The sequence below is a fragment of the Mytilus trossulus genome, chromosome 14 (genome assembly GCF_036588685.1).
Source record: "Mytilus trossulus isolate FHL-02 chromosome 14, PNRI_Mtr1.1.1.hap1, whole genome shotgun sequence".
Classification (NCBI taxonomy): Eukaryota; Metazoa; Mollusca; class Bivalvia; order Mytilida; family Mytilidae; genus Mytilus; species Mytilus trossulus.
Window position 1 is genome coordinate 20980211 of NC_086386.1, and position 72089 is coordinate 21052299.

Genomic DNA, 72089 nt, shown 5'->3' on the forward strand with positions numbered 1-72089 from the left:
TTTAAGTTCGCCAGTGACCATATCATTTGACAGAGTATTCCTGACTTTAAGGTCGCCAGTGACCATATCATGTGACAGAGTGTTCCTGACTTTAAGTTCGCCAGTGACCATACCTTTTGACAGAGTATTCCTGACGTTAAGTTCGCCAGTGACCATACCATTTGACGGAGTGTTTCTCACTTTAAGTTCGCCAGGGATCATATCATTTGTCAGAGTGTTCCTGACTAAAGTTCCTCTGTTACCATATCATTTCACGGAGTGCTCCTCACTTTAAGTTTGCCAATGACCATATAATTGTACAGAGTGTTTCTGACTTTAGGTTCGCCAGTGACCCTACCATTTGAAGGAGTGTTCCTCACTTTAAGTTAGCCGGCGACCATATCATTTGGCAGAGTGTTCCTGACTTTAAGTTCGCCAGTGACCATAACATTTGACAGAGTATTCCTGACTTTAAGTTCGCCAGTGACCATACCATTTGACAGAGTATTCCTGACGTTAAGTTCGCCAGTGACCATATCATTTGACAGAGTGTTTCTGACTTTAAGGTCGCCAGTGATCATATCATTTGACGGAGTGTTCCTCACTTTAAGTTCGCCAGGGATCTTATCATTTGTCAGAGTGTTCCTGACTAAAGTTCCTCAGTGACCATACCATTTCACGGAGTGTTCCTCACTTTAAGTTCGCCAATGACCATATAATTGGACAGAGTGTTTCTGACTTTAGGTTCACCAGTGACCATATCATTTGAAGGAGTGTTCCTCACTTTAAGTTCGCCGGCGACCATATCATTTGACAGAGTGTTCCTGACTTCAAGTTCGCCAGTGACCATATCATTTGACAGAGTGTTCCTGACTTTAAGTTCGCCAGTGACCATATCATTTGACAGAGTGTTTCTGACTTTAAGTTCGCCAGTGATCATATCATTTGACAGAGTGTTCCTGACTTAAATTCCTCAGTGACCATATCATTTGACGGAGTGTTCCTCACTTTAAGTTCGCCAGTGACCATATCATTTGACAGAGTGTTCATGACTTTCAGTTCGCCAGTGACCATATCATTTGACAGAGTGTTCATGACTTTAAGTTCGCCAGTGATCTTATCATTTTACAGAGTGTTCCAGTCTTTAGTTCCTTAGTGACCATACCATTTGATGGAGTGTATGTACGTATTCCGGTCATCTTTACTGTCCATATCAATCATATTTTAAAAGTAGAAGATGTGGTATGATAGCCAATGGGACAACTCTCAAACAGTGAATAAATGAGTCAGAAATAAACATCTATTACAATAGGTCACCGTACGGCCTTCAACAACGCCAAAAATAAAGTTTCATTTTTAAATAATTACATTATATGCATGTTTCATTATTTTACGTTATTTTGATTTGATAACAACAATTTCGCGTCATTCTTCATTTCAAAATGAATTATTACAGACTAGGGGAATAGCTCAGACTTTATCAACAAACAGTACAGTTAATATAATTACGTTTTTTAAAGGCGGAGTCAAATAAAGGTTACGGCGGAATGAAACACAACAGCAATACAGTCAAAATTACGCAATACACATCACACGTGTAGTCCAACGGATAAACTGGGTCAACATCAATAAACAGGTATTATAAAAATGGCTCTTTTGGTGAAATCGGAAGTTCCGTATGCATGGCGATACAGTTATCACCGATACAAGTTGACAAATGTAAAATCAAAACAGCATATGAGACAATATCTGAAAAAGTATAGTTTTTGGCAAGAAGAAAAACAAAAAAAAATCTTTAGACCCGGTATTTTAATAGCACAAATCGAAGAACACACATTTGGAATCTAGGAACTGTTGTCTGTAATTCGAACAATTGTTTAATAAGGAAACAATGGCAATTTTAAAAATGGTCCCAAAAAAATCCAGTTCTTTCCTGTTACCAAAGTGAATCAATTTTAAAAAGTTTCTAATGGGAATAAGGAATAAGTTTAAGACACTGTTTGTGGTTTACTAGTATATCCTGCAATAGTTTATTAAATCCCAATTATTGAGTTTAGCAATTGCAATACAAAAGGTTTAGAAATACATTAAATATAGTAAGATATGTCGGTAACATGAAAGAATCTTGAATAACAGAACAACGGTAACAGGACAGAGATGGTAACAGAAAGGATTTTTCTGCTTTATTTTAAAGTTTAAGAAACAATCATCATTTAAGATTGGTCACAATTGAAAGATAACAGCAAACAAGGTCATTTATCCTTTGAAACTGTATTTGCAAGATGAAAAATCTGCCTAGGTAATTAAAAAATCTAAAATAAATTCCGTTTTGTTACTATCTACTATACTAGAATTGCACAATGTTCTCTGATGTTATCAAATGCAAAAAAACTATTTTTTTATTCAATATACTGTATATTATTTTATAGTGTTATTAACTGGCTGTTTCTGTATTGGCACTGGTATAGATTCAAGGTTTGCTGTATAAGCCTCGAGGGCCAATACGGCTGACCGAGAATCTATACCAGTGCCAATACAGAAACAGCCAGTTCATAACACTTTTATTAAAAGATTATAAAAGAATTAAAAACCGGAAGTGAACGTCCCGTATTAGCTCATGGGCCAATACAGCTTTTTTCCCGCTCTTTTTCTGTATTGGCCCCGTGTTTTCCGTTTCAAAACTTTAAGACGTTACAAAACATTGCACATCATTTCACCTGTTTTTTTTATGACTTTAATTTAAAAAATATTATACAAGTGTTTTTATGCATAACGATACTTCCAAAGTTAAGTAATGGCGTAAGAAAATTGAAAAGCGGAAGTGAACGTCCTGTATTAGGCCTAGGGCTAATACGGCTTTTTTTCCCGCTTTTTTCTGTATTGGCCCTGTTTTTTTCGGTATTGGCCCTGTTCGAAGAACCATATTAAATCTTTGATTTATATCGACAGTGGAATTTTTTTAGTATTGCACATGCTGATTTATCCGTATTAGGGCTTATTTGCTCATATCATTTAATAATGAAGTTTATTTGATATGGTTGTGATAACTTATATTAAATGAAATGATTGGCATTAAGTAGATTAACTTTTCGATTCTTCAGTGAAATTGTCTTGAACATCTTTCCTGTTAATGATGATGATTATGCTGTTACTTTTTAGCTCACCTGGCCTGAAGTTCCTTATGAGGTGCTGACCAAGTGTTGTTACTTTGCAGCCGATCCATCATCCAAGATGGCCGCCAGCGGGGGACTTAGTTTAACATAGGACCTTATGGGAAATGCATACAATGACTTATTTTAGAGAACCACTGAATGGAATGAAACCAAACATGGCATGAATGTTCCTTATGAGGTGTTGATGACCAAGTGTTGTTACTTTGTAGCCGATCCAATATCCAAGATGGCCGCCAGAGGAGGACTTAGTTTAACATAGGACCCTATGGGAAATGCATACAAATGACTTCTTTTAGAGAACCACTGAATGGAATGACACCAAACATGGCATAAATGTTTCTTATGAGGTGCTGATCAAGTGTTGTTACTTTACAGCCGATCCATCATCCAAGATGGCCGCCAGCGGGGGACTTAGTTTAACATAGGCCCTTATGGGAAATGCATACAAATGACTTCTTTTAGAGAACCACTGAATGGAATGACACCAAACATGGCATAAATGTTCCTTATGAGGTGCTGATCAAGTGTGGTTACTTTGCAGCCGATCCATCATCCAAGATGGCCGCCAGCGGGGGACTTAGTTTAACAGGCCCTTATGGGAAATGCATACAAATGACTTCTTTTAGAGAACCACTGAATGGAATGAAACCAAACATGGCATAAATGTTCGTTATGAGGTGCTGATCCAGTCTTGTTACTTTGTAGCCGATCCATTATCCTAGATGGCCACCAGAGGAGGACTTAGTTTAACATAGGACCTTATGGGAAATACATACAAATGTCTTCTTTTAGAGAACCATTGAATTGAATGAAACCAAACATAGCATAAATGTTCCTTTCTTAATGAGGTTCTGGCCAAGTGTTGTTACTTTGTAGCAAAATTTTATATTTTTTTCATATGATTTCAAAAACCCAGGTAGAATCAGGTGAGCGATACAGGCTCTTGAGAGCCTTTAGTTATCAGGTAACATGACAGAACGTAACAGAAAGGAATTACGCGATCATAGCTTTTGTCTTTTTATCACATTAAATGTAAGTGTATTTCCTGTGACATATAACTTTTAAAAAGATGATATGAAAACACACTTAATGTTGTGGTGCACATTTTAAAATATTCTCAGAAATTGTAAGAAAAGGCTATAACAGGATAGAACACCAATAAGTATTTTTCTATGAATTCTTACTTTGGATGGGCTTGATTTTCAAACCTGGCTGCCTTTCCAATTATTTATTTGTACTAATGCATTCAGGAAATGATGCTCTTCACAATACATAATGGGAAAATAACTCTTGGTCTTGAAAACATTTCCACAGGTAAAAAAAACCCAGTGGTAACAGGAGGGAAATCACCCCTGGGGACATTTTTTTTTCTCTTAAAATTTGCAAAATTTGATTACATGCTATACTTATAATGTAAAAAGACAAATTAGGGGCAAGTTTATTATATGATATATCATATATGTGAGAATCGGACGTCTGTTTATTTAATTTGGATAGTATTTGAATGATTTAATTTTCAAAAAAACACAGGGGACAACAGGATTTCTATGTATGATCATGATGATGCAATGAGATAAATCTCACGTGCTTTCTGGTTGAAAACGGAATACATGTAGACATTCATAAATAATTCACAAAGACAGTATGACACGAGACGAGACATGGTCTGTTCTTCTTCTAAATCAATTTAAATGTTGGTATTATATTAAAAGTTCAGGTATAATTTTTTTTAAAACAATGAAAAGTGTTCAGCATCATGGCGGCATGGCAGATTCCATCAGGAACATTCGGTCAACTTTATATGTAAAAATATCCAAAATCCAATGCAAAATTAAATCCAAAATATGTATAAATCATTATCCACCGATCGTTTAGGTCACTCCACCATAATACAGACTAGGGGAATAGCTCTGGTAGCATGGATGGAGGCGATTATAAACGGACACATAAAAACACGTCAGCTTCCATTTCTACATTTAGTCAGACAAAGATGACGTCACAAACATAAGTACAAAATACTAACAAAAGGGGAACAACTCTCTCTTACAAACAGAAACATAATATGACCATGCATACTGACATATAACAGAGTTGCATGAATTGAAACACACATGATGACAGAAGTAAATTTTTACCAATAAAGTACACAGGTAAATAAAAGAAAAACTTGATAGTAATTGTGTTTTTATGATCATAGCGAAAACAAATGTAATTATAAGAACTGAATGTTTTTTTAAAGTCAGCTAATAGGGTTGTAAAAGCGTTGACTATGCGTACATTTATAGAATGAAGCGCAAAATTTACTTGGGTCAATCCTTTGTCTCAATGAAATTACAAAAAAGAAGCATTTTATTCTTTTAAAATACTTTGATAGATGATTTTGTCACAAATTCATTCATAAAAAACAAATTTCAAAATAAAAAAAACGGAGATATGATTTCCAATGAGACAACTATGAATCCACCAAAGTTTAAATGAAGTTTGTGACACAGTGACACATTTATCCCTAGGTTAATTGTAACTAAACTACTATAACAATCGTAAAATAGAGATTTGATACCCGATTACCGAAAGATTATTCATCCGCAGAGTTTTAACGCTACTTCAATTTTTAAACTAGTCATTTACGTTCGTAGGTTCACGTATTCATTGAGGTTGCAAAGATTATCATTCTACAACGCAACATCATGTCTTTTTTATATTCCCTATGACATTTGAAGATGTCAGTCTATTGGATACATAACTTATACGACCTGAATGTATCCTTTTTATACACATCGAAGTGATATCTAACTGATAAATATGTACTTTGTAATAAATAATAGCAGAAGTCCATTTTAGTGACTTTTGATAATAGCTATTACTTATCAGAATTTAAACCTAAAAAATTGAGGAAAGAATCGGGTAAAAAAATGTTACAAAATTCTAAAACAAGTATACTGTTTTACGATGGTAACAAATAAAAGTATAATCTAAAATAAAACCTTTGTGAACAGTTATTTTGTCGAGGATCTGTGATTATTGCCTCAGATCTTGGGGTATAAATTTTGACTAAATAGGACCAAATCTGACAACAAGGATGACAAAGTTTAAAAGTTTAAATATTCCCCTTGATATCCTCTTTCTTGACAGCTTTTGTTGATTGTAGTGTTGAATTTGTATTTGTTCTTGGGCACTGGTCATGTCGAACGTGAGTACAAATAAACCTCAAATAGTTTCCATACTTAATTGAAATTTTTAGTAAACTTAATAAAAGATAAATCTTGCGGCATTTGAATCGAATCTTATGCCTTTTTTATAATTTATAATTAGTTTAATCATATAATTTAATGATCAGTCGGTATCAACTTTTTTCTCACAATAACAAAGTCACAGTATTAAAAGTTAAACTTTTTTCTCACAATAACAAAATCACAATATTAAAAGTTAATGTATTATATTACGGAAATAAAGGGGAATTACACTAAGAAGGATTTAAGATTAAACCAAAGTCAATGATTACACGCTATATAAATTACATAGTAATATATAGCCTAGGCACATGCATGTTGACCATATATACTATGGTTTTTTTTTGTGTTCTTTTGTTATCTTTTAAACCGTTTCGATACTCTTCTGTGCTTTCTTAAGGATTTTTATCGTGATATTATCTTCTTTCATTTAGTTAATTATCTTTGTCGACTGCTTGATTTTAAAGAGTTGAAAACCCACCATGCCCATATGTCCGTGTTAAGTTAAAAACATTTAAAAGGGTGTTTTTTTCCCGTTTCATTTGGTGTTGTTAGTAAATCTTTAACCAAGAGTATGATCCATTTTTCGATTTGTTGACATCTGAATGACGTATACCCCCGGGCCACTTCTCTCTCTCGATACTACTTTCATTTTACATTTAGACGTAAACAAAGTACGATATAAATCTGTGTAAGACAATTCACTACACCAACGAAAATCATGACATTATTTAGGTATAAGTAATAGTTATCCCACAAGGACACGATGTGTCAGTGTAGGATCTTAGTTCGTATCTTATCGTCATGGTGTAGTGGTAGGTGTCGTGGCTTGATATGCGTAAGCTTTGAGTTCGAATCTCAGCATATCCACTGGATTTTTTCAACGTAAATTTTGATATGTAGTCTTTTCCGTATACTTTATTAAAAGTTTTATAGTGGATTTGACATTATCGCCAAAATGTTACAGTACAAAGGAAAGCATGCATAACAAAGAAACTCAAACTGAGCTGATCTGGTAGGGGTGATCCGGCTCAGATTAACCCTGCTAGAACAAAGAAGATGGGATGTAATTCTGAAATTACATCTAACACTTGTTTTTAATTGATTAAAAACAACACAAATCAACACATCGCTGAAATAAATAGATTGCTTTTTTTTTGACTAAATGAAAAAGTCTTGAAAAATAAACAAGTCTGCGACATTGATGAATTTTTAATTTGTTAAAAATAGTCCAATAACTCATTCAAGCAATCATATCACTCATACATGTACCTTCTTACTTTGAGAGTGCAACTATTATATTTGAACTGGTAATGTATTGATGATGTTACACGTAGAGGTGATTAACGTCAAAGGCACACAAATAACTAGGAAATTTATCGATTTGAACTTGGAAATCAATTATAAATCGTGTTTTGACATATACGAACCTCCAAAATAGTTTATTCTTTAAAAAAAACCCAACATCTTGTTTGGAAAGGAATTACAATTTTCATCACACATGTATTTCTACTAGCTCCTTGCGCATCCGAATAGGTATTACGGGGGCCCTAAAAGCATGACGCTTTCATATTACGTGATTTGGATCCGTATTGTAAAGACAGACCGGGCATCATTGCATACATACAGATCCTTTCCAACGCGTTTTGCTGTCGGATAGGAAATTGAATATAGACAAATGTATGTATCTGTGATTCGTAAAATAAAATTAATTCGTAGATGAGAGTATTCGCTTACCTGAATTTTACAATTGATAAACCCTTCAAATAAACTCACCACAGATTATAGGATAACAAAAAACACCAGACGCGTCGTGTTTCGTCTACAAAAAATCACTTCAAATACTAAAAAGGTAAAAAAAAAAGTAAGATGTTTTAAAGACCATCGAGGACCAAAAATGTAAACGGTATTGCCAAATACAGCTAGGGTTGAAACTCTGTGGTAATTAAAAATTATATAGATACCTTACATTTAATCGAATATAATTGTATCCATACCAATGCTAATTCATGTCAGCAACGAAGTACTGATTTCTGAGATAATTATACCCTAGAAGGGAAAGCTCCACAAACAGTGGTTTTGTGTCAGTGGTTTTGAAGAAACTCATCATAGATACCAGGGTTTACTTTTGTACGCAAGACACAACACTTTTCGTCAACAGTTCTGTTTTACTTGCTATTACTTGAATAGTAATTTTATTGGCTATATTTTAAAAAGGTAAAGCAAAAAGCATCAGAAAATCAGAATGAGGGCCGTGAGAATTGGTCTGGACGCCTTGATTTTATCATGTCCTGTATTGGGTATTCAGTAGGAATAGGCAACATATGGAGGTTTCCATATCTATGTTATAAAAATGGTGGAGGTAGGTTAATATTATAAAGCTTACGTTTATTGTTTTTGCTTGATATCAATCTTTCCAATTGTCACAGTCTTAGCTGGTTATTGCTCGTTTTCGAATTTACAAAAAAAAAGTTTAATCACAACAATACTGAACTCCGAGGAAAATTCAAAACGGAAAGTCCCTGATCAAGTTGCAATATTAAAAGCTGTAACACATCAAACGAATGGACAACTGTCATATTCCTGACTAGTTACAGACATTTTCTTATGTAGAAAATGGTAGATTGAACCTGGTTATAGATAGTATATTTTATTATTAATATCGCATGGTGAGTTGAAATATTAATTTTGATTTTGATTTTGATAAAACGATTACACAAACCAGTAGACAAAGAAATGAACCTTTAAAAATTATAAATTATAACGGATTATTTCTTGTTGTGTTTTTTTCATTTGTCAACAGAAGTCAGAATTATTTAATTTGTATCTCTGTCCACAGGCGCCTTCTTAATTCCCTACCTGTTATTTATGGTCGTAGGAGCTGTTCCTATATTTTTCTTAGAGTATGCGGTTGCCCAATTCTCTAGTAGTAGTACACTAACAGTTTGGAAAATATGCCCACTAATGAAAGGTAAGTTGATTTATATATATATATATAATTCTACGTGATTAACTGATACGTTTCATCATATATAGATATAAGAAGATATGTATGAGTGGTAATGAGACAGCTCTCCATCCAAGTTACAATTTGAAAGAGCTTACCCTTGTAGTTCAAAGAACGGTCCTCAACACGAAGTATTTGCTCACGCCTAACATCAAGCTATAACAGGCCCTGCAAATTACTTGTATAAAGTCATTTAAACGGGAAAATCAACGTTCTAATCTACTGTTGATTCACTATTATTCGTTGGAAATCAGTTTTCGTGGATTTCGTATTTACTGGTTAACCACGAAATTAAAAGTTCAACGAATAACAAATTTCTAACAGGTTTTTATGTAGAACTCGACTAAATCACAAAATCAAATATCTACGAACATGCAAGTTTCACTTAATCCACGAAAACTTGTACCAACGAAAAGGAATCCACAGTATATAAAAAATGATCAACGAAAAACGAGACACAATTACGAACCACATCAACAAACGACAAATACTGAAAAGGGTTTCTGACTTAGGACAGGTGCACACAAATGTAGCGAATTTAAACGTTGTAAAAGTTACCAACCGTCGCTCCTACCTGATTCAAAATTGTACCATCACAATATAAAAAGACACTAAAAAAATATCAACTGAAATGGCTTAACTTAATCAACAGACACAAATCATTTTTTTGATTGGTTCGTTTATATGTGTCAATTTTAAATAAGTCCCTAGAGAGAACAACCGACCATCAAGTAATCTTTATCAATTATGATAGGAGTCGAACTTTCCTCGTGCAGAGATTGAACTCATAACCTCAGTGTTGACAGGTAAGTAATACACATGTACTACTGATATTACTCGATCTTTAATGTCCTAATTGACTATTTGACACTTCACTTTCAGAAAATAAGGTTTATACTTTATAGTATTACGTAATGTTTTGTTATTTCAAATCAAATTGGTGTACACCGTTATTTAGCTTACGGAGCACTTCTGTTACTCTAGCTGTTGGTTACGGATCACTACTTGTCATAGCAATATTCTGTGTATACCGTTATTAAACTTTTTTTCTCATTTATATATGGAATGCCAGGTGTTGGTACCGTAGCACAGTGACTACTTGTTTCAGCAGTAATCTATGTATATCGTTATAAAACTTGCTATGTTTCATGTATATTGTTATTCTATGCGTTGGTTACAGAGCTCTACCTATTTCAGCAATATTCTGTGAATACTGTTATTTAACATATTTTATTTCATTTATAACTTTAATTCTAGGTGTTGGTTACGGAGCACTACTTGTTTCAGCAATATTCTGTGTATACTTCAACATATTTATGACATGGACTATATACTTCCTGTATCAGTCAATGACATCAATATTACCATGGAGTCACTGCAACAATGAATGGAATACAGAAAATTGCTTAGAAAATTTCAGACACAATGCGTCCCTTTCAAATGTATCAAAAGAAGCTAATTGGTCTATGAACACAAATTTAACCAAAATGACTCCAAGCGAGGAATATTGGAAGTAAGCATTTGTAGTTATCTACGGTACCAGGGTTATAATTTAGTACGCCAGACGCGCGTTTCGTCTACATAAGACTCATCAGTGACGCTCATATCGAAATATTTATAAAGCCAAACATGTGCAAAGTCAAAGAGCATTAAGGATTCAAAATTCCCCCAAAAAATGTGCCAAATACGGCTAAGATAATCTATGTCTCGGATTAAAAAAATCCCTAGTTTGTTTTATACATTTTCTTTAAATACTAGTCTTTGCTGCATTTGTTCTAATTTTTATCAAACAAATGTCATCATTATTACAGCGCGAAAGGTTTTTTTGGGTTTTTCTTTTGCAACAAGATATATGATGGCAAAACAACAAATATTTTTAATGTGAAATAAAATTGTAGAATAACACTATTAATAAAAGTAAAGAGTTCGGACACAAATATTTTTTCGATTGTTGACAAATTTTTAAACATAAACACAAGTTTTAAGCTGCAGTAATTCATAAAACATAGACAATACAATCATATACTCTGGAAAGGTAAATGATATAAAAAGAAATATATGCCGTTAGAGCCTCTCTTTCTGTAACTTTATATTAAAATCCAATTTATAAAAGATTCATGATTCATTTAAAATTAAGCCTTCTATAACCACAGCCTTTAAAAAGCTGACGTGTACAATTAAATGAATAGGCAATCCTTACCATCAGTATACAAAACCATTAAACATGACCAAATTAATAGAATATTTTATATGAAAACTGTTCAAAAAGAGACGTTGTCGTATATTGACCTATTTATATATAAATCCGCAATTTTTTTTCTTACTAATGCAACGAATTGTAGGACACTATACAGCCTTCAAAATGCGTAAGACACATATAACAAAGTCAACCATCAAAAATCCATATTAGAGGTAACATTGATTTATTACAACGATTCGTTTCATCTTTAATCGTTTAAATTACCATACATACTTTTTGCAGATATAACGTGCTCCAGATAACTGCAGGGATTGAAGACATGGGCGGCATCAGACTAGAACTTCTAGCATGTCTATTTGCAGCATGGGTTCTAGTATTTCTTTGTCTATTCAATGGAATAAAGTCATCTGGAAAGGTTTGGAATTTTTAATTAAAATACAGCTCTTAATACATATTGACACGTTAAGGGCTAAATCCATACAAATCAATTTCTTATTTAAAAGATGGAAGTATAAATAACAGCAACTTGTTATCTTATTTACCATTGTTTACAGCAGTGCTACATGTATCAAAGACCTTCATCAAATTACAAAGAACGTTCAGTTCAAATTATTTAATTAGTTCGGGTTTAATCACATCATATATATTATTCAAACTCTTCATTAGAACCCTTTTTTTTCAAAACAAACCCATTATAGAAACCAAGATTGATTTTTTTTATTTGCATCAGACGCGCGTTTCATCTTCAAAAGACTCATCAGTGACGCTCAAATAAAAAAAGAAGTTATAAAGACAAATAAAGTCCGAAGTTGAAAAGCATTGAGGACCAAAAATTTCGAAAAGGTTGGCCAAATACATCTTAGGTTATTTGTTCCTGTGGTAGTTTTATCGTTTGCTGTGTTATGTAATTGGCAACACTACATATGAAAACAATAAATTATAATAGTGATATGCTATTATATAATTAAGTATATAAAGCAACGATGAGTGCGTTTATTACAACAGTGACGTGTACAACCGTGTCATGAAGCTTATCTGTGCATCTGGGGGAAAATGAAAAATGACAAAACTTGTAAAATATTCAACAAAACTTCAAATAGATTTTTATCATATTTTTTTCAAATGCCATTTCTCTATATGCCTCTTTGTTAATCTTTGATGACATAATTGCTTGTGGTTTGATAACATAAACAAAATGTCTGTACCAAGTCATGAATATGATTGTTGCAATGCATTCGTTTGATTTGTATAGCTTATGGTTTTTGCATTTATTCAGGGACTTTTCGTTTATAATTTGCCTCTTAATTCAATATTTCTATTTTATTATTTTACTTTTCACTACCTTAAATATGTTTGAGTGAATCAGTGAGTTGTAATCCATTAAAAATAAAACGATAACATTAAAATAAATGACAATATATATTTCAGATTGTATATGTGACTGTTACATTCCCATATATTGTGCTGATTATATTTCTAGTCAGAGCTGTAACCTTACCTGGTGCTATAGAAGGCATTAAATTCTTGATAATTCCAAAGTGGCATAATTTGCTTTCAACAAAGGTACGTTATGTTATGACTAATTGCTTTCCAAAATGTAAACAGTTAAACCCACATCAGTGATGTGCCAGCAACAAAACGATAGTTACAACTTAAAACTTTTGAATCTGCATTTTATTAACATCCCAAACGTTTTGGGTTGTTCACATTTTAAATTATACATAGAAAAGGCAGTACAAGATTTAACAAATTACAATTAGACAAAACATGTGTAAGAGTCCGTTATTAATTTTTAAGAATACAATGTTATTTGATGTGATAGAAACCAATTCTCGTAATCATTGCTACCAAACTTTTTTCATGATTTTAATCAAAATAAAATATCTACATTGCATATACTGATATATAACTGTAAGTTCACCGTTGACGAGTTTAACTTTTCTATCTTAATGATCCTTTTTTGTTGATATATGTTGATGTTTAATGTGTGTTGCTTATCATTTGAACACCTAATATTTTGAATTCAATATCATTTGTTACAAAACATTGTACATTTGCAATTCATACGTTTGTTTGATGTGTTAGTGCTTTTGATTTTGCCATTTGATTAGGGACTTTCCGTTTTGAGGTCAGTATTTTGGGGATTTTACTTTTGCCATTTAATGTCATCAATTTGTTTATATTCCCGTTTTCATTTTTGAATAGGTGTGGGGTGAGGCCGCTGTACAGATTTTCTTTTCGTCTGGTGCTGGATGGGGTGCAATTTTAACTATGGCCAGTTTTAACAAATTTCATCATAATATGTATAGGTTTGTTTAGCATTGTTTGATGTACTAACTTTAAATTATAGTCTACTAATTCTTTATTAATTTGCATATCTATAGATACTTGACTTGAGTATTATCAAAAAAATTCTACATTTAAAAATGTCTGTACCAAGTTAGGAATATGACAGTTGTTGACCATTCGTTTTTGTCATTTGTTTCGCCATGTGATTAGAGACTTTCCAAATTGATTTTCGTCTGAGTCAGTATTTTTGTGATTTGACTTTTTTCTTGACAAACAACTGCACGTATTGTTGCTCATCACCATTCCACTTTAAGTCGTTTTGTGATTAAAAATCAGCAATAAACGATGTTAAAGACCATCCGAGATAATGAAGACCCCCTTTACCATTTGCTAGGGAAAATCAGGCATAATGAAGGTTGGTCAGAAGGAAACCCATAGCATACAAGACAATCTTAAAAAGAGAGTGGTTGGCATACAGGAACCTTTTAACAAGAACTGTTCGAGTTCGACTCATCGCTACTGGTTATCGTGCGATAAGACAATTTCGGAGACCTTTGTTTACGAACAGACACACAGTTTTCCGTATCCAATGTAGAGCAGAGCTCGCCAGAGTTGGAAATTAGCATCCTGGAGGAAGATCCATTGTTCCAATGGAATTCAGTTCATCTTCCTTGGCCCGATCGAAGCTCGGATTTTAACCCTATCGAGCATATATGGGACACTATTTTGCGGAAAGTTCGCGAAAGGACACCCAAGTTCAAACACATCATGAAATAAACAATGCCCTTCACTAGAAATGGTTGCTGCTACCTTAGCAACAAATTATTCGATTTATGGCAGGAATCAGTAGACGTTTAGATGCGGTCATCCGTTTGAATGGAGGCTGCGCACAAAGTACTAATTCGTTGGCGTATAACGACCAACCATGATGTGAACAGTCATCTGAAGATTAATTTCGAAATGTCTGACATTGTAAAGTTCGACTACAGTAAAAGTTGTAAAAAACATTTTTTGTACAAAAAAACTGCATTTTGTTATTAAAATTGTGGTTATATAAATCTTTTTTTTTCAAACATTTTTTGTTCGTTTCAATGCCAATGTTATCATAAACTATTATTCAATAATATCATACAAATATTTTATAATATTTCATCCAAAAAAAGAGGCTGATTTTTCAAGGTGTTGCAATACTTTTTTCTATGTGTATAGATTCTGTTGCATTTATCGAAGATTTATGAATTTTATAAAGTTAATATGGCGACCAACTCGTTAGTTACGACCACTCAATTGTATTGTACGTAAAATTGGGAATGGAAATGGCGAATGTGTCAATGAGACATCAACTCGACCTTAGAGCAGACAACAGCAGAAGGTCACTAACAGGTCTTTAATGCAACGATAAATTCCTGCACCCGGAGGCGTTCTTTATGTATGTTCCTTTGATGGTAATTAAAAATCGCTAATACTTCGCTCAAGCATTATAAGGATTAGACACATTTTTTTTAGAGATTATTGCTGTTGGGGGTCCAGCTAAAAAAACTTAGATAAAACTTTTATTCAGTTTGTGAGTTAATCGCCCCGGATTACACATCAATAACTTATACAAAAAATCTGTTTAATCCTTCAATTTTCACATCTACATGTCATTGTACCGGTGATTCACATGTTGTTATTAATTAGAGTTTGTTTTAAAATGTGTGTGATTCATGGAGAGAAACATTAATTATTGTATGATAATATGACATGAATTATGATTACAAAGTAATATACATCTCATGAAAAATGCCATACGGCGACAATCTGGACCGCTATAGTATTGCGGTGCGGGCAGAATTAAACTATGTTCGATTTCTCGGCTAGCAGTTTTTGCAGTTGACTTTTGTGTTAATTTCCTTACAAAAGCATTATTAGCGTAGCATTAGCTGCAATATTGTAAAGTATAGCTTACAACAAAAGGAAATGTGTGTATTTTATGTATTTATATTATCTTATTTTTATATTTACAAGAAATACATAGTTGGTAGATTGATCAATTATTTGTGATTGCTTTATGCCGAATCAGCACCAAAACATTGCATCGCGTCGTGAGCCATTGCAAATATTATTAAAAGATGTTTTTAAAAGCAGAAAAAAATCTATCTGTTTATCAAACATTAGACGTAAGGGATACTTGTTTTTTTTTAATAAAATGTAATCAATAAGATAAGGTAATAAAAAGTTAAAAATCATTTTCAACTTCTGCAGAACATTCATATTTTGGAATACATTCCAATTTCTTTTTTAAATGAAACAATTGTTTGAATTTTTTACACATTGAATAACCATACATTTCTTATAATAAAAACATAATATTCTCTTAAACTTGATTTAAATTCACAATAAACTTACTATGAATGTTGGAGGCAAATTGAATGTGTTGGACATGAATTTAACGGTTAATATCATTTAATTTCTAGGAGTAAAAAGTCAAATAACAAAAATAGCGAACACGAAGGAAAATTCAAAACGTCCTTAATCAACCTGCAAAATAAGAAATAAAACATATCAAACGAATACATAATAGCTGTCATTATCCAAAATTGGTACAGGCATTTTCTTCTGTAAAAATTATGAATCAAACCTGGTTGTAAAGTTAAATTAACTTATCACCTCTTGTATGACAGTCGCATAACATTACATTATATTGTTATCGATGTGTAAATAAAAAAAGCAAACGTAATGGACACACATGTTAAAAATAGGGGTACATCATTCTACATTGTTTTGATCACTTTAAAAACAGAAGCTTTTTTTTGTTTATCTAAAGCACATATTTGACAATTGTGTTATCATTTTGATTTGATTAAACAAAGCAGTATTCACTACTGTCATTTTTTGTTGTGTGAGTTCATCCATTATCATTATAATCTTTTAACAAAATGTTTGTAAATTAAGTTCATTATCAGATCAAATGTTGTCTGATGAATTGGAAGTGTTATTTATAGTGCATTTATATGTTTTTACATTGACGTGAATCCTTTTACATGCGTATGGTAGGACTTTCTAAAAAACAACAATTTAAACCCTAATTGGAATCCATATTTTCAACAGACAAACGAAAAAAGATATTTAGCTTTTTTTTCATTTGAATTCAAAAGAGTCTTGTATATTTTAAGGGATGCCATAATTGTACCAGCTATCAACAGTGGAACAAGTATTTTTGCTGGCTTCGTCACATTTTCTATCCTTGGATTTATGGCGCACGAAAAAGGAATGGCAGTTGAAGATGTCCTAACACAAGGTACTAATACTTTTTTTTTAAAACACTCTTTAACAAATCTTGCACCTATCTAACTTGTACTATATTTTAACCTATTCAAAAAATCAGCCACAAAAACAAAAACTAATTTTTGAACGACACTATCTGCTGAAGAATTAGTAAATGATCAGAGACATAAATGAAAATAAATGAAGTCAATCAACACATTTATTGATTAAGTTAAGCATAGATTAATATAGTTTATTCTATTTTTTATCTTTTTTAGCCGGAGTATGTTTGCAGTTGTAATACATTTTGTATCATATATACAAAAATGAAACATTGTTCTACTTACCCACCAACTATCCTCTACGCTCCTGGCGGAGCATAAAGTCGCCACAAGATTTCACCATCCAGTTCTGTCTCTAGCCTTTGTTTCTGCTTCTCTATATGTCATGTCAAGCTCCTTCAGTTCGGCATCAATTGTTCGACCCAGTTGGTTTTGCGTCTTCCTCTTTGTCTCTTCCCCTGTGGGTGGTGTCAATCTAAGAGCTGTCTGGGTGATATTGGATACATGCATCCTGAGAACATGCCCCAGCCATCTGAAGCGCCTCTGTCGAATTTCGCTCAGAATACATGTGGATTTGTTCATTTCAAGGAGATATTTATATGAAATCTAGTTTGGCCAGAAGATTTTGCACAACTTTGAAAACTTGAAAGCGATCTCATATCTGAATTTGTTACTTTCCATCATTCACCTTCATACAGAGGGACATATTTAACATTACTGTAATACAGTCCGATCTTTGTATTCCTGTTGTTTTGTTTGGACTTCCTAAAAGGTCGTAGTCTTTGAAATGCAGATTTTGCCTTACTTAGCCTACTTTAAATATTATTGTGTCTTCTGTAACATTAAGGCATATTTCCTAGATGAGTTAATGTATCTACCTGTTAGACTTCTGTGCCCTCAGCTCTAAGTCACAAGTTGGATGTTGTGTGAAGTCACATTTCTTGTGTCTTTTTTGCGTTCTAATTTCGAGTTTGGCTTGCAAAATGGCTAAGTCGATCTGTCTTTTCCTGCATATGATCTTGTTTTGATGACAGGAGTGCTATATCATCAGAAAAGTCAAGGTCCTCTAGGGTTGTAAACATTGACCATATTATGCCTATTGTTTTGTCGCTGATGGTCTTCCGCATCACCCAGTCAATGCCAATCAGGAATAAGATCGGCGAGATGATGTAGCCCTGCAGTACTCCAGATTTTTACTTCAAAATCAGTTTCCTTGTTGTTGAGTATCACAGCATATTCAAAGTTGGTATAAAAGCATTTAATCAGTGTTACAATCTTGTGTGGTGTACTCCAAATGATAAAAAAGATTGTCCAAAGAGTTTCTCTGTGTAAACTATCGAATGCTTTCTTGAAGTCAATAAAGTTGATATATAGAGGTGTCTTCCATTCTATACACTTCTCAATGATGTTTCTAAGAGCAAATATCTGATTAATGGGTTCTTTCCCTTTTCTGAGCCCAGCTTGTTCTTGTCGTAACCCTCTCCAGTTATCAAAATTTCCAAGATCGCCCTGTTTTGTTAATTAAACAATAAAACCTTTTGCCCAGTCATCATGTATTTTCTTTTCTTCCCATATGTCTTTCAAAAGATCATGCAGTATGACTATTGCTGTTTTGATGTAAGCTTTCAGTGGTTTGGCTTGAATCCCATATATGCCTGCTGCCTTTCCTGAATTCATGGAATTTATTGCCTTTGTTATTTGTTTTTATAATGGTGGGCAGTGCTAATGGTTAGATCTTCAAATTGTGGTGCTCTCTGAAATTCATGTAATGGTTCTGGTCTTTTCAAAACACCTGTTCCCTTTCAGTTGTAACGATTTGTCCACTTTTGTATTTTTCTTTTCTATTGAATTATTTTCAGTTTGGTCAATTTCCTTTAGTACTCAATTTCTGTGTCAATGACGATTCAAACTAAACATAAATTCATATATGGTTTTTTATTGTATATTTTCCTAATTTAGCTAGAGTATGTTTGGAGTTATAATACATTTGTAGCATACATGTATATACAAACATGAAATAGTGTTCTGCTTTGAGATGATAACAGCTTGATTGCTGTTATCTGTACTGATACTTTGATCGATATCCCGAAAAATAATCCACAAGTTTTTGTAATGATTAAGTTGTTGATCGTCCTTTAAGGGGAAACGGTACTATTTATTCTGACATAGGCGACAATACTAACATGTTCAGATCTAATAATATATGCTTTTGCAATAATATGTCTGACTATCTATTAAACTTCCATGAGCTACAAGTTCAGGTAAAAATTTAACATAGCATATTTGTATTATTATTTCAGGATTCAATAAACATTTGTCTTTCTAGTAACCTTATCAATGATTAAATATATTAAAAAAGAAGATGTGGTATAATTGCCAATGAGACAGCTGTCCACCGAGACCAAAATAACACAGACATTAACAACTTTAGGTCACTGTACGACCTTCAACAATGAGCAAAGCCCATACCACAGAGTCAGATATAAAAGGCCCATATATGACAATGTAAAACAATTAAAACGAGAAAAACTAACGGCCTTATTTATATAAAAAATTAACGAAATAAAAAACAAACGACAACCACTGCTTCACAGGCCCCTGACTTGGGACAAACACATACATAAATAATGTGACTAGGTTAAACATATTAGAGTATAAATGACACGCTACACTTGTTAACCAATGTTCAAACTTTTAAGTTTTATAAGTAATATACAAATCAAGGTGATAAGGGTGAATCAAATGAATTACAAAAGGATCAAGGCTGGGGCATTGTAAACGGCTGCTACAAATTGTTTATGCATTTATAACGATGTTACTTGTTCAAAGAGACCTATAGGATCGTGGACACTTAATTAACTTATGAAGTATGCTACTTTACAAAATATATCAATTTAAATATACAGAGCATGCACCGTTCAGTAAATTTATCTTAAATATATGATATAGATGATATAAGACATTATTACAAATTGTGTGAAAAAATATACTATTAAAATAACTGAAAAGGGAATAGCGCAAAATAGACACAACAAAAAGAGTTTTAAACTAAGTGAAAAAAAAAGATAAATGATTTTGATTGAAGTTGTTTTTTTATTTGCAGTTTTTTTTCTATACATAAGAATATTCTTCAAAGATTTTATAGGTTTTTTCTTATTTATGTATGTACATGAATGTCTAAATAAATCCATCAATTAATTTTCATGGTAACAAGTAATTTGTATTTCAAGGTCCTGGTTTAGTGTTTATGGCTTATTCAGAAGCTATATCACGACTTCCTGTTTCACCATTGTGGGCGATTCTATTTTTCCTGATGATGCTAACAATTGCTATCGATACACAGGTATGAAAGCTAATCTTGACGATAACACAAGCCGGGAATATGACAGTTGTTATCAATTCGTTTGATGTGTTGGAACTTTTAAAAGAACGTTTTACCAAAGACCAACTAATATAGCAGTTTGCAGCTACTAGTATGTTTCACTGTACGACTTGATACTTATGATATGCAGCAACATTTTTTTTGCAGCGATTTTATTGATTAAAACATGCATGTATATTACTTCATCTCTTTAAATCTTCTGTTTGTCTTGCTTTTCTCTATTTTAGTATAGACTGAACAACAAATATCCTATATTATAGATTATAATGTTTTCTACACTTTGATAGAAGACGCAAGCCACAATGTGTACCTTATTGACGAGTGAGCCCAGCAAACATGCTAAAAATATTCACATTGTGTCAAGTGGCTAATATTTACGATATATATACGCGGAAACACGATTACAGGATCTGTTTATCGTTCTGTAAATTGTAGTTTTTTTCTCCCTGTACAATGTTACTCTTGACGAAAGAGCGCTTGTTAACCTCTCGTCACACATTGTGACGTCGCTGATAACTCCTTCTTGGATAATGCCTGCTTTCGTCTCAAATCCGTGATAAGAGAATCACGGAGCGACTGACCAGAGTGTTAAATGCATTGGGAAGGTCGATAAGACTGCATATTTAATTGTAAAAGTCTTTTATCTTTCTCATCTTTGTTTATACCCAACGATGATTGTATTAAAATGTTATTTTATAGTTTGGGACATTTGAAACTATAACGAGTGCACTGACAGATGAATTTCCAAAACTATTGAGGAAAAGGAAAATGCTGGTCACAGCTGGAGTCTGCTTTTTAGGATTTCTGTTAGACATACCACTTATTATGCAAGTAAGTGTTTATGAGATATAAGTGTCGTTTGGATTATATTTCTAATGATAAAATATAAACACGATTAAGAATAAATAATAAAGGTAACGAATAAACGAATTGTAAACGTACTTATTTATTCTAACCCATAAACCTTGATAACGAAAAAGCAACGAAACTTTTTTAAGCAAATTTAACCCTCGTACACTTACAAAAGAGTTCGCCTTTGTGTCCATATCATAATACTCGAAAAGCAAGCATAATTAATATATACAGCTTTTATAAAGTAACTCCTTAATTGATAGTTTCAATTGAAAAATCATTCTACATTAGTGTTTAAGCCATTGTCATGTGATTCAACATTTTTAAAATAAGCATCGTTTGTCTTTGGATATAGGGAGGCATGTATATTTTACAAATTGTGGATTGGTACTGTGGACTGTTTACTCCCATGCTTGTTGCTGTTATAGAGTGCATCGTCATAGGATGGATTTATGGTATGTTTATTAAGCAAATACTTTGCATCAGTGCAGTGGTTTCCTTTCAAGTATATTAACTACAATGAAAAATATAAAATAAAAATGAATGGTGCTTTAAACCAATTCAGATAGTTGTTTATGGTTCAGCAAATGAAACACAGAGTTAATTTCCTACAAATGTCTATTACAAGAGAGTATCGTTCATTCTTTTGAACATGACAATTGATATGACGCACTATGTGTTGGTGGTATAACTCCCTATAAAAACACATTATAGTCTACAGTTTTTCTGCGTTGCAGAAGATCACAGATGCTCCGGTAAACATAAAACTCACAATAAAATATGTCTAATACACCTATTCAACAGTTTTTTGTATGACGTCAATCGTTCATGTGTCAACAATTTCGTGTGAATATCAGAGATTTCAAAATTACAATTTCATGAGATCTTCTGGATGAAAGTAATGAAAAGTTGACACTTATTGGATCCCCGGAATAAAATTATGAATTTGGTATTATTTATGTTGTGTATAACCTTCGTTTCTAAAAGCATATTATTTGTTTTCTTCTAAAAAAAAAATTGTCCTCTGCAGGTACAGACCAATTTTATAAAGACATAGAAATGATGATAGGATACAAACCATGTACAGGGTGGAAGATCTGTTGGAAATTTATAACTCCGGTTGTTATACTGGTAAGTATTCATTAAAAAGTTATTCTACTTTAAATGAAGGTTGCTTTTTAGCTCACCTGGCCCGAAGGGCCAAGTGAGCTTTTCTCATCACTTGGCGTCCGGCGTCGTCCGTCGTCCATCGTCGTCGTCCGTCGTCGTTAACTTTTACAAAAATCTTCTCCTCTGAAACTGCTGGCCCAAATTAATCCAAACTTGGCCACAGTCATCTCTGGTGTATCTTGTTTAATAAATGTGTGGCGTGACCTGCCAAACCAACAAAGATGGCCGCCATGGCTAAAAATAGAACATAGGGGTGAAATCCAGTTTTTGGCTTATAACTCAAAAACAAGCATTTAGAGCAAATCTGACATGGGTAAAATTGTTCATCAGGTCAAGATCTATCTGCCCTGAAATTTTCAGATGAATCCGAGAACCCGTTGTTTGGTTGCTGTCCCTGGATTGTTAATTTTAAGGAAATTTTGGTGTTTTTGGTTATTATCTAGAATATAATTATAGATAGAGATAAACTGTTAACAGCAATAATGTTCAGCAAAGTAAGATTTATAGATAAGTCACATGTATGATGACCAAAAAGGTCAATTGACCCCCTAAGGAGTAATTGTCCTTTATAGTCAATTTTAAACAATTTTCATAAAATTTGTTAATTTTTACTACCGGTAACATTTTCCACAGAAACTACTGGGCCAAGTTCATTATAGATAGTGATAATTGTAAGCAGCAAGAATGTTCAGTTAAGTAAGATGTAAAAACATATCAACATCACAAAAACACAATTTTGTCATGAATCCATCTGCTTCCTTTGTTTAATATTCACATATATAGAACAAGGTGAGCGACACTGGCTCTTTAGAGCCTCTAGTTTTTAAACATCAAAAGACGTGTCGGGTGAACTAAGCATACTATGTAAATCAATTGTGTTGTTTTGTTCTATGATTTCAATACAAAATAATAGAACGTATTATATTGTGGCTGCATAATCGAAAACATTTATGTCGACCGCAGTCATAATCAACTTGGGATTGGCTGTACCTTAGGTCCTTTTTATTTGATCCGCTGTTAATTAATTGAATTAGATTTTTTGGAATGTTCAATTTTTGTTTTGTTTCGAGCCTCACTGGAGATACATGAAATGTCGAAATGCGATTGTAGTACATACAATTTGGTACCGTTTATGTTAGTATATGCAAACTGATTGGTAACTAAAGTGTGTTTATTATGATAAATCATCTAATGGTTCGATCTATAAACCGACAAAAATAGTATCGTCATATCATTATTGATAACATTGATGACTTACACATAATTGTCAGAATATTTATATACACTGTATCTTTATGAAGGTAATGTTAGTTTTCAACATGACACAACTGCAACCAGTATCATATAATACCTATCAATATCCATCGTATGCCATTGTGATCGGCTGGGTCATTGGGATGGTTTCAATAGTACCTATTCCATTATATATGATAAAGGCAATAGCGTGTGCTGAGGGATCCTTACAGCAGGTAATGACTTACAAAAATATTTTTTTTTAAATCGTATTAAAAATTCCTGTCAGTATAAGAAATCTACAAGGAAGCTAATGATGGAGTTATATAATGAAAAAAACCATCGATCGTATATAGAGTTTAACGTAATTTTTAGTATCCTAATTTGAAATTTAGCAATCTATATTCGTCATTATTGTTAACAATTAGAAGCGATGAGATAATGTCTATTCATAGTATAATAGTATTCTTTAACACAAAATATATTTTGATTATGAACAAACAAGCTCAATGAGAGAGGATCAATGCGTCGGTGTGGTAAGCATAGCCTACTCTGTATTCACAACTAGCCTTGCAAACACAAAATCTGTCAACATGTCAGCACTATAGGTGCTAAATATAATCGGTACAGATTAGTCGGCTTCACTGGTTTTTAAATATGTATGACTTAGAAAAGTATCGCTTGTGATTTCAGACAAAGTCGGTCAACCATTCCGTGTATGTACTGTGGATGTCAGACCTCAAAGAGAAGTGTTGACTTTGGTCTATGACCTTCCTCACTATCGATTGTATAGCCCCAATAACTCGTGTCTACAAAAGACAATAATACAATACAAATAAAACAAGCGTGACACTCATTATCAAATATGTGTACATAAGAACTAGATGTTTCGATTGTATAATATACGAAATTTAATAATATAGTACGATGTTTGCATTTTATTTTTCTTTTGTAGCGTATAAAACATCTTCTGCGACCCATTTCCGAATGGGAACCATTCTTAAGAAGTGAGAAGAATCGAATGGAAACATGTACATTGACATATTTTAAACCAAGTAGAAAATGTGAATTGAATTCCACAAAAAACACTGATGAAATACAAAATATACTTTAATTTTATGATATTTACCAATCATATGCATATGTACTATTTGAATTCTCTTGTATGCAAGTTTAGATTATGACAATTGTTTTTCAATATCCTTTACAAGTATCTTTCTTTTTCGCTGTCTTTCTCTATAGTTTCTATATCTTGTATTCGCTGTCTTTCTTTTTAGTTTCTATATCTTTATTCGCTGTCTTTCTATTTAGTTTATCGATCTTATCAGGGAATTAATTAAGAAGGATATTTTTCTGACAGTTTCAGAAATATAGAACCAGAGTTAGTCATTTACGACTCCGGACATGTTGAAAATGAACTACACTTTCTGATTGAAAGCCAATTTTACAATGGACTACGTAATCAATTATTCTCTGGACTTGGTGAAACCGTATTGAATTTGATTAACAGTGAAAAGTTAAATTTATTTTTGTCAGAATATCCTCAAAAAGCAGCTCGATACTTAAACATTCATTTACAAAACGCAGACAACACTTATATTTAAATAATTAACATGTATATAAAATTCCTGATGACAATCTAAATTATTACGATAGTATCTTTTTGAAGTGACTTATAGGTCCATTGGGCCGGGTGTAATTTAATTGAAATATTTCAATATTGTACATAATTTGTTATACACAATGTCACTACAATAAACATATTTGTATTGTAGTCAGAATCTGTGTTTCTAAACAAAAGGATTTTTTGAATTGTTTATAAAATGTATTGATAACAAAAATACATATATATGTTGTCTTTTTTTAGAATTAATGATTGTTCTGTTTGATTTGTTTAACGGTAATGCTAATGCAATCCATTTACAAAAGACAGTTTAATTCCTTTTTTATATTCCTTGGAGAAATTGACTTATAACATTTTATGCATTGTATATATAAACAAAAACAAAAAGGCAGTCACGGAATTTTGTTTAACAGCATGAATCATTAACGGAATTGTGTAAGATAAGTAATATTGAACAAAATAAAACAATGAAATATCGTTGTCAGATGCAAATCCAGGATTTTAAAGACAAAAAAGGGGAGTGAAGGCAACATTAAAAGACGTGTTGAAAGTATGTATTAGGACCAAATACATAAATGTTCGTTGCATATGTATGGAATGCGGGAAGCACATTAATAGATAATCATAATCCTTTGTTGTTGGGAGTCTTAGTTTACTCCTTGTTTTTGCGTGTGATAGTCTTATACCTTTCTTACAGTATAGACCCTCAGCAAAAATGTCACAAACAGTTGAGGAAACGAGAAAAGCGATATACAAGTCAAACTAAAGCTGGAAAAATGGCAGGGTAACCCCATGGTCAAACAATGTTAACGAACTCTGTCCTCACTTTCCCCCATAAACAAAAGAACATCACCGTCCAGCAATGAAAATCACTAAAAGGGAACGAAATATCGTCCCTTTTATCGTAAATTCTGGTGAAGAATTTCTGTGTGTACAAATCTAGGAAAGAAGAGTTATTCCTGTTCCTGTAAGATTTATTCTATGTTAGTACCTCATTGGTAAATTTCGGCAGTATATTAAGAAAATTCTTCGTCTTTAAACGAAAACATATCATCATATTAAGATAACGGTAAATGTTGTTGAATTTATCAATTAAATGCAATTTAGACGTGTCTTTACTGACTTTATTCAAAAACTGTAATACATAACAGTAAAGAAACAAGACACTACGGAAGGGATACAGTTAATGCTCATAGCAATACCTACAAACAAACTTTCCCAAAACGTACATTAACGTCCTCATTAGAAAACGAGGCATTCAAAGCAGCCAACAGTATGGTGGTGGTATGCCGTAAATACTACACCGACGTTCTCAAAAATGAAATTTTAATGTCATCTTCATTCAATTCCGGGCGGTCCATAGCGAGTCATCTAGTTAACAAACATATCATAACCACATCACAGCTTACGGCTTCTTCAGAACATTTGAAGGTCCTTACTTTGTTATGAATAGAAAATAATGTGTTTACTAAATCATATGGAAGTATAGAGTAAAGAGTGGAAAAGTCGGAAAAACTGTCAACATAATCATAAAAACCATCAATGCCTCAAGAATTTGTTACACTCCAAAAATGATTAATTCAAAGCCTATTTAATTTAAATATGTTAGAACTTAGAAGCTTTCTGACAAAAAATAAATGACAAGATCGTTTTTGTTTTAGGGGTGGTGACCTTAGTCTTAAATTATTTATCACTCTACTACAAATAATTTACAAATGACAGTCACCGCTACTACAATAAAACGATGATTTTTATCAAATTTTTGGAAATAATGTATTCCTACAACAGTTTATTTTAACTTCGGACATGCCGAGTAATCTTTACAATGTCTGGTACATGTATATGAAATTTAACATGTTAATCTGTCATCGATTAAGATGTGAATTTTAACAATGAAAATGGCTAAATGCAGATGAAGAAACCAAGAGGACAAGTTTTATATTTGGATAAGACATAAGTCGTTAAAGAAATTAGAAAGATGATCAGCTTTCGAATGATATATATATATTTACCGTGTGTAAAGCGAGTGCATTAAACATTTACATTTTATGGTAAATGTCACTCAACTACAAGGAAATATATTAAAATTTAATTTTGACATCAAGAAGTTGACGCCTTCAGAAATTATTGATTATCTATAATCGGTACGTCAGAACAAATTCTAATATATAAATGATACACAAAACCGTTACACTATCATCTAGTAGAGAACAGAATAGGTTGACGAAAGACTTGTCATACTCCTGCAAAAATGATTTGTAAAATGCTTTTTTCGATAGCAGCATGTACAATTCTATCACTTTGTGCTGGAACGAGGACAGTTAAATCACAAAAGTTTAGAACATATTTCAACACTCAATTGATGAAAAATGGAACTCATTTTCAGAAAAGTACTCAAGAGACATTGTATTCATGTGCAACTGTATGTGCAAACGAGGAAAATTGTTGCTCTGCCAGTTTTAAAACTGAATCACAACAATGTGATTTGTTCCGATCATGTTGTACTTCGGAGGACCAACTACTAGAAATTGAAGGAGTACATGTCGTCAATAAGACTCCAATGCCAGGTTTGTTCTTGTGGCTAATAAAAGAGGAAAAGAAATTAAATACTAGTATTCATTTGTAAATACAAAGAAATTAAAAATTAGTATCAATTTGTAAATACAAAGAAATTGAATACTTGTATTATATTGTAAATACAAAGAAATTGAATACTAGTATTAATTTGTAAATACAAAAGAAATTAAAAATCAGTATTAATTTGTAAATACAAAAGAAATTAAAAATTAGTATCAATTTGTAAATACAAAGAAATTAAATACTAGTATTATTTGTAAATACAAAGAAATTGAATACAAGTACTAATTTGTAAATATCAAGAAATTGAATACAAGTATTAATGTGTAAATATAAATAAATTGAATTCTAGTATTAATTCGTAAATACAAAGAAATTGAATTCTAGTATTGATTTGTAAAAACAACGAAATTGAATAGTAGTATTAATTCGTAAATACAAAGAAATTGATTAATAGTATCAATCTGCAAATACAAAGAAATTGCACAAATCCATCAATTAAGTACGACTCTATTTAGGATAATAAAAATAAGCAAAAGAATTTTATCTGGTAATAGAAATAAACACCAAAAAAACGGTAATGTATTCACATCATCAAAAACACCATCAGGAGGCTAATCAGAAGTGGTGTTGCATATCTTTGTTCACTTATACAAAATGTACAAGACAAATGCGTAAGACTAAAATATTTGCATTTTTCATCAAATATTTTATTAAGCAAAATTCACTGGCTTTTAATATTTTTTGCAGTTGACTGCAGTTCCCTTCCTCCCGACTCTTGTAGCGGAGTGTATACCATCCAAACCGAGACCGGAATGAAAATTGACGTATTTTGTGAAATGGAGATTGATAACGGTGGCTGGACAGTAAGCCTTTTATATAAGTATATTTTATTATAGTTACGTATCAGGGAATAAATGCATAGTTATTTTTTTCACAGTGTAGCTATACATAATATTCGAATGTATATTTGAAATTAAATAACTAGAAACCCTGGGAACATACATGTATTTCTTTATGCTGATGAATTAAAATTTCAACAGATTTTCGGTATTTCAATATAGATGGGTGTTTTTATGATTCCAATTGCCTCATACCAAGACAAATAAAAACCATCTTCCCAAATTCGTTCGTTAATTATAAAGAACGTTAAGATATATCTTGATAATGTCTTTCATTACGCGTGCGCATGTCAATTATGAACGTGCATTTTGGTCTACTAGCACAAACTTTCAACATCCATGATTTCATTAAGCAGAAACCATTTGATTTTCGAGGGGGGGGGGGTGGGGGGCTATGTTTTTTTTTGCAAAAAAAGTTTGTTTCCAGTTTTTGGTGAAAAAATAATTTGTTTTGGACCATGAGTAAAAAGTTGTTTGTTTCACCCTCAGCTGCCACTATATCTAATGTTGAAATTGAAAGAAAAAAAATGTTTTCGGTTTGTCGCTAAAAAAATAGATTGGTTTTCCGCCGACGGCGAAAAAAAAAGTTTGTACAGAAAAAAAACCATAGCCATCCCGCACTCCCCCTCCTAGAAAATCAAATGGTTGCTGCCTTACTGTCCCCTTATGTATGTCACTATAAGCTTTTTTTCTGTTTTGTGATTTCACGTGAATTCTTTCACCTTTACTTTCACTTTTACATAGGTAATTCAAAGACGATTTGATGGTTCCACAGATTTCTATAGAAACTGGGATGACTATAGAATTGGATTTGGTCTCGTTGCTGGGGAACATTGGCTTGGTAGGTACACGTTACTGATTTGATTTTTTCATGTTGCGAATTTTTCATTCTTTATTATTAAAGATTGTGAGTTTAACAAGCTATTTTGTTTAACAAACATGTTTAACATGATCGATCCAAGAAATGTATGTTTTGGTAGTTTAACCTACCTTAAGTTTATATTAAAGTTGAGACTTATTCTAATTGTAAAGTTTTGCTTGCGTTATTAGAGCGAGTGAAATCTGTTACTTTGTTCTCCACATTTAATGTTAATCATTGATATCTTTAGGAAATAACTACATTCACGCCATAACGCGACAAAGATCCTACAAAGTTCGATTCGACCTAGAAGATTTTGAAGGACGAACGAAATATGCCATCTATACTGTGTTCAGTATTAATAACGAAGGAACAAATTACACACTTAGTATAGAGGGATTCAGTGGAACTGCAGGTAACAACATTTCTGTTCAGACTTTGTGAGCAAGTTGATGCAATAAAATTGTTATGTCCAATTATAGGTGTTTAAGGGGAATAATTTACGGGATATAAAAAAAAAACAACGATATTTTGTAATCATTACTGAAAGTGAAATAGTGATATATTAATTCGCATTTGACAGCCAGTTTGCTTCAATTTTGTTCAAATAAGCTAAGAAATTGGTGAATAATTCGACCTCATTGAAGTCGTATGCACGTGATCTGTATCTGGAGATTTGGTATTTATAAAGAAGGCGTGTTGGGCTGCAATTTAAAAGAAAATAATATCAACACTGAAGGTGAAACAAGGGTAAAACCATTTGTTTGACTGATTCGATCCACAAAAAATAATTATTTTGAACAGGTAAAAATGATGATTAACATACTTAATTAATCTATAATATGAAATCAATCAAACCTTGAAAACGTCAATTGTACGCGTTTGCTCTATCTATTTTTATAACTGTGAATATTTATGTTTAAAACGGGTACAATGACCGCCGGCAGTGTTCGTAGGTCATCTCGAACCATCGACGGTGTTCGAAGGTCACCGCAATGGTTGATTAGATGTCGGCTTGACTTAAAAATAACCTCGAAATGATGATACATATCAGTGATCCAATTCATGATAAATTGTTTATTTATTTAAGATTCCTTCTTTATTTTGATATACGTTGTAACATGTGTTGGCAGCTAATGCTCCGTTAACTAAACTACTAGTACATAATTATGGCTGAAGATGTTACGTTTGCAAGATCACGTGTTCCATGAACCCATCAGTACATTTCCTCGGCGTCCTCTTTTATTCGTTAATATCATCACTGATTCAATCACGAGTGTTTTGCCTGCAATTATATATACCATGTTTGCTTAAAGTAACTGCTAATTCTACAAAAAAAATATGCATTCCACCTATTTTGGTGTGACTCCTGTTGCTCAATTTTATATTTTATATTGGTGATTGTGTGGAATGTTGTTTGGCTTTGGTGAAAAAAAGCCTGTGTAAGTGGAATAAGTCCGCAGCACCCGAATGGCAATCATAATAAAAATAAAACGTACAATTGATCACAACAGACTCATGCCTATACAATACTGTGGATTCATTAATATTCGTTGGATATCAATTTTCGTGGATGTCGTGGGTACTTACGAACCACGAATTCAAGTATTCAACCAACTACAAATTTTCTAAAGGATTTCATGCAGACTTGGGAAAAAACACAAAGTCAGATATCCACGAATATGCAAGTTTTCCTCAAACCACGAAAATTAGTACCCACGAAAATAAATGAATCCACAGTATGTTAATATCTAAAGCGTTCAGAGTGGGAATAAATTTAATAACAACGTTTGACAATGTCCCTGACGTTGGAAAGCACATGTATATATATATATATCTACCCATCGTTGTTTTCTTTGTGCCATTGTATTGTCTGTTTAATAAAAAATAAGTTGTCATTGACGCTTCAAATAATAGGATATCTGAACGTTTTTTCAAATCAAGTTCGGTAAATAGTACATTTATAAGAAGCAACGCTTTCTATTAACAGAACACATGGTCATGTATTTCACATCCAATCTTTTATGGTAGTATTCTTTACAAAGCAAAAAAAATTCAGTATTGACCTCAAAAACTTTCAAAACCCTTAAACATACTTATTTAGAGGGGATATAGTTACGATACTGTTGTCTAATCATTAAAGATTGCATGTTTTGGCTTTAATATTGATTCACTTATAGGGTCTTTGCATCGGAATTAAAAAAAAACAGATATTGGCATGACACGGGTTATGTTCTTCTCATATATATTATGATAGTATGCTACTAAACCCCTAACGGGAGGGATTGTGCCTGATATTCATAGTTTCTTGTGTATAATTCGGAGTTTAGTATGACGTTCATTATCACGGAACTAGTATACATATTTTCAAGGGGCCAGCTGAAGGACGCCTCCGGGTGCGGGAGTTTTTCGCTACATTGAAGACCCATTATTGGCCTTCGGCTGCATGTTGTCTGGTGTATAGTCGGGTTGGTGTGGCTTTGACACATTCCCCATTTTCTTTCTCAATTTTACTTAATTATGGTACATGTACATTATCGTGGTAATAATTGTAAAGTGATCAATCTGCATAAGACAAAATCTACTAAACTATGATTTAACAAATGACAGCGTCATTTGCCAGTATGTATGTTGCTTTCGGCCTAAATGATGATTTTTTTTTTCAAACGAGAGAACCTCAATTATTCCAATTTTCTCAAAAAGACCATTATATTTTCAACAAGTGTTTCTATTTAGTAAAGTTAAACTCATGTGTGCAAAGAACGTTTTCTAACAAGCGTTCATTTATTTGATAATTTTTTTTAAACAGGAGATTCTATGAAACTTGATGATGGAATATCCAATAATGGTATGATGTTCAGTACACGTGACCGCGAAAATGATCTGTTGGAGGGTAAAGATTGTGCTGCTAGAAAGGGAGGGGCCTGGTGGTATAATCATTGTACAGGGGCAAATATTAACGGCATATATGGCAGGAATGCAGCTGAAAGATCCAGTGTCCATTGGAAAGAATGGCTAGGTGAAACTCCATTGAAAAAAACAATAATGATGATTAAGCCGAACTTTTAATTTAACGTATATATTATAGCCTGTTTGATTTTATGTCAATATTTACATTTGTAGGTTTATCATATGAATTTCCATATAAAATACCGTATATTGTATATTTTATCCGTATAAGTTAACCACAATGCTTACCCTTGAATGTAAAAATTACAAAAAAATATTTTTTCTGATAAATAGTGAATGGCATCAATATATGAATACCTTCAAAACAAAAAAACTTTTGTCCTCAGTCTTGTCTTTTTTTCTTATATCATGTATATGTTGTTTCATGTGCATTTGTCTGGTGTATCTTCAATGATCTATGTTTTACATTTTAAGTAATACAAGTACCTAGTAAATTTATTAAGTAATACATTCATATGTCTGTCATATATATGAGACAATATCTGAAAAAGTATAATTACCTTGTTCCGTCTTTCACCAGCAATTATCTTTTTATTCAGACATCTTTTTGGAAAATTTTAAGTTCCAGTATTAACTAGAGTATATGCATGTAATCCACCAACTGCATTAAATTAAATATTCTTTTTAATATTGCTTCTTATAAATAATTATAATTTAAATGGTCAACCCCCCTAAAAATCATATTGTCCCCTGTTATTTTCTGAAAATTAAATCATTCAACGAATATCGGAATTAAGTAAACAGCCTTCCGATTTTCACAAATATGATAGATTATATAAACACCTCTCCGTTAATGGTCTAATTTTGTTATAACTAAAGCATGTAAGAAAATTTAGCATTTTAAAGGGTATTTTACATGTTGTCACCAGGGGTAGTTTCTTTCCTGATACCGCTGTTTTTTTCATCTGTGGACAAATTTGAAAGACCAAACGTTAATTTCTTTTCATGGAATGGAAAGAGCATCATTCTTTGAATTTAAGGCTCCTCGTGTTTAGGCGAATAGCAGCCAGTTTGAAAAATCTGAACTCCCAAAAGATTTGAATTTAGAGAAAAATAATTGTGTTGTTCTCTCCTGTTACAGCCTTTTTGCGTACCCTCTGAGAATATTTCCTTGTAGGCACTATTACAGTACATGAGTTTTTATAGTATCTTAACAAATTGATATGAAGATGGAAATATCTTTTATACTATTCGAGAAAATGAACAAAAAGTACTTCGTATTTCCTTTATGTAACGTTCTGTCATGTTACTTGATAAAAAGTAACAGCATAACCATAATCAGTAACAGGAATGATGTTCCAGACTATTTCACTGAATGAATCAAAAAGTTATCGTCTATATGTCAATCATTTAATTTAATATTAGTCATCACCATATTAAATATTTTTCAAAATAATATACAGTATATTGAATGAAAAAATAGTTTTTTTTGCTTTTGATAACAGCAGAGAACATTGTGAAATTCTATTAAAGTAGATAGTAACAGAAAGGAATTTATTTTAGAAGTTTTCATTACCTAGGTAGATTTTTTATCTTGTAAATACAGTTTCAAAGGATAAATGACATTGTTTGCTGTTATCTTCCAATTGTGATCAATCTGAAATGATGTTTTTTTCTTTAACTTTGAAATAAAGCATTTTGTTGAGAAAAAATCCTTTCTGTTACCAACTCTGTCCTGTTATTGTTGTCCTGTTACTCGAGATTCTTTCATGTTACCAACATATCAGACGATATTTTAGTATATATCTAAACCTTTCGTATTGCAAATGCTAAAATCAATAATGAGCATTTGATAAACTATTGCAGACTACTGCAGGATATACTTTTAAAACACAAATAGTGTATTAAACTAATTTCTTATTCCCATAAGAAGCTTTTTAGAATTGATTCACTTTGGTAATAGGAAAGAACTGGATTTTGTTTGTACCATTTTTAAAATTGCCATTGTTTCCACATAAAACAATTGTTTTTATTACAGACAACAGTTCCTAGATTCTCGATGTGTGTTATAAGATCTATGCTGTTTAAATACCGGGTGTAAATACATTTCTTAGTTTATTTCTTATTGCCAAAAATTAGACTTTTTTAGATATTGTCTCATATATGAAGGGCTGGACCGGGGTAGGTTTCTCCATGCTCCCGCCCCTCTTCTCCCTTCTCCCGCCCTCCTTCTCCCTTCTCCCTCCCTTTTCTCTCTTCCTTACCTTTTCCGACATACGCTTCATTAAAATCCATGAAACATTCAGGAAGAGTTTCGGTCAAAAGATTAGTAATGTCATACTATTAAAGTAACGATTCTCTCAGGCGCGGATCCAGAAGAGGGGGGGTCCAGGGTTTGGAACCCCCCCTTTTTTTACGATCAATGCATTTGAAGGTACGGGGACATGTAATTTGAACCCCCCTTCCCCTTTTTAAAATGGTTGGATCCGCCCCTGTATCTCCCTTTAAAATTTAGAATTTACTCATGTAAATATTTCTTCAATGTCCATCCAGTTGTTCAGGAGTAGATGCGCTTTAAAGAGATACATTTATAGATAAACAATAGTTGCAATATGCCTGCAACGTGATCAGACTAATACAAATTCCAGTCTAGGAGGGACATTCCAATGCAACCTCCCATATTTTTGATATTTGACAAATTTTATGATGCACGCTTTTTCCCGATTAATTTTAAAGTATAAAATTTAGAGGCATAGCACTCAAATTTATATTTGAACGACAAGAAATATGATGGTTCGCAAAACGACTCGGAAGGCGTTCGGGCCGCTAAAGGGTCCTGAGAAATGTTGGGATAAATGGTGCAAAATCGGGTTAATCCTGCATTCTGACCCTCTACTGACACTGAAATTTCGCTTATGAAAACATAATTTTTAGGCACAATTTTAGTTATCTGACTTTTTTGAAAGTCAAATTCAAAATACAGAAAAAGACTTTGAAACATGAAATGTGTTAAAAAGTCAACAATCCAAATGAATACAAAAAGTGGAATATCTTGGCTTAAATTTATTCTTCCAACTTATTGTCGGATGCCATTCAATGTGTCTTGGCATACAGGGGATTTTTCATAGTGGTATGTATAACAAATTTCGTTACCGAGCGTAGCGGGGCGTTTTTTTTTACCTTTTTTCTTGCTCAAAAATCATCTGACGAGAGTTATTGACCACTTTTTAAACACTTAAGTGTCTATTTCACTTGATTCAATTAGTTTTTGTGAAATATTTTAACTAATTTAGTCATTAAAAACGATCCGATTCAAGCTCAAATGTGAAAAATCTCTCAAATATGCCCCAAAACGTCACTTTTCAGGTGGTTTTTGTCAAAAATGAAAGTGGCCGCATCCGTGTTCATCCACAATCTTTATATATGTTATGTATTATTATAAAAAAACAACTTACATTTCAATATTTCAATATTAAGGATGAACACGAATGCGGCCACTTTCGTTTTACACGTAAACCGTCTAAAATTTAACTAAAATGATAGAATTTTGAAGATTTCAGTAATTTAGCATGACTTAGTGGTGCTAAACCCGATATATGTGCATTGTATTGTCAAAAACTGCCCATATTTATGTAGCAGAAGCATTCAACTGTCAAATAAATAACTAAAAGTTTACATTTTAACAATTTTGTAAAACTGCCATATTTTGGGGCCAAAAAGGGGTCTTACCGGACCTACTCCTTTAATAGTTCTTGACGTGAGGCTTGTATATAAAAAAAAAGTAAGGGTTAAACATTTTTGATGCTGTATTCTATCTACTCCATAAATTTCTATTAAAAATTGATTGGATGGATCCAAAGCTAGAATTTCTTATTGACATTTATTGAGAGGTTTCTAGTGATGACTTCTGTACACACCTTTCGTCTAAGACATATGGTTCAATTGTCGAAGTTTATGTTATATATAAGTTATGGTCCTTATGATGATTTTATAACGGGGACCTCAATATCTGCCAAGAAAAAGAGTAAAATTAAATAGCATACAAGACTAACTAAGGCCAGAGGCTCCTGACTTGAGACATGTGCAAAAATACGGCTAGTTAAACATGTTTTTGAAATTTCATTCTTCCCCCTATACCTTAAGTCAGTGTAGAAAAAACAAACACACAACACTACACACTCAGTTGAAGAGAAGTCCGAGTCAGATGTCAGAATATGTCACAAAAGAAACTAAACAAATTGACAATGATACATAAAATAACACAGACTTCTAACAGTAACTGGCATGCGAGCTCGAGACCTGAATTAAACTAAAAAATAATATCGTCTTCATCATATGAATATCAAGTACAATCCCTGCCGTTAGGGGTTTAGTAGTATACCATCATAAAATATATGAGAAGAACCCTGTCCAAGTGAATCAATATTCAAGCCAATTAATAAGCAATTATATTAATGAACTGACAACAGTTACAATCGTTACTGACCCTTCTTTTAGCTGACAATGTTTGTTACAATGTATGAACAAAGAAAAATAAAACATTTCAGCCGATTTCGACAGGGACATCCCAAAATCACCCTCATTTCTAAAAAAAAATGATGAGTTAAAAAAAATCTTTCACATAATGTTCAGCTACACAAAAATAGCGTAATTGCATGGTAGACTAAGGTTGCATCATCAAGACATAACAAAAGTATTAAAAAAAGATTCGATAATTTATTTTCAGTCATTTCAGATCCCACTTTTTTTGTTAGCTTGCTGAATGCCGCACTCAGTTTGACCTACAATAATTATTTACTTTCAACACCTGTGAAACCTAGATTAAGAGTTCAACTCGTCTCATTAATTGCATGGCTACTAGTCTATCACACCCCTTTATTTCTACTGAAACAGTATTAATAAATTTTTAACGGTTTATATTGCCTATGACTCATAAAAGGGATTTTCTGTCTTTGATTTTTCCTGTAAAAACCTTGTTATCTTTAATCCTGTGCAAAAATTTATTGGTGCGGCAGCCGGCTGCTACGCCCCCGTAAATCCAGAAACACAGGTTAATTTGTGAAAATACGGGGACTTTTTGTCACACTATTTGTGCAATTTCGTAAGAAACCAATTCGTTTTAAATTGATTGCCAAAAAATATGCTTCTTAAAAATAGAAAAATGAAATTCTTTTTTGAAAATTATACGGGATATAATTTGTTGAAAATACATAGTACAAGCAGTCTTTGAAAATCAGGCAGAAAATGAGTTTTGGAATGGAATAAACAAAAAAGAATAATACAATTGTCCATTATCTTGGTTATTTGGGCACACAACTTTTCCTATATATATGTTCCAAGTGTAACCAGTTTTGGAATATTATTGGACTGTACAGAAAATATGGTTCCTGAAGCTTGTAAAAAAAAGATTGCCGATACTGTAATCTTATAAATACAGTTTACACAGGACAGCAACATCGGAATGAGGAAACTTTAAGGGTTAACAAAGGACTGTCATTTTGGGATGTCAACACTTAATGCGCATCCGTTGGGACGAAATAAAATTATATCTCTCAAACCCCGTAACACATTTTTTCTTTCAATTCAGTATTTCAAAAATTATTTCTTGAAATTTACAATCACACAATTCATTTAATAAAACCCAGTGGCTAACAATAAACGAAAAATCGTTTAAATATTTTAATAATTGTAGAAAATAAACCAAGAAAAGCCCTCCGAATGCCAAAACAAAAAGAAAGAGATATATTTGTTTGATATATTTCTTCAAATGCTGAAACAAACTGAAAACACGTATATTTACACCTGGGTGTACAGGAATGGTCGGTTGTGTTTTGTTGTTGGTTAGGACATGATTTACAATAGAGATTTCCCAACTATCTTCCACTATGATCTTTAATATAAATATATATATACCAAAAGTGCGCATATACAGGGCACAGATTCTTCCTTCTTCCTTCTACAGTGTACAATTTCAAGTTGGAACTTTTAGAATGCACCAAGTGTTTTACCTCTAGATAATGCATGTATGTTCTCAGATTTTTTTCTTATATCACGATATTGCGTCTCAAATGGTGACGTCAAAGTTTTACGTTTTACGGCGATTACGAATTATTTGGGATAAGTTTTGTATTTCGCTTACAATTTTTGTTTTGCACATCAATATGGATACTTCTTATAATGTTTTGTTGTACTGAATATGCATGGATTGAATGTAACGTAAGCAACAACCAACAAAATATATCGTATTTGGGTAATGCATAAGCTATATGAAATGAGAAGATATATGCGATATGATGAGTGCCAATGTGACAACTCTCTACCAGAGATCAATTGACATAAAACGTAATAAAGTGCAATGTTTTTGTCATTTAGATCAGGAAAGGAGGAGAATATATATTTAGCTTTAATATAAAAAGTTTGTCGGGAATTACAAGTAAAGGGTCTTGCTTATAAAATTCAAATACTTTTTTTAGCGGTACAATTAGATTATGATTCGATTGTCAGAAATAAAAGTTAATTATAATTCATCTCATATGTTTACAAGCTTTGTATGATGTGGAGAGGTATATAGCCACGCTTTATGCCCAATTTTATTTTCACTTTCAATTCTATACACATGAATCTTATTGCAGAGAAATAAAAACAAAACTCAGTCAGTTCACGCTTCCCAAATTTGAAAATTTGATAAAGATGATTTGTTATCCTCTTGTGATACCATACTTTGTCATATCTTCAGAACCTCATCTAAACGAACAATCCCAGCAGGCGCAGATCCAGAGGGGGCTTCCGGGGATTGGAACACCCCCTTTTTTTGGACGATCAATGCATTTAAATGGAAACATGTAATTGAACCCCCTCCTCTTTGTCCTTGGTTAGGAACCCCCCTTTTTAAAATGGCTGGATCCGCCCTGAAATGAAAGGTTAAAGTTGACTGCGTAAGAAAAGCGCTAAATTGAATAGCATATTTAGAATCAAAATCAAATGCTACCTCATACACTTTAAGTTTTAGTTTATAACGATGTTACCTGTTCAAAGAGACAGATACGATCGAATACAAGTTTAACTAACTGATGAAGTATTCTTCCTAAAATAATATAACGATTAAAATTATACAGAGCATACACCATTTAGTAAATGTATCTTAAACATGTGATATAGGTAAAATGAGGCATTTGCCCGACTAAAAAAAAACAATTATGCAATTGCGAAAAAGACACCAAAGAACTAAAATTATTTTAATGAGAAAAACAAAGATATTTGTTTTAATCTAGTATCCTAGGAGGATTGTTAGATATGCAGATTTCTGCAAAGATTTATAGTGTTCCTCGTAGCTATGCTTGTCCTTTTAGTCCGAAGAAACACAGCAATTATTTTTTATGATAACCCAGTATGTAGTATTTTAATGTCCAGGTTTGGTGTTTATGGCTGATCCAGAAGCTATATCACGGCTTCCTATTTCACCATTGTGGGCGTTTCTATTTTTCCTTATGATGCTAACAATCGCTATTAATACACAGGTATGATTGCTTATAATGACTGAATCAAGTCAGGAATATGACAGTTGTTATTTATTCGTTTCATGTGTTTGAACTTTTGATTTTGCCATTGGGTAAAAAACTTTCTGTTTTTTATTTTACTTGGAGATTGATAAAAAAAGATTGATATTTCATGTCATAGTAACATTTTGCTTCTGGAGAGAAGTTATAGTAAGATACATTAGTATAAAAACGTTTTACGTTTCAAGGAACAAACTGATATAATATCAGTATGCAATTTGTGTCATCACACGACAACAATGAACTAAATCACAAAACAAGACTCCAACGTTAACGTGACTCATTCAGTGTATGTAAACAAAATAATATGTTTTCGTTTTATAGTTTTGGACATTTGAAACTATTACAAGTGCTTTGACAGATGAATTTCCAAAACTGTTGAGGAAACGGAAAATGCTGGTAACAGCTGGAGTCTGCTGGAATCTGCTTTTTAGGATTTCTGTGATATATACTACTCATTATGCAAGTAAGTTTTTGGAAGATATTTATCTTGTTTGTAATACTTTTTATTATGATAAGATATAAACACGATCCAAAATAATTCATAAAGCTAAAGATTAGTCGAAATTTCAACGTACTTATTTATTTTTGACCAGACACCTTGATAACGAAATATTGCCGACACTTTTTTACGCAATTGTAACTCTCGTACACGACAACTATTTATTTTTATTATGAACAAACAAGCACAATGAGAGAGGAACGATTCATCGAGGTGGTAAGCATTGACTACTCTGCATTCACCACTAGCCTTGCGAATACAAACTCTGTCAACATGTAACTATAGGTGCTAAAAGTATTCGTTACAGATCAGTCGGCTTTACTGGTTATTAAATATGTATGACTTTGAAAAGTGTCGTTTGTGATTTCAGACACAGTCGGTCAACCATTCCGTTTATGTAGTGTGGATGTCAGACCTCAAAAAGAATGTATATCAAATAAGTAACTTTGTTGACTTCGGTGTATGACCTTTCTCACTATCGATTGTAAGGCCACAATGAATCGTGTCTGCAAAAGACAATAATGGATACAAAACAGAACAAGCGTGATACTTATTATCAAATATGTGTACATAAGAACGAGATTTTTCCATTGTATAATACACGAAATTTAATAATATGGTACGAGGTTTGCATTTAATCACCATGTTTTTTTATTTATCTTTTGTAGCGAAAAAAATGTCTTCTGCGACCCATTTCCGAATGGGAACCATTCTTAAGAAGTGAAAAGAATCGAATGGAAACATGTACTTTGACATATTTTAAACTAACTGAAGTAGACAAACGTGAATTGAATTCCACAAAAAACACTGATGAAATACAAAATATACTTTAATTTTATAATATTTACAACTTATATTTTGATTGAAAGTATTTGAATAAAATATTGTCGATTTGATGTATTTTTTAAAAATGTTTGATCACACATAGACGTAAATGTTTTTCGGAGTGCCAGATCAAAATAGCAATTAATCTAACGGGTGGGTTCTGAAAAGTTGGTTGACCGCATGAGATGAAAAAAATGTGTACGACCATTGAAAAAAAGAATACATTATGTTGGATACGGGCACTTGTTCTATTTACAACATGTATTTACGAACCTACCATTAAGCTGTTACAACCGTGCATACAGAGAGGAACTCTCCCTACTCGAGGTCTTGGTATGTCAGTCAATTAAGGCTAAAATTGCCATTTTAATATCAAACTGATAGAAAATTGTAATATAATTGACACCACTCATAATAAATATCAGTGAATCTATAATAAAATTGCATTATCCAACGCTTCAACAAAGTATATGTTCAGTCTTTAACAAACAAGAAAGGTTTTACAATTATTAAGGTAGTGATATCAGGTATGGCAAATCAAAAGACTTTTCAAGTCACATACTGGAATTTTCGTCTATATAAAATAATTTATTAATGACAAAAATGATATAAATCGCGTGGTTTTATAAATTTCCGCCTTTAGTTTCACTAACATAAGCAAACGTATCCCTTACCAATGATATGCATATGTACTATTTAAATTCTCTTGTATGCAAGTTTTAGATTATGACAATTGTTTTTCAATATCCTTTACCGACATCTTTCTTTATAGTTTTTATATCTTTTATTCGCGGTCTTTCTTTTTAGTTTATCGATCTTATCGGGGAATAAATTAAGAAGGATCTTTTTCTGACAGTTTCAGAAATATAAAACCAAAGTTAGTCAGAATCTGTGTTTTTTAAACAAAAGGATTTCTTATTTTTTATAAAATGTATTGATAACACAATTACCAATATGCGTTGATTTTTAGAATTAAGGATGATTCTGTTTAATTTGTTTAATGGTAATGCTAATGCAGTCCATTTACAAAAGACAGTTCAATTCCTTTTTTTTTATATTCCTTGGAGAAATTGACTTATAACATTTTATGCATTGTATCTATGAACAATAAAAAGACAGTCAAGGAATTTAGTTTAACAGCATAAGTCATTAACGGAATTGTGTAAGATAAGTAATATTGAACAAAATAATACAGGATTTTAAAGACAAAAAAGAGGGGGGTATAGGCAACATTAAAAAGAAGTGTTAATAGTATGTATTAGGACCAAATACATAAATGTTCGTTGCATATGTTATTTCACTTATACATATTTTTGACGAGAAACTGAATATGAACAGACTTTGTACAATACAGCAGAAAGACATGTCATCCAATCTTGACACATGATTTCCATCCTGGAGCGACATTTTTTGTACCAATTGTTGCAAAAACTCTTAATTAGTGCGTGCTTGGCACTAAAACCAGCAAAATTTGGATTCGAAACGGGAAAGAATCCAGCCCAACACCTCTCAAAGTCGGGCAATACTGTGGCTTTCATCAACGTCATCAGGCAACCCGCTCACCAAATGTTTGACGATTTTAAAAGAGAGATAATTAAATAATATACCATGTACGTTATAATATAAGTATTCTACGTGACGAAGGTCCAAACACGTTTACTGCTTTACTCTTAACTTCCTCATTACTCATTAGTAACCTCTTGAACAAGATCTTTCATTAAATGAACACGGTAGTTATAAAATATTTGTAAATAACAGACACAGTATACCTAGCAAAACATTGATTCACACAAGAGTTTTAAAGTGTGAAAATGAAATGTTACTAGATTCGTTTGGGCTTTTGTATAATGTTACTCTTTGAGGATAAGGTTGTCAACAAGCACTTTTCAAATATACGTTTTATGGTGTACTCCTCTACGTTAAGTTTGTATCAGCCACACATTTTTTATCATGATTTTGACATGATACATGTTTGGACCTTATTGGATTATAGCTTTTAAATTTGGATTCAACATATTTGGCAACGAGCATCATTGAAGAGACATGTATTGTCGAAATGCGCATCCGGTGCAGGAAAATTGGTACCGTTAATGTTATAACTACCACTGGGTCGATGCCTCTGCTAGTGAACTTTAAGTCCCCTAGGGTATCACCAGCCCAGTAGCCAGTAATTCGGTCCTGGCATGAAAATACGAATTTTTTATGTTATTAAAACTGTTACCAAATGTTACAAATTATTATAAATTAAGGAATGTATCTCCCTCATGCAAAGCTCAGTTTCCTTTCACGGATTTGGCTATACATTTTGGACCTTTTTCGTTTTATAGCTCTTTACCTTTTATATAAGCTTTGGATTTAAAATATTTTGGCCACAAGCATCACTGAAGAGAAATGTATTGTCGAAATGCGCATCTGGTGCAGGACAATTGGTACAGTTAATGTTATTGACAAACATAATTATACAGTTAGAAGACATAGTGGATCTTAAATTCAATATCCCCAGATCCTTTTAAAAGCATTTAAGAGGAAGTCATACACTTAAAAAAAACATTTTTAACAAAATCTGTATGTAACTGAATACTGAGAGGTAAATCTTTAACCAGCAGGTTCATTGACATATACATGATATATGTTGGTTAAGGTTTATAGAATTGAAACAATAGTAAATATTCCGAAAGCTGTGAACTGTCATTGTCTTCTGCAACAGCCAAATTTATACTACATAAATGCGTCCGTTAATCTACGAAGGGGTTAAATGTAAAATCACGTGTACATACATTTGCAGTACTTTTAAGGGGCTCTGGAAATTAGGATATTTTCGTCAGTTTTGATTGTTCTTGATAATTGCGAGTTCCGTTATGGCAATAACATGGAAAATGGTTCAAATTCAAATAGACACGTACAACTGTCGAAGGAAAAGGGGGATATGGGACTTATCAAATATAACCATTAGGAAAATCATGATATACGGGTGCCGTATATGGTGCAGGAAATGCTTACCCTTCCAGAGCACCTAATTTCACTCCCGTTTTTAGTGGAGTTCGTGTTGTTTCTTATTATTATTTATACCTGTTGATGTAAATGTCCTTTGGTTTTGTGAGTCTTTGTTTACTCCTTGGTTGTGATTGTTATTGTCTTATACCCTGGTTACATTATACATGATATAGATCCTTAGCGAAAATTAAGCAAACAGGTGAGAAAACGAGAAAAGGGATATACAAGTCAAACTAAAGCTGGAAAAATGGCAGGGTATCCCCTTGGTCAAACAATGTTAACGAACTCTGTCATAACTTTACCCCATAAACAATGAAATAATACATACCCCAAAATATGATAAGATGGTAACTAAAGAACATCACCGTCCAATAAGGAAAATTTCTAAAAGGGAACGAAATATCGTTCCTTTTATCGTAAATTCTGGTGAAGAATTTCCGCGTGCACAACTCTAGGAAAGGAGAGTTATTCTCGTTCATAAAATATTTATGTTATGTAAGTACCCTATTGGGTAATTTCGGCAGTATATTAAAAACAATCTCTATCTTTTAACAAAACCATATCATTATATTAAGATAACGGTAAATGTTGTTGAATCTATCAATTAGATGCAATTTAGACGTGTCTTTACTGACTTTGTTCACAAACTGTGGTGCATAACAGTAAAGAAACAAGACACTACGGAAGGGATACAGTTAATGCTCATAGCAATACCTACAAACAAACGTTTCCAAAACGTACATTAACGTCCTCATTAGAGAACGAGGCATTCAAAGCAGCCAACAGTATGGTGGTGGTATGCCGTAAATACTACACCGACGTTCTCAAAAATGAAATTTTAATGTCATCTTCATTCAATTCCGGGCGGTCCATAGCGAGTCATCTAGTTAACAAACATATCATAACCACATCACAGCTTACGGCTTCTTCAGAACATTTGAAGGTCCTTACTTTGTTTTGGTTAACAAATTTACACACACAAAAAAACCAGCAGTAAACTATCGTTTCATCTCGGCCTCTAGTTAGTGTTCTACAACTTATCTTTTGGTGCTTTTTACAAATTCATGAACTACTTATAGAGCATATCATAAACTACTGTAATAAAATATATGAAACCTGTGGTATTAACTATTTCTGGAGTGTAAAACATTTCGGGGTTTTGATGGTCCTTTTGATTTTTTGACAGTTTTGACTTTTCTGATATTACACTACACTTCCACAAAATCTTGTCACACGTTTTTTTCCCATTTATTTCAATGTTCGTTTGGTAAATCTGAATGCAAATACATTTGCTGCAATTCATTGAAAGCCTTTTTCATTAATGAGAAAGGTAAAAATGCAAGATATACTTACTGGAGGTGTAATGAGATGATAAAAGCTGTTAATTTTTTCCGTGTCAATATTTGTGTACCTTTCGGCAACAAAGTTTATCGACAGGTTGTAGGTATTCCAAGTGACACTTATTGCGCCCCTTTAATAGAAGACATGTTTTTGTACTGTTATGTATCAGAGTTTATGACCAAACTCAGTAAACATGGTAAAGACCTGTTTAAATTGCTTTTGACCGATAAATTCAACAAAACCTTTTAGTGTCTTGATGATAATGTTTCGATTAATGATCAAGAATTGTTTAAATATACGGCGGAAATTTACCCGAAGGATTTTTTTTAAATCTATGAAATTCAAACGGTAATAACTGTCTTTCCCTAGTTTTACTTTTAGATAATTTGAATTTACACTGGAAACTCCAAACTAAAATGTACGACAAAAGGGACGATTTGTCGTTCCATATTGTGAATTTTCCCCTTTGTGATGGTGATGTTCCTTTAGCACAATCTTACTGTGTTTATATTTCACAACTGATTCGCTTTGCCCGTGTTTATGTTGTGTCGGGTTTTTTTTTAATTTTCCCGAACCTATTATCTATTTACTACTGGTATTACATATAATGGTTAACAACTGCTCTGTATAGTTCATTAATTAGGGGAGTGTTAGTATCCTGCAAACGTGTTTAGTTCCGCCACATCTATATGTATGTGCCTGTTTCAAGTCAGAAGCCTGTAATGAAGTGGTTGTCGTTTGCTGATATATTATATACTTGTTTTTTGTTCATTTTTTCTACATAAATAAGGCCGTAAGTTTTCTCGTTCGAATTAATATACATTTATAATTTTTGGGCCTTTTATAGCTGACTATGTGGTATGGACTTTTTTCATTGTTAAAAGGAGTACGGTGACCTACAGTTGAGACGATATCCCTCATGTGCGCGCCTCCAATTCAGGATCACAAAAGTTCTGTATAAACAAAAATCTCTGTGTAGTGATATTGGACATGTTTCATTTTTTAACAAGTGACTGAGCTAAACCATTTGCGTTTATCTGGAAAGTAGAGGACCATAGAATAAATGTGTAAAACTATGGAGTTATTATATGTATTAAAAGTATTATATTTTCAAAGAAATTATTGTGTGAAATTTACGGGAAAAATGAATCACACTTCGTATGTTTGGCTTTATATAAAATATTTTGATATGAGAGTCACTAATGAGTCTTGTGTAGACGAAACGCGCGTCTGGCGTACTAAATTATGATTCTGGTAACTTTGATCACTATATTTGTACCCCAAAAATACAACCACATATGTGAAAATGTATCAGCTTCAAATCAAGCCATCATACAAATAAAAGTTTCGGAGATGGACTGAGCTACAGAAATAAAAACGGTACCATAACCGCATATGGAGAAACAATTGCGCATATTGTCCCATTTGGTAATTTCTGTGTCATGTGGTCTCTTGAGGAGATTTAACTCATGCATGGGCAATTGATATCATATCTTCTTTTTTTATATTTAAATGAGTTATGAAAAGAAAATAATGTTTTTATTAAATCATATGTAAGTATAGAGTAAAGAGTGGAAAAGTCGAAACTGTCAACAGAATCAAAAGAACAATCAAAGGCTCAAGAATTTGTTACACTCAAAAAATGATTAATTCAAAGCCTATTTAATTTAAAAATGTTAGAACTTAGAAGCTTTATGTCAAAAATAAAAACGACAAATAAGATTTTTGTTTTAGGGGTGGTGCCCTTAGTCTTTAATAACTTATCAACATATTACAAATAATTTACGAATGACAGTCACCGCTACTACAATATAACGATAATTTTTCCAATTCTTGAAAATAACGTACCCCTACAACAGTTTATTATTACTTCGGACATGCTGAGTAATCTTTACAATGTCTGGTATATGCAATTAACATGTTAATCTGTCATCGATTATGTTGTGAATTTAAACAATGAAAATGGCTCAATGCAGTTGAGGAAACAAAGAAGACAAGTATTATATTTGGATAATACATAAGTCGTTAATGAAATAAGATTCTTGAAATAAAAAAGATGATCAGCTTTCGAATGATACATATTTTACCGTGTGTTAAGTGGGTGCATTAAAAATTAAATTTTATGAAAAATGTCACTCAGCTGCAAGGAGATACATTAAAATTTAATTCTAACATCAGTTAGTTGAAGCCTTCAGAGAATTGATTCCATATAACCAGTGCGTCAGAACTAGTTATAATATATAAATGATACCGAAAACCGTTATACTTCTTCTATCTAGCAGAGAACAGAACAGGTTGAAGAAAGCCTTGTCATACTTCTGCACAAATGAATTGCAAAATGCTTTTTCTGATAGTATTATGTACAATTATATCACTCTGTGCTGGAACGAGGACGATTAAATCGCAAAAGTTTAGAATACATAGCAACACTCAATTGATAAAAAATGGGACTCACTTTCAGAAAAGTACTGAAAAAACATTGTATTCATGTGCAACTGTGTGTGCAAACGAGGAAAACTGTTGCTCTGCCAGTTTTAAAACTGAATCGCATCAATGTGATTTGTTTTCTTCATGCTGTACTTCGGAGGATGAACTACTAGAAATAGAAGGAGAACACACCATCAATAAGACGCCAATGCCAGGTTTGTTCTTGTTGTGGTTAATGAAAAAGGAAAGGAAATTGAGTACTAGTATTGATTTGTAAATACAAAGAAATTGCGCAAATCTACCAATGAAGTACGATTCTATTTTAGATAATGAAAATAAGCAAGAGATATTTTGTCTGGTAATACAAATCATCACAATAAAAACGGTAATGTATTCACATAATCAAAAACACCATCAGCAGACTCATCAGTAGTGGTGTTGAATATCTTTGTTCACTTATACAAAATATACAAGACAAAGACAAAAATATTTGCATTTTACATCAAAGATTTTTATTACGCCAAATTCTATGGCTTTTAATAATTTTTGCAGTTGACTGTAGTTCCCTTCCTCCAAACTCGTGTAGCGGAGTGTATACCATCCAAACCGAGACCGGAATGAACATTGACGTATTTTGTGAAATGGAGATTGATAACGGTGGCTGGACAGTAAGCCTATTATATAAGTATATTATATAAGTTACGTATCAGGGAATGGATGCATAGTTATATTTTGCACAGTGTAGCTATACATATTATTCGAACGTATATTTGACATGAAATAACTAGAAACCCCCGTAAACATATTTCTTTATGTTGATGAATTAAAATTTCAACAGATATTCGGTATTTCAATATAAATGGATGTTTTATGCTATTAATTGCATCATACCAAGACAAATAGAAACCATCTTCCCAAATTCGTTCGTTAATTATAAAGAACGTTAAGATATGTCTTGATAATGTCTTTCATTACGCGTGCGCATGTTAATAAAAGCACAAGAACGTTAACTTTATGGATCTATTATCGTGGAGTTTGGTCTACTAGCACAAACTTTCAACATTCATGATTTCATTACCGTCCCCTTATATATGTCACTATTAGCTTTTTTTTTCTGTTTTGTGATTTTACGTGAATGCTTTCACCTTAACTATAATATTTACATAGGTAATTCAAAGACGATTTGACGGTTCCACAGATTTCTATAGAAACTGGCATGACTATAGAATTGGATTTGGTCTCGTTTCTAGGGAATATTGGCTTGGTAAGCACACGTAACTGATTTGATGTTTTCGTGTTGCGAATTTTTCATTGTATTTCATATTTTTAAAGATCGTGAATTCATGTTCGATTGCAATGTTTCTTTTTTTAACAAGATATATTTTTAACAAATATGTTTAACATGATAAATCCAAGAAATATATTTATGGTAGTAATACCTACCTTTTATTAAAGTTTAAACTTAATATAATTATACAATTTTTCTGATGTTATTGGAGCGAGTGAAATATGTTAATTCGTTCTCCACATTAAATGTAAATCATTGATATCTTTAGGAAATAACCACATCCACGCCATAACGCGACAAATATCCTACAAAGTTCGATTCGACCTTGAAGATTTTGAAGGACGAACGACATATGCCATCTACACTGTGTTCAGTATTAATAACGAAGGAACAAATTACACACTGAGTATAGAGGGATTCAGTGGACCTGCAGGTAGCAACATTTCTGTTCAGACTTTGTGAGCAAGTTGATGTCATAAAATTGTTATGTTCAATAGGTGTTTAAGGGGAATTAGCTATACGGTATATAAAAAAATACGATATTTTGTAATCATTAAGGAAAGTGAAATAGTGAAGAATTAATTCGCATTTGACAGCCAGTTTGATTTATTTTGTTCAAATAAACCAAGAAACAATCATTAAAGCCGTAATCACGTGACCTTTATTAATCTGTAATCTGGAGATTTGTTATGTATAAAGTAGTCGTGTTGAGCTATGTAAAAGAAAATAATGTCAACACTGAAGGTGAAACAAGGGTAAAACCATTTGGTTGACTGATTCGATCCACAAAAAAAATCTTTTTGAACAGGTAAAAACGATGATTAACATTTTTAATTAATCTATAATATAAAATCAATCAGACCTTGAAAACGTCAATTGTACGCGTTTTCTCTATCTATATTTATTTCTATGAATATTAATGTTTAAAACGGGTTATATGACCGCCGGCAGTGTTCGTAGGTCACCTCGAACCATCGACAGTGCTCGAAGGTTACCACAATGATTGATTAGATGTCGGCTTGGTTAAAAATCAACACGAAATGATGATACATATCATCGATCCAATTTATGATAAATTGTTTATTTTAGATTCTTTATTTATTTTGATATACGTTTTAACATTTGTCGCCAGCTATTGCTCCTTTAATTAAAATACATAATTATGGATGAAGATGTTACATTAAAACTTTGCAAGATCACGTTTTACCATGAACCCATCAGTATATTTCTTCGGCGTCCTCTTTTCGTTAATATCATCACTGATTGCGATCAATCACGAGTGTTTTGCGTGCAATTATATATACTATGTTTGCTAATAGTGAAACAGTAACTGCTAATCCTACAAAACATATGCATTAACACCTTTTTTTGTGTGGATCATGTTGCTCAACTTTATATTTTGTGTTGATGATTGTGTGTATTGTTGTTTGGCCTTGGTAAATAAAAGACTGTGTAAATGGAATGATTCCGGAGTACCCAAATGGCAATTATAGACAAAAATGGAACATGCAGTTGATCACAACAGACTCATGCCTATACAATATGTTAATATCTAAAACTTTCAGAGTTTATAACAGTTGTGAATAAATCTAAGAAATGCAATCAAGATCAGCCAATCAAAAATCAAATAAAAAAACCACTTAAATATGACAACTTTTTACGATGTCCCTGGCGTTGAAAAACACATTTATATATCAACCAATCGATGTTTTCTTTGTGTCATTGTAATGTCTGTTTGTCTTTGTTATTATGACTCTTTTGTTCCTTGTGTGCCCCTTTTTAAAAAATAAATAAAAATAAGTTGTCGTTAAAGATTCAAATAATAGGATATCTAAATGAAATTCAAATCAAGATCGGTAAATGGTACATTTATTAGAATCAACGCTTTCTATAATCAGGACAAATGGTCAGGTATTTCACATGCAATCTTTTATGGTAATATTCTTTACAAAGCAAAAAAATGTCAGTATCCACCTCAAAAACTTTCAAAACCCTTAAACATACTTATTAAGAAGGGATATAGTTACGATAACGGGAGGATTTGTGCCTGATATTCATATGATGAAGACATAATATTTTAATCAGTTTTATTTAAGTCTGGAGCTGGCATGCTAGTAGTCTGTTGTTATTTATGTATTATTATCATTAATAAATCTTTTTACATCGGACTTGAACTGAATTTTAATGTGCGTATTGTTATGCGTTTACTTTTCCACATTGGCTAGAGGTATATGGGTAGGGTTGAGTTCTTATAAACACGTTTAACCTCGCCAAAATTGTGTGACTGTCCCAAGGTAGGAGCCTCTGGTCTTTGTTAGTCTTGTATGATTTTTAATTTTAGTTCCTTGCCGTGTATAATTTGGAGTTAAGTATGACGTCTATTATCACTGAACTAGTATACATATTTTTAAGGGGCCAGGTGAAGGACGCCTCTGGGTGCGGGAGTTTCTCGCTACATGAAAGACCCATTTTTGGGTTTCGGCTGTTGTCTCCTCTATGGTCGGGTTGGTGTCGCTTTGACACATTCCCTATCTCCTTTCTCAATTTTATTAAATCATTTCAAATGTACATTATCGTGGTAATAATTGTAAAGTGATCAATCTGTATTAGAAAAAAATCTACTGAACTTTAATTTAACAAACGACAGCGTCATTGGCCAGTATGTATGTTGCATTCGGCTTAAATGATGATTTGGGTTCGAACGGGAGAACCTTAATAATTACAATTTTCTTAAAAAGACCATAACATTTTCAACAAGTGTTTTTGTCTAGTAAAGTTTAACTTATGTGTGCAAAACAACGTTTACTAGCGCGTTCATTAATTTCATGTTGGTTTTTTTTAAACAGGAGATTCTATAAATGGTATACACCCCAATAATGGTATGATGTTCAGTACACGTGACCGCGACAATGATCTGTCGAAGGATAAAGATTGTGCTGCTAGAAAGGGAGGAGCCTGGTGGTATTATGAGTGTACAGGGGCAAATATTAATGGTATTTACGGCAGGAATGCAGCTGAAAGATCCAGTGTCCATTGGAAACAATGGCTATATGAAACTCCATTGAAAAAAACAATAATGATGATTAAGCCGAACTTTTAATTTAGCTTATATAATGTCCTGTCAATACTTTAGGTTAAATGATATGTTAGGTCATGTTAAAAACTATATATTTTAGCAATTATATATGTCATGCGTATAAGTTAACCACATTGATATTACCCTTAAACATTGTTGAATGCAAAAATTACAAAAAAAATAACTGTTCTGATAAATAGTCAAAACAATAAATTTGTCTTTTAATTAGTCCTGTCTTTTTCTTCTAATATGTTGTCTTATGTGCATTTGTCTGGTGTATCTTTAAAATATACTTTTACATGATTTTAAGTAATACAAGTAAAACTCGTATATTTATTAAGTAGTAATACATTCATATTTCTGTCATATATATATACGAGTCTAAATTGAAAACTACGTTCAAACCTAAGATTGCGTTGGATAAAAACCGCAATTTTTATACGTGTGCATGTCAAACAAATTTCGTTGTAGAAGGGTCTAAAAACAGCACAAACAACATTTTCCAAAAGACCAAATAATTGAAAAAGTATATTTAAACAAAACGCATTTGACTAACAGGTCGAACAACTGATGTGCTTTAACCCTGCTGACTGCCATTGACGATTGCCAAATAAAATTGATCACAAGATGTAACAAAATGGATCTAAATATAAATTTAATACGTCACAGAAAAAAAAAATTGTTAACTTGTGGCTACGATGTTGTGCCACAAACATTCGGTGTCAATATTTCTGTAGTACACCAGATCTAGATTTCGACAATATATGTCTCTTCAGTGATGTTAGGGATCGAAACGGTATTTGGAAGGCCATGTAATTTACTCTCAATTTAAGATTGACTCTTGAATTTTAAGAGACAATATAGGATGAACGGATCATGTAACCGGAGGGAAAATATGATACATGCCCAAACAAAAAATATAAACGAGTCTAAATTGAAAACTACGTTCAAACCTATGATTGCGTTGGATAAAAACCGCAATTTTTATACGTGTGCATGTCAAACAAATTTCGTTGTAGAAGGGTCTAAAGACATATATATATATATATATGCTAGCCAGTTCAACTATGCATTTATATACTATGTTTACGGTATACAAAGTAACAAGATATTAATCGATCGCTGGAACGGGTACATACGCGCTAATAGGGGTATTTAATCTCTAAGTTCTCTCTGTTACCACCAGAGACATAAACACAAATGAAAATCTTTTTTTAAATGGTGAAGAGTACAACAAACGTATTATCAGCGAATAAGTAACGAATAAGTAACAGGGAATTAGCCGAGCGCTGGAACGGGTACTTATGTGAAATAGGGTTATTTTATCTCTTAGAACACATTGTTACCACCAGAGACATGAACACAATTAAAAAAACGATTTATTTCAAGATGCAACGCATACCCCGCGCATTAAACGCGAATAAGGAACGAATAAGAAACAGGGTATTATCCGAGCGCTGGAACGGGTACATACGCGCTAATAGGGGTATTTCATCTATAAGAGCACATTGTTACCACCAGAGACATGAACACAATTGAAAATCCTTTTCTAAAAGTTGCAACATACAACAAACGTATTAAAATGGTCGTAATCACATAAGTAACGATTACACATATGTATCTACAAGAGAATCTTCAGTAGTTGATTTTTGTTTTACCCCATTTGAAAATATAAATAGTTTTAAAATTTGAAGTCAATCGTGCAAGTGACCTGGCAAATAAAAGTTTAACAACAGGATCAACAGAGCCAAAATATATCCCGGATCATTCAGTTTTATGCTGGGAATTTGAAAGTGCAGTATGTGAAAATACCAATAAGCAAAGTGTAAATAGTCATGATAATAGAAGTAATCATATTGTTTATAATGTGAAAAATATTCCTGATACTTGGATGCATGATGAAAATAGTATTAATTTTATTAATTCATGTATTGCAAATATAGAAAGTTGTAATGGAATTCAAGTTGAATTAGATAATATATATATAATGAATTTATTTATGTTATACATAATGAGATGAATGATAAATTAGACAAAAAGATAAAAAGTATGAACAGTGTAAATACCAAAAAGCGCCGCTTTAAAAAACGATGGTGGACCGATGAACTAACTGTAAAATGGAATCAGGTATGCCTGGCAGAAAAAACAGTATTTACATTGTACCAAAGTTAACAGTAACACACATTTACGACAAATTTATGTTAGTAAGCGAAAAGAATTTGATAAACTAGTTCAACAACGTAAACGACAATATTGGCACAGTTGTCAAGAGGAACTTGTAAATTTATACAAAAGTGATCCAAGACAATTTTGGCGTAAAAAAGGCAATATTGGTATAGGTAATGACAGACAATCGAAAATTCCAAATCAGGTTTTGCGAAGTGATGGATCCGTGACAAATAACATGGACGATGTTTTACAAAAATGGAAAGACAGTTTTCATGGTTTGTTGAATTCCGATCTAGATAACAACAATAATTTTGGTGTTGAAAATTTAATTGTAAAGAATGATATTGTTTGTAATGATTTAGATGATTATATATCTTTTGATGAAGTTTATAAGGTAGCAATGGCAGCAAAAAATGGGAAAGGCCGGGGTGTAGATTGTATTCAGGCAGAATTATGCAAAAATTATGCAGTTATCTTTACTTTACCTAATTTTTTTAATATTTGTTTTAGATTTTGCAAAGTTCTAAATATGTGGACCAAAGGTATTATCACTCCTATACCTAAATGTTCAACTACAGATCCTAGAGATCCATTATCATATAGAGGTATTACCTTAGCACCTTGTGCATATAAGCTTTATTTTGGCGTTTTGAATAAAAGGTTAACTGAGTGGTTAGACAATAGGGATATAATACATGATGAACAAAATGGGTTTATTAAAGGTAGAAGTACAATAGATCATATCAGTACATTAACATCTGTTATTGAAACTAGAAAAAAATGTAAGCTGTCAACTTTTGTATCTTTCATTGATTTTAAGAAAGCTTATGATTCTATTGATAGAGTTTTGTTATTTAATAAATTAGGAAAACTGGGTGTTAGTGCAAAATTTATGTTTGCTTTAAAGGCTATTTATTCTAATGTAGAATGCAGTGTCAGATTAAATGGTAACATGACTGAATGGTTCAATATATTTTATTATTATGAATTTATTATTTTTGAAGGTCTCTCTGACAACATATCGGTTGCTTTTCTTTTGCATTTGTTTCATGAATATGATATAATTCTCCATTCAAAATAATTGTACATGAGTCATCTGTGAATAACCTAGCACAACACGACTTAACTGGACATCTCCACCTTATTTCTCCAGTTTTCTTTACAATTGCCTGAAGGAATTGGTGTTCTTCAACAATGATGACCGGTTTTCCTCTATCAGACTTTATTTTCTTGAATGGTATATCAGAAATCTTGACTCGTGAAAAAATATTCTATTACTAAACAATTTATTTTTTGGTGAGTTTTCTTAAATTTGATGATCGAGTGTATAGTTTAATCTTAAGTAAAAACGTTGATTATAGTATATGTATGATATACATCTAGGTAAAATATGTACAGGTATGATAAAAAGTATTTACAGGTTAATGTGGCGCAATTTCATTTCATTTATTGGCGCAATTAATACAATCAAAATAAAAGAGAGTGGCGCAATTAATACCTTTTCAAAACGGCAATTGGCGCAAATTGATTATGCCCGTAAATACTGGTTTAAAACAAGGCTGTGTATTGTCAACAGTAATGTTTAATATATTTATTAATGATTTAATTGATGATATAAAGTTGTTAGACATTGGTATTAATATTGATGGTGAAAAATAATCTATCTTGCTGTTAGCTTATGACATAGTTTTATTAGCAGAAAATGCTGAGGATTTACAAAAATTATTAGATGTTTTAAATGTATGGTGTTATCATAATAGGTTAAAAGTAAATTTAAGAAAATCAAATGTTATACATTTTAGAAATCCTTCTGTAGCCAGATAAGATTTTTATTTTAGTTTAAATGATGAAAATATTGAGTATACTTCAAATTACCAATACTTAGGTTTATTGTTAACAGGGTTTTTAGACTACCAATTAGTGACAAAAGCTGTAGCCAGGTCAGCAAGTGGGGCATTAGGTTTGCTTATTGTTAAATGTAAAGCACATGGTGGTTTTCAGCACAATATCTACACTAGCTATTTGATACGATGGTTTGGTCAGTCATAAATTATGACTCGTCTATTTGGGGTACGAGAGATTTCTCGTGCATCACTGTAGTACAGAATCGCGTCATGCGTTTCTACAGGGGTGTGGGTAAATATACCCCAAGCGATGCTGTGTCAGGTGACATGGGCTGGAAACCACCATGTGTTAAACAGTGGATAAATATTTTTAGACACTGGTCCAAATGTACAAAAATGGACAATAATAGAATTAATTATGAAGTTTTTAAATGGTCAGTGATGAAAGGTAGTTGTAAATTTAAAAAGATGGTGCTACAAAGTTATGGAGATGTTAACATCATTTGATTTTGAAAGATATTGTAAAATAAATGAAAATTTTCTTGATAGTTATAATAGTATATCTCAGTTAGAAGAGAAAATGTTTGATAAATATAAAAAAGACTGGTGTACCAGAATTTGTTCATATAGTACCGGTTGTAAATTGAGAACATATAAACTTTTTAAACATACTTATAACACTGAGCAAAATTTGCTACAAAAAATGCCACAGCGCCATCGTAGTGCTTTTTCAAAGTTTAGATGTGGTGTAGCACCATTAAAAATTGAAACTGGTCGATATAAAAGAAAAAATCTAGACGAAAGAGTCTGTTTTAACTGCAATATTTTAGAGGATGAAAAACATGTACTATTAAATTGTCCCTTGTATGAAGATCTAAGTCATGCTCTTTTTATTGATATATTGTGTCATAATGATATGTTTTTAAACTTGTCTGATGAAGAAAAATTTATATATATGTTTAAAAATACCAATATTTGTAATATTGTTTCTAAAACCTGCAATAACATTTTAACAAGGAGAAACAGTATTTTATATCATTAACTACTGTATTTGTAGTATTTTATAAAATGAATAAGTATTATTTGTATTTTAATAGTCTCTCATAATTCTTTTAAGAATGGCACATACATGTATTTAATTGTTTTAACAATTTTATAATTGTATCTTGTTTTAATCGTGTTGTATGTGGTGAGACTTTAATAAACTATTGAATCTGAATCTTCAACGAGGTGATACCTTTATTACTGATTAACAGGTTTCATTAGCATAATTATAATGAGTGTTGTTTACATAACAATATCCGTAATGTTCGCTTCAGTGAAATAACAGATTTAAGTTAAAGACATGCCATTGCTTTTCATTAAGAGATACAGTTATAATTGATAGTCTTTGGAATTAGTGTTATGCAGTAATCCTATATAATGATATTTTATTCATATACATAGATATAAGAAGATTTGGTTTGAGTGTCAAAGAGGCAATTCTTCCTTCAAGTAACAATTTGTAAAAGTAAATGTAATTAAAAGAGTTTTTACTTGATATTTTCGCGTTTCACTTCTTACCGCGCAAATAGCGAAAATAAAACTACCGCGGAAATTTCCCTGTTTACAGTATGATACACGTATTACAAGCGAATTATAAGCGAGTGATGGAACGAATTAAACAAGGTAATAGCATGCTCCGAAACGATGTAAACCCTGCTAACATGTTTAACCCCACCACATTATGTTAGTATGTGCCTGTCCCTAGACAAGAGCCTGAAATTAAGTAGTTATCGTTTGTTTTTGTATATGAAATACGGCCGTTAGTTTTGTTGTTTGAATTGTTTGAGATTGTCATGTCTGGGCCTTTTATAGGTGACTACACGGTTTGGGCTATGCTCATTGTTGAAGGCCGTAACGTGACCTATAGTTGATAATTTATGTGTCATTTTGGTCTATTGTGGGGTGTTGTCTCATTTGTAATCATACCACATCTTCTTTATTATACAAGCGCTAACACGGTGATTTCATCCCTTCGAACCAAGATCCATCTTTAAACATACGGACATAAAGCAGTTAAAAGGTAGAACGTATACAAATCAAATAAGGAACAAATGAGTATCGAACATAAAGTTAAAGGATCTGTTGAGTACAAACACATATAAATAGGTCATAAAAAGATCATTTTTATACTTCAACAAATTTAGAACTATTACCAGATATAAGAGTATAAACAATTAAAAAGGGGGAAGCATATTTAAAATCGAATAAGTAACGAATAAGGAATAGGGAATAAGTAACGAATAGATAACGAATATGTAACACATAGGTAACGAATAGGGAATAGGGAATAGGAAACGAATAGGGAATAGGGAATAGGGAATAGGTAACGAATAGGGAATAGGTAACGAAAAGGTAACGAATAGGGAATAGGTAACGAATAGGTAATAGGGAATAAGTAACCAACTTGACGTCCATGATCTCAAAAGTATTTGTACACTAATTAAGTGTATTGTGTTAAATTTTTGCGTTGCAATGTGATAGGAAAAAAAATCATTCATCAAATTGATTTTTTTCCTTGTAGGGCTGGAGAAAATGTTAAGTTCTTATACTCTCTTTATCATTATTTCCTTTCTAAAGTAAAATGTATATACTCTTGGCGGATGGGATACATCTTTTCAATTGAATGATTGCAAGTTGTTTCTAATGGTATTTTATTTATAGCTGCGGGTGAATTGTCTTGCATACTCTTGTTCGCATTTATTTTTTTATAAAAGAAAACTCAATATTCAATTAGCTTTACAAATTACATTTTATGTCACTCATATCCGCCCTGTCAATGTAGCTTGCAATTGTATGACAAATCTATATATATATATATATATATAACAGTCTAAAGATTTGCACAACGGTACTGATATAAGGTGTTATTAAACGAAAATGAAGGCCATTTGTTGAGCCGAAATATTTGTCAACACGGGTGATTTTATAACAACATTTTCGTTTAATAACACCTTATATCAGTACCGTTGTGCAAATCTTTAGACTGATATAATTTTTTCCTTATCTGCATAGTATCGCCTATTCTAGACGATCCGGTACATAGTAAATTTGCTGGTTGGTCCTTTTTATAGACTTTTATATATATATATATATATATATATATATATATATATATATATATATATATATCGTTATTCTCATAAACCAAAGTACAATGGTACAGAGACATATACAAATAAATTAACATATGATAGTATAAATTTTAAATACAAATGTAAAATAGAGACATAAAGTGATTACCCAGGAGATTCTAGGCATTTAATAATAATTCTTATAAAACTTGCACAGATTGTTTAGTTCAGACGGGTTGCTACTATTCATTAGACTTTGAAATTTTAAAATATTTGGTCTGTTTATAAAATGATGCTTTAGTAGCTGTTGTTTACTATCGTTTATTGTCGAGCATTTTAAAATATAATGGAACTCGTCGCCAATGTCACCGGAATTGCACAAAGTACAAATACGATTTTCCCTTTGAATGTTTTGCCATCTACCAATTTCGATAGGAATTTGTGTGTTCAGCGTTCTAAATCTACAAAAAGAAGCAATATTTTTGTCATCTAAAATATCAAAGTAGGTTTCGAAATTTATACTATTTTTGAATAATTTATAATTTAGAGCTTTTGGAGAATTCTGTACAGTAGCATACCATGTCTGTCTGAACTGGTCAGTTAATCTTAATTTAACAGTTTCATACAACCAGTTTTTACTTATAAAATATTTAGAGTTCCATATATTTGATAGTCCACAGTTATCAAACACAGATTTTACATTCTTACACCAAGCTATATTTCCATTATAACTACCAGTGGCAAGATTGTATAGAATTACAGGAAGTTTCTTATTTTCCCCAGTTACAAGCTTTTCCCAATAATTTATAGTACGTAATTTAATAAAAATATCAAGTGGGAATCGGCCAAGTTCCCCATATATCATATAATCAGGCGTGGATTTTTTAAGATTAAGCAGTAATTTACAAAATTTTAGATGAACACGTTCTATAACAGAGGTGTTACCCATTCCCCAGACTTCACACCCGTATAATAATATAGGCTTAACTACTTTGTCAAATAATTCTAGTTGACATTTAATATTCAAATTATGTAATCTCCCCTTTTTTAGAATATCGTACATAGCCCTTGTTGCTTTATCAGCCTGTGCCTTTTTTGCTTTTGTGAAACTTCCTGTTCTAGAAAATAATACACCAAGATATGTAAATTCTTCAACAATATCTAACTCAATATCAGCATATTTAAAACTAACATTTTGTAGTGGTCTACCTTTAGAAAAAAATACTATTTTGCTTTTCGGAACATTGACTTTTAATTTCCAGGTTTCACAATATTCCTTTAAAGCGTCTAATTGTTTTTGTAGATCTGCTTGTGTTTCTGACAAAAGTACAGTGTCGTCTGCGTACAATACAACAAACAGTTTTAAATACATACAAAGCTCGTTCTCTATTTGATCTGATAAAGATTTCAAACCATTTATATTTTTGTTCTGAAAAAAGCTTTCTAAATCATTTAAATAAATAGAAAAAAGTATGGGAGATAAACTTTCTCCCTGTCTTACACCTACATTACATGGAAAGTAGTCTGAATATTCCCCATCACTCAAAATTCGTGATTTCACATTTTTATACATATTAAATATAGTGTTATACATCTTCCCATTCACTGTATGTAAAATGAGTTTTGACCAAAGACCAGATCTCCAAACTGTATCGAAAGCTTTAGCAAAATCAATAAAAGCACAAAAAAGTTTTTTCTTTTTTTGTCTCAGTAATTCAAATAAAATATGCAGAGTAAATATACTGTCTATAGTGGAATATCCCTTTCTGAAACCAAACTGGTTTTCATTTAACAACAAATATTCTTCCAAAAAGTTACTCAGTCTAAAATTCAAAATTGACGTAAAAAGTTTACCCATACAGCTTAATATAGTTATTGGTCTGTAGTTTTCGGGATCTGACTGGTCACCTTTGTTTTTATAAAAAGGTATAACATTACCAACAAGCCAAAGTTCAGGCACTTTTCCAGTATCAAATACAATATTAAATAGTTTTACATAGATTGGCATAAAAATCTTAGTGGTGCTCTTAATATACATTAGTGACGAAGTCATCGCCACAAGCTTTGCCATTCTTGAGATTTTTTATGCATTTAAACATTTCATTTTCCGTAATAGAACTGTTTAATAACAAATTAAGTTCGTTATTTTCATCTATAATAGTTTCTTCATCAGCGACAGGATCTGACGAATTTAAATTTTTGAAAAATTCAAAAAGTACATCAACAGGAATATTATTCCTTTTTTTTTTCTTTATACGAGTTTAATATCTTCCAAAATTCTTTAGAATTACTATTTTTTAAATTATTCATCTTTTTTCTCATGACTTTTTTATGCTTATTAATAGAAATGTTCATTTGCCTCTTATATTCACGTTCTGTATGCTTCATCTCTTCTCTTTTTAAACATGTTTTATTGTATTTATATCTTCTTTTTGAAATTCGAAAGCACCGCCTTTTTTCCCAACATATTTGGTCAAACCAAGGTTTAATAAATTTTTTTCGACATTTGTTTTCATGTCGTTAAAGATCCAAACACCTTTTCGGCTGAATCCAGCATTAAACCATTTACAGATTCAACTATTTTATTAATATTTTCTTGAGCCAGTATACTGGTATTCAATTCTAAGAAGTGTAAAGAAAAAATATCACCAAACGATGCATCTTTTTTGCAAATAGACAAATTTACAAGATCTTTAAACGTTTAGCCTTTCAGGCAGTTTTGACAACGCAATTGGAAGAGTGTTATATATTAGCTTTTCTTCAAACAATCTTAAAAATAAAACAAAAAAAATCTTTTGGAACTGGTTAAAATGGTTACGTTTCATTTTTCCCGTTTTGATTGCGTCACATAATTATGTCATTTCGGGACTCTTTATAGCTTGATAGGCGGCTTGGTTTTTGCTTACTTTAGAATTCTGTACGCAGAATTATACATTTTGTAGGTGTAAAATTCTAAATCATTTGGTACCTGGTTAAAAAAATTGCCTAATTGGAAATCATACCACATCTTATTTATTTAAATTATTCTTTGTTTTATGCTTGTTTGAGTTTTCGTATTTTGTTGTTTTCATAAATTATGTTTTTTTTTACTTATTTGAGCAACAACAACATTGGCCATACAAGTTGCATCACTTTCAGATTAATCAAAGCTTTAAAACAGAATATCGAGTTTCCGTTGAACTTGTTAACGGCATTTCCAAATGCTATAAAGCCATGGGAACTCTTTGAAGGTATCCTCGTCAAAAACTAAAAGCCATTATGAAGAGTGAGAGTTTTATAAATTGCCGAATGAGCATTTCAATTACTATAATTATAATGATTACAGCACGCTATTTAAAATATAATAACTGTGGACGATATATATGTTAGTTTCATGTGCATAAAAAAAAACTTTGTCAACATGAGGATTGTGAAACAAGTCTGTCTGATAATGTTCTTTCGTATAACAAAAAAGGCATTGGTTTCCATACTCGTTTTTCTACTAAATAAAATTACAAATATAAAAAATCAAGCAGAATCGTCAAATTCTCAATCCACAAAAACATGTTTAAATGATGAAACTTGATAACACGAGGTTATTAATTGTTTCTTGTCAAAACAAAAGACGATCTTGTGATTTTCTGAAAAGTAAACTTGCCCTGCTCTAAATATTGCATATTTTGTGTAGCCCATACTAAGTTCAAATTAGTTAAGAAATTTACTAAACGAGTACTGAAGTATAGGCTAGCTATGATAATTCGAACATATATATGTCATCATCTATGACACATGTATTCGATACTGGTTCCAAACTCAATGACATGCTGAAAACCGTGATCATTCACGTTTTGCAGTGTATCTGAACGAACAATATATCGACCTTCATTTCAAAATCTATCCTACCAGTCATTCAACTAAAATGTGTGACTTGATATATATAACCCCGAATTTCATCCCCGTGTTGAAATACATTTAATTCATAGAAATGCCTTTCTATTAAAGACTGATTAAAAATGGCAGTTTGTTTGCAATTTTAAAAGGGGTTATATAAACAGAGGATCTAGGAGATTAACATCCGAAGTGAGGATTTGCAAAAAAAAAATTTTCAATGTCGACTATCAAATGATGAGAAAATGTGCTCAAACGGAACCAAATGTATACTCGATTACAAAACAAAAGGTATTTGTTACGTGTACTATACACATGTATGTGTACATGATCAAGTTTCATGCATTTGTACACAAAATACATGTACATTGTAGGTGCATTTTGTTTATTAAACTCAGCAAGTAATTCTATATATAAAAACATCCAAATCAAACACTTCTAATGTTTTTGGTCATTCGGTTTTTAACATAAATCTTACCTGACACAATCATTGTTCCAAAAACGCCCAAGAGGAGATAATCCTTCACCATATCGAATGCACTGCTTTTTTTCACAGACGGGAACAACACATCATTATTTAGGAATATCAATGAAGTTTGTACGACAAAAAGGCGGTGTAAACATTTGAATCAAAAGTTTTGTGTTATTATTTAAAAACTAGCTTTCCATGTAGATGTTTTAAAGATGTTGAACAAGACTCTGTCCTATTTAAATCACGTGATTCTTACACATTGGAAACACCTCAATTGTGTTCTGATCCTAAATTCACATTCATATTATAATACATCTTATGGATTTTTGGTAGAGCGTTAGAGAAGACGAGAGAAAGAACAATGATTAAAATATTGCTTGCATTCAATTAATGTATCCAGTAGAAATATACTTAAATTTACATTAAAGTATGTGTTTGCTAAGGAAATCTGATTAGTTTACAGTCCCTACCTGCCCTTTAAAAGATCTTACAATATGAATTAATTCGTATATAATAGGTTGCTGTGTATTCAATTTGGTAGGCAGTTTTGTATTATTGAGTATTAAGTGTTAACCTATCAATACTATGGGGAAAAAGTAAAATACAAAATATTTCAAAACTCCGATGAAAATTCGACCCTAAACAAATGGCAAAATCAAATGCTCAAAAACATCAAACTAATAGATAACAACTCTTACCGTCCTGAACTAGTAAAGTCATGTTTTATTTTGTAGGAAATGATGGATGTTTTAAAACTAGCTTTCAGTGACATGAAAAATCTTCATTAAACGTACAAGGTATACACATTTTCTGTAAATTGTGATTACAAAATTTGTTTACGCATATTATATTCATATCTTAATAATGTATGTTTCTTTTTGTCGTTATTCGAATAATGAAAACAAAATAAAACAATATGTCAAGCTATCTTTCAGAACATTTGTTCAATCATTTTGTGTATTCAAAAGTACTAAAGGCAAATATCGGAAAAAGTTTCAACCGACGGAATTGAAAATTGAGGATCCCAATCGGCCTAAATAACCATGTATACAACACATCAAACTGACGTGAATATAATGTCAAAATTACCAAAGGTGACCTTATTTTTTTTTTAAATGCCTGTATCATTTAGTCTCTTATGGAGAGTATCTCATTGGCAGTCATACCACATCTTCTTGTTTACATATGTAGTATCGATTTAATATTTATTTTGTTTTGCATTAGTATTTAATTAAATGCTGTAACTTATTTTAACTAGCTGGTCCATTAAGTTAAACTTTTTGCATTTTATATATCAGTTCTTTTTTATATTGTGCTGTTACACCACAAACCAGAACTAGGAGTGCAGTATACGTTGACAAACCTGTTTAGCCAAGCACATTCGTTATGTACTTGTTCCAAGTCAGAAGCCTGTAATTCAGTCATTGTCATTGGTTCATAGCTTTCAATTTTGTGTATCTGTAATTGTGTTGTTATACATTATGACGTTGGTTTTAATCCATAAAGGAGTAGGTCCAGTAAGACCCCTTTTTGGCACCAAAATATAGCAGTTTTACAAAATTGTTAAAATGTAAACTTTTAGTTCTTTTTTGAACAGTAGAATGCTTCTGCTTCATAAATATGGACTGTTTTTTACAATACAATGCACATGTATCGGGTACTAGCACCATAAAGTCTTGCTAAGTTACTGAAATCTTCACAATTCTAGCATTTTAGTTCAATTTTAGACGTTTTTCGCGTAAAACAAAAGTGGCCGCATTCGTGTTCATCCTTAATATTGAAATGTAATTTGTATTTTATGATAATACATAACATATATAAAGGTTGAGGATGAACACGGATGCGGCCTCTTTCGTTTTTTGACAAAAAACATCTGAAAAGTGACATTTGTTGGCATATTTGGACGATTTTTCATATTTGAGCTTGAATCGGATCGTTTTGAATGACTACATCCGTTAAAATCTTTCACATAAACTAATTGATTCAAATGAATTAGACACTTAAAAGTGTTCAAAAAGTGGTCAAAATCTTTCGTTAAATGAACCTGTTTGAGGCCAAAATCGGTCCTTACCGGCCCTATTCCTTTTGTTGCTTTCACACGCCATGTTTCGCCTCCATATCGAAAGCCTTACGGTGAAATGTATTTGCTAACATTCATGTCATTTGAACTCTTGATATTTCCTGCTAGCAATAACACCACATCTTCAGATTTTTATAATAAATAGTTTCAAGCATGCCATAATTTGTGTGTGCTTCGTTCACTTGCGTTTAAATCACTCATATAGTTCAGAGCAGTTTTATATGACAAACAAAAGAACACTGCAAATAATATTTTAAGCATACCTGCCTTTCAAATTCCCCAGTTTACATAATCAGGCGTTCACACCTTGGCTTATGTTTTTTTCAAATTCATATAAGCTTTGAAAATTGTAAGGTCACTACGTCTGGAAAAATATATATACCCGGAAAATAAACTTTTCATTCATTAACTTTCCTTCTTTTATTTTTTATTATAAAAAACTGGTAAATTTTGAAAATGTTAGTATTGTCGCCATGGCAGAATAAATAGTACCGTTTTCCCTATAGTGTTTATCCAGCAATGAAATTCACTTAACAAGTAAGTTTATTGATTGGCCGTTATAAGTACTAGCGACCTTTTATAGATGTAATATACAGCCGTTCATTTCCTGTATGTTTTACTTCCTGAAATTTAGTCGGTATGTTTCATACGTGAATAAACACAAACTGATTCATTAAAATCATCATTTACATATTTTATTCCTGAGTGAATTTGCTTTTATGATAATCAGCCTCACATCTTATTTAACAGAGTAGTCACGCAACAAACATTTGATTTTTAATTTCACATGTAAATATGTTTTTAATGAGCACCATATTGAATGACCAAATTAGTACTTGCGTGATGGGTCTTAGACCCTTTGCATTTCAACGATATAGATGTATAGATGTAGATCAGAATTTATTACTTGCATCATTTGATAAGAAAATATGTGTAATCAATATAATATTGACGTAACAACAAATTAGCAGTATTTTCAAAACAATATCTGCAATACATTCAATTTAAAGTATGATTTAAGTACTATGCAAATATTTGCAGATCCATGTTGTTTTGCAAAACCATTGTAATCTTTAAAACTGAATAAGTAGTAAAACTGTGACGTTGACTCTAGCCTATTACAATATGTTTCTTATGTCTTTATGTTAGTTGTTTCGTGTATTTACTCGGACCTCTTTCAGCTGATTTGCTTAGAAATGTCCTGCATGGGAGATGTGACTGAACTGACCGAAATTAGGGAAGTGTCAGGTGCTCACAAACTGGCTTAGCCTATGTCATATAATGTATGTGCTTGTCTCAAGTCATGTGAAGGTAATCAGTTTTTGTGAATAGCTTGTGTATATTATATACGTATTTTGTTTTAAACTGATAAGTTAGCTAGGCCGCTTCTTTTTCGTTTTAATTGGTTAAATATTTTTGTTGTTTCGGTACTTTTTATAATTTTGTATTCAGTATGAACTTATTTATCATTCAATGGCGTTCGGTTACATAAATTGGCTAACTTCGTTTGGTGGCAGTTTGTATCGGTGAGTTGTCACTGTTTCCAATCATAGCATCGTATTCAAGAATATAATGTTTTTCACATTTTTCTTAGGATGCCAACCGTTCACTGCAGCAAATTTTATGTCAAGTGCTTCTCCCTCAAGATATGCCCGCTATCAACACTGTTAATCTACTGTTTTCCTCTAATAATTGATGTGTTTCCCTCAGTGTTAGTGTGTAACCAGGATTCATTTTTCACAATTGAGTTATCACTGTTCAGCAGCGGTAAATTACTACTATTGTCTTTTTTGGCAACTTTAAAAAAAAAAGAAAAAAAGAAAAAGAAAAAGGGAATCAATCAAAGAACAAATACAATTCAATAACAGATAGTAATTTATAAAAAAAAAAAAAAAGAAGATTTGATATGATTGCCAATGAGACAAATTTTCACAAGAGACCAAAACGATACAGGAATTAACAATTATAGGTCACCGTACGGCATTCAACAATGAGCGAAGCCCATACCGCATAATCAGCTATCAAATGCCCCGAAATGAAAAATTGTATGTAAGACAATTCTACCGAGAAAAACTAACAGCTTTATGTATGTATATAAAAAAATGTACTACAAACGACAACCACTGAATTACAGGCTTCTGACTTGGGACAGGCACATACATACATAATTGGCAGGGTTAAACATGTTAGCAGGATTCAAACCCTCTCCTTACCTGGGAAAGTGGTGTAAACTTGCAGCATAAGTACGAACTATAAAAATCAGTTGAGACAGGCTTAACTCATCAGATACACAAAATTTACAAATGGGCGTGGTACTTGTACATCTCAACAACAACAAAAAAGAAGATGTGGTATGAATGTCAGTGAAAACACACTCCAAAACAGATTAAATGCCAGAGAAAATTTAAAAAAACGTAAGTGATCGTACGACCTTCAACAATGAGAAAACTCCATACCGCATAGTATGCTATAACAAACACTGTAATGCCAATTGCCAAACAATGCAGAAGGGGAAAAATGTTTTGGATACAGAAAAACACGGATGGCCCAACTCGCAAAACATATTGAAGTTATTCCCGGGAGTAGAAAGTTTCAAGACTCAAAGACTCTTTTTTTTAGAAAAAAAATATCAGGATCACTCCGAATTGTAACTCGAATAATTCAGCGCCCTCTTTCGGTCAGTGTCCTCTCAAGAAAATACCTAATTGAAATTTTGCTAGAAATATTTACCGATGAATTTTTTGATTTCTTGATTGCGATATTTTTATAATCAATATTTAACAATGTGTGCATGGTGGATGTTGGCTTTTTTAACTTTGATTCAAACTAATGTCAAACTTTGATCGGCTGTATTTTGTCTTTCACATTTACTGACATGCAGTAGTTGTATGCCTTCTTCTTGGTTCTTGGTTACATATGACGTAGCTCTGTACTTAAACATCCCGACATTGTGTTATTGTTCTATGATAATTTCTGTATTGATGTCTTTTGTGTTTGCTAATGTACTTTGCGTGCTTTTTTTCTGTTTCTTTCTTACTTGCATTTGGCGTGGCTCTGTATATCCCGTTATTGTGATATTATGCAATGGTAAATCTGTGTTTATACAATGTATCTATATATCTTTAAAAGTAATGAAAATTTAACACAACGTTGACTGCTGTACCCTTGTTTTGACATTTTACCCATTGTGTCTGTTTGTTTTGTTCACACATCGTTGATAAATCATGGAATCTCATACGAATGTATTTAGAGGTTGTTGAGATAACTATAAACTTACTAATAAGATTAATCCACCATCTTTTACATCAGAAAAAGCATGTACCAAGTAAGGAATATGGCAGTTGTTGACCATTCGTTTAATGTGTTTGTTCTATTGAGTTTGCTATTCGATTAGGGACTTTCCGTTTTTAATTTTCTTCGGAGTCCAGTGTTGTTTTTAGATATTTCTGTACTTTCAATGATTTATTTGCATTAACAACATGGTAAATACAAAAAAATATGAGACAGCTACCCACTTAAAAGTTACTATCCGTCAAACGCACTGTTTATAATTAATCTATGTTAGAAAAAAAACGTAAATCATTTGAATAGCCGTTATGTGTAAAAAAAAAATTGATATCACCACAGGAACATATAGGAAAGCAAAGTTGTAGCTAATGACACGGTTTCGTTGTCATGTGGAAGCAGGGACCTCTATTCTTTGTAATAATTTGATCAACGCAGAATTTAAGATTGGTTAATCTGAAAAAGCCTTATAGCTGACTTATATAAACCTTGGAACCAAATTTCAGAAATCATTGTATTGTAGTTCCTGCGAAAAATGTCACGAAAATTTGCAACTTGGCTGTCGTGTGAAAAGTGTTTGGTAAATAGGAATTTGTTGAGTAATGAATCTAAAAACGTATCACACGATATAGCCGACTTCAATAAACCATTCAGAAATCCTTGATATGTCGTTCATGAAAAAAATGCAACGACAATATCCATGGGACGGACGGATGAACTGACGGACTGGATGACTGACCAGTGGACGGTTGAATGGACGGGCAGACAGAGGTAAAACAGAATATTTCCACTTTTGCGAAGCGGCGGTATAATGATTGGGTCAACATTTAGACTTTACAATACTAATATCATAGTATATGATATAATTACCTTCAGTTTACAACATCGTAAGCCTCAGTCACAATCGGAGCCAAAACAAAATAGAAAATAAACCCAACTAGCAGATCAGTATCAAACCATGTACACTAACTACAGAATTCAAAAGAACCAACATTATAATCATTATTTTCCCACCTATAGTAGTAAAGTTTTCTTGTGTTTACATCGAAGATTTATCATATTTATCTAACTTTTCAAAGTTCTGACATGTGCTAGACTAAATATGTTGAAAGTGTTCCTTCCTCAAATTATGATAGTGTTTTGCATTCGATTGAAAAATGACGCCCATCCTCAACTTTATCAGCTGTACAATTCGATTTTTTGAATATCTAGCATTTTCAACTCTAAATGTAATGGGCGGCAACGATTCTTAATTCTTTCTTAAAATCAATGATATCTAAATATGTTTCTCCTTGAAAACAATCTTTAAATGAAAATAAGTGTCAAGTTTGCCACAATACACATAATGTAGTAAGTTTTTAAAATCAATTAGACCATATGAGAAGGACGCAAGCAGGACAAGAATGTCACACATTGTCTTAGATTCCTTACTAGTTGTTATAATTATTTGCTTTTATATTGCACTCGTTCTATTTGAGCAGGCAGAATACGTTGACCTTGTATTTCTATGCCATAAACAGTCACCGACCAGATATCACGTTTCCTCATTGATATTTTAAAAATAGAAGTTGCTGAAATGTTCATGTCCGTCATATTTGTTGTTAATCATCAGTCCTGCAATTCCTTCGACCATTATAAAAGAGGCATTTTTTTCTAGATTTTGAAATAAGCTCGGGATATAAAACTGGTATCACTACAAATAAATTGAGTGTCATCTCTCAGACTATTTCTAATCAATTGCTATTGGAAGTGCTGTTTACTGTCTCTGTATTTCGTGTATTGACATTTGACGAACATGATACTGTATTCATAATTAAATTGCTAATCTTTTCTGAGCACATATTTTGTACGATTTGTCATGTTATTTTTCAGAATCTGGGTTTGTATTTGTCCCTTTGTTTTTTTCTCAATTTGACTGACGTTATATTAGTCCATTATTTCTGCGACAAAATTTATTTAAATGAAACTCAGATGAGTGATACAAAGGGTAGAAAGTGTTGCGACCAAAGAGGGCGGGTAGTGTAATCCAACTCCGATATATTTCTTAATGTAGTTAATAGTGATGAAACCTCACTCCTCTGATACGTGAAATGGGTAACCGACGATCTAGTGAAAGAAGGTAGATCAAGACACAAAAAAGCAGCGAACTAGAATAGCACAGACTGACAGTGGACACACAAACGACGAAATGTAAAGAAAAATAAAATACCAAGACACGTAAAACGAAAGAAGGACCAGGATAAGGACTGAGCAGTTATACTTCAATATACTGAGACTTATTAATTGGTATCAAAACGGACAATCACAAACATTACAGAGAACGGAGTTGGACTCGTTAGAGAAAATATACCCATACACATAAAATAAAAATGCATTGTCGGAATAATACGCTGTCGGAGTAATGGGCTCTCGGAATAGTGGGCTGTCGGAATAGTGGACCGTCGGAGTAATGGGATGTCGGGATAATGGTTGTCGGACTAATGGGATGTCACTATATTGGTTGTTTATATTATACACACTGTCTATTTACCAAGGCAAATTGATTCCCTCTC

The 72089-nt window shown here is 32.2% G+C and overlaps 2 protein-coding genes across 2 annotated transcripts; both read left to right on the forward strand.

Annotated features, from left to right (window-relative positions):
• The first annotated feature begins 6284 nt into the window (after positions 1 to 6284).
• Positions 6285 to 25618, forward strand: LOC134695826 (sodium- and chloride-dependent glycine transporter 2-like). The gene is made up of 14 exons (XM_063557253.1): positions 6285 to 6342; positions 8600 to 8744; positions 9222 to 9353; positions 10647 to 10902; positions 11872 to 12004; positions 13018 to 13152; positions 13795 to 13898; positions 17034 to 17158; positions 20417 to 20529; positions 21268 to 21399; positions 21776 to 21875; positions 22451 to 22551; positions 23892 to 24059; positions 24779 to 25618. Exons 1-14 carry the CDS (start codon positions 6334 to 6336, stop codon positions 24935 to 24937), a joined length of 1812 nt encoding a protein of 603 aa, XP_063413323.1. The 5' UTR covers positions 6285 to 6333; the 3' UTR covers positions 24938 to 25618.
• A 605-nt stretch (positions 25619 to 26223) lies between these two features.
• LOC134697567 (fibrinogen C domain-containing protein 1-like) lies at positions 26224 to 32854 on the forward strand. The gene is made up of 7 exons (XM_063559849.1): positions 26224 to 26231; positions 26599 to 26731; positions 27834 to 28014; positions 28775 to 28890; positions 29671 to 29767; positions 30036 to 30200; positions 32595 to 32854. The coding sequence occupies exons 1-7, from the start codon at positions 26224 to 26226 to the stop codon at positions 32852 to 32854; spliced, it is 960 nt and encodes a 319-aa protein (XP_063415919.1).
• The last annotated feature ends 39235 nt before the right edge of the window (positions 32855 to 72089 follow it).

What these genes read in the sequence shown, in the direction of transcription:
- LOC134697567 (XM_063559849.1), top strand. An exon ending in CAATAAGACTCCAATGCCAG is followed by an intron (nt 28,015 to 28,774) that starts GTTTGTTCTTGT and finishes TATTTTTTGCAG; the next exon opens with TTGACTGCAGTTCCCTTCCT. An exon ending in GGGATTCAGTGGAACTGCAG is followed by an intron (nt 30,201 to 32,594) that starts GTAACAACATTT and finishes TTTTTTAAACAG; the next exon opens with GAGATTCTATGAAACTTGAT.
- LOC134695826 (XM_063557253.1), top strand. An exon ending in ATGTTATAAAAATGGTGGAG is followed by an intron (nt 8,745 to 9,221) that starts GTAGGTTAATAT and finishes CTCTGTCCACAG; the next exon opens with GCGCCTTCTTAATTCCCTAC. An exon ending in AATATGCCCACTAATGAAAG is followed by an intron (nt 9,354 to 10,646) that starts GTAAGTTGATTT and finishes CTTTAATTCTAG; the next exon opens with GTGTTGGTTACGGAGCACTA.